Source organism: Cyprinus carpio, unplaced genomic scaffold, assembly GCF_018340385.1.
Source record: "Cyprinus carpio isolate SPL01 unplaced genomic scaffold, ASM1834038v1 S000006481, whole genome shotgun sequence".
In the NCBI taxonomy this organism is placed as follows: Eukaryota; Metazoa; Chordata; class Actinopteri; order Cypriniformes; family Cyprinidae; genus Cyprinus; species Cyprinus carpio.
The window spans coordinates 975008-1047096 of NW_024879156.1; the positions used below are offsets into that span (position 1 = coordinate 975008).

At 38.3% G+C, this 72089-nt stretch overlaps 2 protein-coding genes across 3 annotated transcripts; one reads left to right on the forward strand and one right to left on the reverse strand.

Moving 5' to 3' along the window:
- The first annotated feature begins 20094 nt into the window (after window positions 1-20094).
- LOC109067610 (histone-lysine N-methyltransferase set-1-like) lies at window positions 20095-26631 on the forward strand. Its single transcript, XM_042754256.1, has 7 exons — window positions 20095-20317; window positions 22984-23089; window positions 23318-23480; window positions 24763-24955; window positions 25256-25332; window positions 25846-25953; window positions 26434-26631. Exons 2-7 carry the CDS (start codon window positions 22990-22992, stop codon window positions 26474-26476), a joined length of 684 nt encoding a protein of 227 aa, XP_042610190.1. The 5' UTR covers window positions 20095-20317; window positions 22984-22989; the 3' UTR covers window positions 26477-26631.
- Window positions 26632-37527: 10896 nt separating this feature from the next.
- Window positions 37528-47911, reverse strand: bpnt2 (3'(2'), 5'-bisphosphate nucleotidase 2). Of its 2 annotated transcripts, none has more exons than XM_042754233.1 (5): window positions 47228-47911; window positions 42824-42983; window positions 42478-42573; window positions 40631-40790; window positions 37528-39451 (listed from the first exon to the last, which is right to left on the reverse strand). In XM_042754233.1, the coding sequence occupies exons 1-5, from the start codon at window positions 47564-47566 to the stop codon at window positions 39181-39183; spliced, it is 1026 nt and encodes a 341-aa protein (XP_042610167.1). In that variant the 5' UTR covers window positions 47567-47911; the 3' UTR covers window positions 37528-39180. The 2 variants fall into 2 exon arrangements, with proteins under 2 accessions (XP_042610167.1, XP_042610166.1); XM_042754232.1 differs by having other exon boundaries at window positions 37528-39449; window positions 40723-40790; window positions 47228-47910.
- Between the last annotated feature and the right edge of the window lie 24178 nt (window positions 47912-72089).

Sequence of the window (72089 nt, forward strand, 5' to 3'; positions counted from 1 at the left end):
ATGTTTCTACAAAGAAACTTAACCATTTATGGTCATGTTTTTATATCTAAAGTGGAAGGTATTTCTAGGTTTGTTTTCCCAGCTTTGTCTTTATATGTTGACCGAAAAACATGCTCATCTATCGACCATCCAACCTCATCTATTTTTGTGGAAAAAATAAAATTGAATATGTTAAAAGGAAGATGCTGATTAGAAATACTTTGGAGGGAGGTGTGAATGCTTTGGACTTTAGTACTCTTAATCAAGTTTTAAAAATTGGTTGGATTAAACGATGCCTGAATGCTGACCCTAATTTGTTATGATTTTATATTCTTAAACTGATCTTTGATAAATGTGAAGGTTTAATTTTTTTTGTTAGCTTGTGATTTTAGTTGCAATAAACTCCCAGTTAAGATCGCTAATCTTCATAATCAAGCTCTGGATGCTTGTAAGCTTGCCTTCTGTCACAATTTTTCCCCCCATAGATGTATTCTATGGAATAATCAGAATGTGCTGCATGGAAGAAAAAAAAAATCTGTCTTTATTAAAAACTGGTTTGACAAAGGTGTAATTTTTGTTTTAGATTTGTTAAAAAAAGATGGTAACTTCTATTCCGAATTTTCTGAAATCTTTGAAGTGAATACCTCACCTAGAGTGTATGAATGGGTTATTAATTATATTTCACCTAAACTGTTACATTTGGTTAGGGCAAATTATTACAGTTCTTCAAAATGTGAAATGTCAAAAATTTGTATTGGAGGTCTAGAGCTTTCTAATGTTAAATATAACAATTTCTGGAATAGAAAAACCCTTATTAAGAAGTGGTCAACCTATAGCATTTTATAAGTGGAAAATAAATAGCCCTTTTCTTTCTACTGTTAAAATATGGGCCGGTATTAACAAGTTTTTGTTACCTAAACAGATTAAAGAACTTTACTATAAAATTCTTCATATGTACTATCCCTGTAATTCTTTACTCTCAAAATTTAAGCTGGACATCTCTTCACAATGCACATTCTGTAATTCTAATTTGGAAACAATGTCACACATATTTTTTGAATGTGATTATGCAAAGAATTTTTGGAAAGAAATGTCTTGGCTTGTTTTCTCAGCTTAAAACAAACTTTTTAGGTTTGAGATAATTAATGTACCATTTTTAATTTGGGAATCAGGTTCAAAGGAGCTGGATGATATCTTAAAACTGTTAACTCTTTGTGGGCCTATTTCATTTTCACAAATGTAAAGTTACTGATTGTATACCCAATTTTAGGATTTTTTTTTTGCATTAGTTTGAAATTATTTTATGAATCTCTCTGCTCATCACTTAATAAGAAAGCTGCTAAAACTACTGTAATGATGGAAACAAATAATGACTTTGATGTAAGGGTTACCCCCTGTGTATTCTTTGAAGTTGACATTTTATGTGTAATTTTTCATTTAAATATTTTTTTTATTTTAATTTATTTACGATTTATTTATTTAAAAAAAACTTTATTTTATTTATTTTATTTTCTGTTAACATTTCATTTGTATTATTCTTTATGTATTTTATTGTTTTGTATTTTTTATTTTGCATTTAAGCACTTCTGGTTCCATCGTCCAAGAGTCAATGGGTTTTTTTAATGGGATTTTGGTTAAATCCCTAAAATAAGGTCCGTGGTTCACAGGCTCAAAATACTTTCACGTTTTATTCTATGACATAAAACACACCAGTTGCACCCCACTCGTGATTTTTTTTAAACTGTTACATTTCTTTAAAAAGACGGTTGCTAACAAGTAGCTAAATGGGACTACAGGTGCTGGCAGAGACATTAAACGTCATCACGCCAAACAGTTTATCAATCTACAGTATTTTCCAGTTATTATTATAATTTGTAATACAATTAATTGTAGAATAACCAATTAGTAGTTTCCCGCATTTTATATTGTTGGTCAACAATGTTTTTTGTTTTGACCTGAATTCAACACAAATCTTCAGGTGGAAGATGCTCATTTTACCGCTTTCCTACTGATGCGGAGACTGGGTTCGTAAGGTAAACTCATATTACGATTATTCCATGTAAACACCACATTCAATGGCTTAGTCATGGTGAAAGTGAAACTTTTACGATGCATAGTGCTTAAACCCACGTTAAATTTAAATGTTTATGGCCAATATTCATAAAAATATTCATATTAATCAAGGATTTATTGACTTTTAATGCACCTTCTTTCGAAAGGGAAAGAAACACATGCTTTCACATGTCCTTTAGTTATGATTATTTCATTTATTCACTATACTATTTATAATTAATGTCTCATCCCAGCAGGGATGGATTATGACTTGCAAAGGCCCCGGGGCCAACTATCTCACCCTACTGTGAAACTGCATTCTGTAAAAATCCGGAATAAGATGTGATTTATCTCTTTTTTTTTCCAATAACATTAAGCATACTTTTATTTCAACCTTGAGTCTAATAAATGTTAAACAGGAAGAATAAAATGGTAGCTTATAAACTTCAAACAAATAAAAAAATAAACACTTCCAAACAAAATAAAAATACTACCAGACTAAAGAAAAAAAAAATTAAAAATTTGTAAACAAAAAAATCCTACTATATATACACTTTAATTATATCTAATATATTTGAGGTTATATGATGAGGAAATATCTCTACAACTCAAATGAAGTCATAGAGTTTCCGGTGTTGGTCGTTGGGAGCATTATTTACTGTAAATTGATCTAATTAAAATGAAACGAGAACGCTGGCGCACGTTGGCTGCCCCTTCTCTGTCCGGCTTTTTTATTTTTTTACGTTTTTATCTTAATTACTTTTAAACAGTAATAATTTTATTATTACAAGTTTACTCATCCTCTCAGCACCTCAGAACTGGATAACACAACGGAATTGCAACGGAAAATGCATGAATGAATAATAATAAGAAGCGGATAGCCTGTACAGGAAATCTCACGTAAGGCAAACATCAGAGCAAGCAACAAGAGCCTGATTAAACTGTGACCATTGACCAGATGAACAACACTCTGATCGCGATGAAAAGGATATACATACTTGCTGGAATAGGACTGGAACTGCGACGCCCGGCATCTGAGTGCAAGCTAGCGCTAGCTCTGCGCTAGCGCACCTTGCCTGAATCATGCCACCGCTCTGCTGACCGCTCCGCTCCGCTGCTGACTTCCGCCAATTCAACAACCACCCCTGTCTGGACTGCATTAACTTCTTCCGAGAAACTGGACTACTTCACCGTCCTACACACAGAGGCTCTGGTCATATGTTCAATTACAACTTTTCAACCCCAAGCTCTATTCCATCCATCTGGTCCAATTCGCGCACTGCAACTACCTCATTACATCATCACAACAAACGGCACGTGCACCTATCTAATCTCCGCCCCCTTCCCCCTTCCCCAGTCCTCCCAACCCATCATGAAGCAATGTCACCTGAAATTGGCTTTGCTCAATACCCGCTCACTCAACAATAAAAGTCTCATTTTATATAAATTCATAATTGACAATAATCTGGATTTTCTCTGTATCACTGAAACTTGGCACAAACCTCTGGACAATTTCTCACTCAATGAAACCACACCCACAGGATATACTTACATGGACAAACCTCGACCTGAGGGGCGGGGAGGTGGTGTCGCCGCAGTGTACAGAAAGGATATTAAAACATCCACCATCTCCATCCCTGCTGCTCAGTCCTTTGAACACATCACTTTCAAACTCTCTAGTCCCACTCCTCTGGTCACTGCCATAATCTATCGCCCTCCCAAACCAAATCCTTCCTTTCTCTCTGAATTTTCTGACTTTTTAACTCAGTTATCTGCCATCTCACCTTCTGTTCTGCTTCTGGGAGATTTCAACATTCACATCGACACTAACTGCAAATCTGCCACTGAATTCCTGGAACTGCTACACTGCTTCAACCTTACCCAACATGTCAACTTTCCTACCCACAGCCGCGGTCACATCCTGGATCTGGTCTGTTCTATTGGTCTCACCATACCTCACCTCTCCTTCTTTAACCTCAACATCTCTGACCATCTGGCAATCACTATGAACATTGATCTCCCTATTTCGACCAAGAACAAACACAATCTCTTTCAGAAATCTTAAATCCATCTCCACTACTGCCCTTTCAGCCTCTCTTGTCAGCAAATTATCCTCTTCTCCCCCACCGCTGACTGACAACCCCTCCGACCTCATCAACTACTACAATGAAACACTCTTCTCCTGTCTCGATCATCTGGATCCCATCAAAACTAAAACATTCTCATTCACTCACTCTGCTCCCTGGTACACTCCTGATCTGCACAAAATGAAATCCCGTAAGCGTCAGCTTGAAAGACTCCTTAGGAAAACTGGTTTAACTGTTCATCTACAAGCCTACACAGATCACCTTCAGCAGTATAAGGAAGCTGTTAAACACTACCCGGTCCACTTACTACTCGCACCCCATACACTCTGGTTCCACCAACCCCAAGGCTCTCTTCTCCACAGTAAATAAACTTCTCAAACCCAGTGACAATACCACCAACTCATTCACAACTGATAAATGTAACTCTTTTCTTTCATGTTTTCAAAATTGACACCATTTACAACAACCTGTCCTCTTCTTCTGTCATCACTATCTGCCCTCTCACTCCATCATTTGTTTCTCCCCCCTTTTTACCTCTCAGTCCCTGTCTCAGTTCTCCCCTGTATCGGCAGTGGAACTGTCAAAAATTGTAACAGGAATGAAAACATCTACATGTTGTCCTGGACCCCATTCCATCCAACCTCATCAAGGACTGTCTACCTGCTATCTCCACACTCATCACAGAAATCATTAACTCCTCTCTCAGCTCTGGTTCAATCCCCCCTTCACTCAAACTGGCTGCTGTCACCCCCATCCTTAAAAAACCTGGATTCAACCCCGATATCATGTCAAACTTTCGGCCCATCTCCAATCTCCCCTTTCTGTCTAAGATACTGGAACGCATTGTCGCCAAACAACTTAAAACTCACCTCCGCTCAAATGACCTTTTTGAACCATTTCAATCTGGTTTTTCGATCACAACACAGCACTGAAACCAGCCCTCCTCAAAGTCCTAACGACATCCTCCTCTCTGCAGACGCTGGTCACCTCACCATCCTCATACTTCTTGATCTAACTGCAGCTTTTGACACTATCAGCCACACCCATTCTTCTCTCCCGCCTTGAATCTTCTCTCAGTATCACCAGCACTGCCCTCTCCTGGCTCCAATCATATCTCACTGACAGACAACAATTCATCCATATCAACAACTGCACCTCCTCCACTGCTCCGCTGCCCCAAGGTGTCCCACAGGGTTCGGTGCTTGGTCCTCTCCTCTTCATACTATACCTGCTTCCCCTTGGCAATATCATTCGCCATCATGGTCTCAACTTTCACTGCTATGCCGATGATGTTCAGCTCTACATCTCCCACTAAATCCATCACCTCTGCCACCCACTCCACTATCACCAACTGCCTCACTGACATTAACTCCTGGATGCACACCAATTTCCTTCAACAAAAAACAAACATGATCATCGTCGGTCCCTAAACCCCATCACTAAAAACCATTCACAGTTTCTCCCTCACTGTCGACACCTTCACCCTGTCTCCATCCCTTCACAGTCGCAACCTCGGAGTCATCTTTGACAATAACCTCTCCTTTGAACAACACCACATAAAACAAATCACCAGAACTGCCTTCTTTCACCTCAAAAACATTGCCCGACTCCATCCATCACTCTCTTTCTCTGCTGCAGAAACTCTCATCCACGCCTTCATCACCTCCAGAATCGACTACTGCAATAGCATCCTGTACGTTATATCATCCAAAACCTTAAATAAACTCCAATACATCCAGAACTCTGCTGCTCGTCTGCTCATCCACACCCGCACCACCAACCACACCACCCCCCACAACAAAATCCTCCACTGGCTCCCGGTCCCACAACCATTTCAATTCAAAATCCTTCTTCTCACTCACAAATCCCTCCATAACCAGGGCCCTTCCTATCTCAGTGACCTGCTCCACCACCACAACCCATCTCGTAGCCTCCACTCATCTGATGCCAACTTACTGACTCTGCCTCCCAGGACTAAGCACCGGACCTGGGGTGACAGAGCCTTCTCTGTTGTTGCCCCCCTCCCTCTGGAACTCTCTCCCCAAACAAATCCGTGACTGCACTGACCTTTCAACATTCAAATCACTGACAAAAACTCACCTTTTAAAATTGCTTTTAATGTTTAATTTATTTCCAGTGTTTTTTTTTTTTTTTTTTTTTTTTTTTTTTTTTTTTTTTTTTTTAGTGCATTTATTTTATTTTTATTTTATTTTCTATTTGATGTTGTTACTGTTGTTTTTGATTTTTTTTCTATGTAAAGTGTCTATTACTAATAAAAAAAGCGCTTTCAAATAAAATGTATTATTATTATTATTATTAAAATAAACAAATACAATTTTAAATTACTTTTGTTTCGAAATAAATCAAGTAGTATTTAATATTTTGTTCTAACAGGTAATAAAGAAAATTAGCATTTTTGCCTAGAAAGAACTATAGTTTGATAGCAACAACAACAAAAAAAAAAGCACTAGAAATGTGCTATATTTAGTTACATTAACTAAATTAATCAGAAAATGCTTAATGACACATTCACACAGGGATGCATTTCCCAAAAGCTTCATAAGCCTAAGAAGTTTGTAAAAATGATCGTACGACTGATCTTAATATTATGGTCTGTTTCCCAAAAGCATCGTAACATAAGTAGCACTTTGTAACGGTGGTGGCCGCCCTAGCTCAAATAAACGCTTTTAAAGAAAATTTTCAAACGCCACAAAAAATAAATCAAGTCAAAAAATTATAGAAAAAAAAACACAACAGCAAAAAAAATAACAACAATCTAGAAAATAATAATAATAATAATAATAATAATAATAATAATAATAATAATGAAAAACAGTCCAAGGAATAATTCACAAGGGAAATTTGTTCCATAATGTCCATGAGAAAAAAAAAAACATGACAAAAAAGGTCATAAAAAACAAAGCTCACAACTTTTCACTTGACACGTGAAGTTGAGATGTACGTGCAGAAAACCGCGTCATTCTATTATTTTCCATAGTGGCAGTTTCACGTCCAAGTTCATTCATAAATTGACCATAGAAAAAGATGAGAGAGAGAGAGAAAGAAAAAGAAAGAAACATTAAATAAAACTTGTTATTGTTTCTTAAATCTGAACAATATCAACCAACAGTCTTAAAGAGCAAAAATAACATTTGCATAATCATGAAAATAAAAAGCATACAGAATAGGAATTTAATGTGAGGGGGTATGTGGTGAAGTAATGTGTGAAATGGGGTGGCGTACAAGTAGGCTACGGACCCAGTTTGCAAACGTGAAGGAAGCTGAAACACAGCAGGTTGTCGTCAGACACCAGGACAGGAGGATGAACGGCCAGCTTTTGTTGGAATTTTCCACCAATACAGACGGTCTGGAAGCATCACGCTTAAGTTTTAGTCAAAACTCCACGCCGCTCAACCATCACTCACAGGGAAAGATACTCCAAGCGGCCGTATTTTTACTCCTCACTGGAACCCATGAACTCCTAACAATGCACCTGTAAACCTTGCACACAAACTTTCTGATGACGCGCTCAGGTTCTCAGTACGTCACATCTCCTTTATATCCCCATCCTTCCGCCGTAATTGAAAACTCCGCCCAGTCATTCCAAGTGAAAACGAAAGTAAACCAAAGATACGGTGGCCCGAAGTTTTTCACTGCCACAACTTGTGCATCGTAAAAAGACATATTTATGTGGTCACCTGCAGGACAATCGGTAGATTACACCTTTAAGTTTATTCAAGTGCAATGTGATTATAATATAAGGATTTGATTGTACTTTATTGTACACTTTATTACTCGTTTTTTGTTGTTGTTGTTTTTAAATGAATATAGGCTAATTAAAAAGGGCCGGAAAAGACAGAAATACTATAAATTAAATGACTGAAAAAAAAAAAGAATAAAAGAATAATTATAGGAAATATGTTTAAAGATTTGGGGAAGGGGGAAGCTGATCTGTCAATGACTTGTTGACAATGCACGAAACCAGGGAATGTATTGACCCGGAAATAAATGTCTCTATATTACATACTGTAGTACTATAACCCGTATGTATATATTTATATAAAGAAGTATATTATTATGTAAAGTATAATATAAGATAATAATATTGTATTATAATAATATTGTGTTATAGTTATTATTTCCGAGTTGTCTAGAATGTAGCATTAGGTTTACATTTCAAATGAGCGTGTAGAAGGCTACTACAATTACGAGCCATTCTATAAGGTGACATTTCAGCACTTGACAAACAGATAGCGACTCTGTTTTAAGTGGGATATTTTTGGGAAATGCACGTGAAACAATAAGGAACGATCGTAAAATGACTCGTAGAAAATGCTCTTAATCGCTTTGATCAGTCGTTGTCAGCCCAGGGCCCGGTTTCCTGATAACAATAGATCTTAAGAGTGTTTTCTACGAGTCATTTTGCGATCGTTTGTTATTGTTTCACGTGCATTTACCAAAAATGCACTTAACACAATGGCACGTAGCCGTGCTTTAAGTGCTACTTAGGAGTCGCTATGCATTTGTCAAGTGCCGAAATGTCACGTTAGAATGGTTCATAACTGTAGTACAAGCTCGGTTATTAAAATGTTTACGTAATGCTGTCTTCCAGACAACTCAGATATAATATATTTTTATTATACATATAATATTATACTTTACATAAATATATACACAAACCCGATTCCAAAAAAAAGTTGGGACAATGTACAAATTGTGAATAAAAACAGAATGCAATGATGTGGAAGTTTCAAATTTCAATATTTTATTCAGAATACAACAAAGATGACATCAAATGTTTAAACTGAGAAAATGTATCATTTTAAGGGAAAAATAAGTTGATTTTAAATTTTCATGGCATCAACACATCTCAAAAAAGTTGGGACAAGGCCATGTTTACCACTGTGTGGCATCCCCTCTTCTTTTTATAACAGTCTGCAAACGTCTGGGGACTGAGGAGACAAGTTGCTCAAGTTTAGGAATAGGAATGTTGTCCCATTCTTGTCTAATACAAGCTTCTAGTCACATCTTCCTCTTAGGTCTATCTTTGTCGCATCTTCCTCTTTTATGATGAAACAAATGTTTTCTATGGGTGAAAGATCTGGACTGCAGGCTAGCCATTTCAGTACCCAGATCCTTCTTCTACGCAGTCACGATGTTGTAATTGATGCAGTATGTGTTCTGGCATTGTCATGTTGGAAAATGCAAGGTCTTCCCTGAAAGAGACAAAGTCTGGATGGGAGCATATGTTGTTCTAGAACTTGGATATACCTTTCAGCATTGATGGTGCCTTTTCAGATGTGTAAGCTGCCCATGCCACACGCACTCATGCAACCCCACACCATCAGAGATGCAGGCTTCTGAACCGAGTGCTGATAACAACTTGGGTTGTCCTTGTCCCCTTTAGTTGGGATGACATGGTGTCCCAGTTTTCCAAAAAGAACTTCAAATTTTGATTCATCTGACCACAGAACAGTTTTCCACTTTGCCACAATCCATTTTAAATGAGCCTTGGCCCAGAGAAAACGCCTGAGCTTCTGGATCATGTTTAGATATGGCTTCTTTTTTGACCTATAGAGTTTTAACTGGCCCCGGGCGAATGGCACGGTGGATTGTGTTCATCGACAATGTTTTTCTGGAAGTATTCCTGAGCCCATGTTGTGATTTCCATTACAGTAACATTCCTGTATGTGATGCAGTGCCGTCTAAGGGCCCGAAGATCACAGGCATCCAGTATGGTTTTCCAGCCTTGACCCTTACGCACAGAGATTGTTCCAGATTCTCTGAATCTTTTGATGATATTATGCACTGTGGATGATGATAACTTCAAACTCCTTTCTGATATTGCTCCACTATATTTTCACCACCAGAGCATTGGGGGAATGGTGATTCTCTGCCAATCTTTTGACTACTGAGAGACACTGCCCACTCTGAGAGGCTCTTTTTTATACCCAATCATGTTGTCAATTGACCTAATAAGTTGCAAATTGGTCCTCCAGCTGTTCCCTATATGTACATTTAACTTTTGTGGCCTCTTATTGCTACCTGTCCCAACTTTTTTGGAATGTGTAGCTGTCATGAAATCCAAATGAGCCAATATTTGGCATGACATTTCAAAATGTCTCACTTTCAACATTTAATATGTTATCTATATTCTATTGTGAATAAAATATAAGTTTATGAGAATTGTAAATTATTCCATTCCTTTTTTACTCACAATTTGTACAGTGTCCCAACTTTTTTGGAATCGGGTTTGTATATATATATATATATATATATATATATATAGAGAGAGAGAGAGAGAGAGAGAGAGAGAGAGAGAGAGAGAGGGAGAGAGACGTTATTTCGGGGTCCAATAGGTTGCTGGTTTCCGTGCAAGTCAGCAAGTCATTGACAGATTATCAATGTATATTTTTTCAAGTATATTTCCTACATTTTTTTATTCATTTTAATTTTGTTCAGTTGTTTAATTTAGATGTGTATTTCTATTTTTCTGCCCTTTTTAATTGTTTTTCATTTATACATTAAAACAACAACAAAAACAAGTAACAAAATGTATAATAAAGTACAATCAAATCCTTATATTATAATCATATTGCACTTGAATAAAGTTATAGGTGTAATCTGTCGATTGTCCTGCAGGTGACTGCATAAATCGGTCTTCTTACGATGCACTTAGGGCTTTACGATTACTCCAGAGCACTCATAGATCTACGATGATTTTCAAGTGCTACTTAAGTTAAGTCAAGTGTTTTTGGGAAACAGACTGTAATATTAAGATAATTCGTTCGATCGTTTTTACTTACTTCTTAGGCTTACAAAGCTTTTTGGAAACTTTTTTGCTTTGAAAACATGAGATGCCAGGGGGTGGAATTGGGGTAAAACGTGTTTTAGGTCTAGAGACGTGTTTTTTAAGTTTTTAGAACGCTGTGTCATGCGCGAGACACTGCAAAAGACTGCAAGACCCGAGGGCAAAGGGTAAACTCCTCTGTCTAGTACTCGTTTACATAGAAAAACTATGTAAAAAAAAAAACGTGTTCTGTGGCTCCCAAGTGAGTTTTGCCAAAATTTTAAATCTTTACTAAAACAGACTTAGTTGCTCTCTCTAAGCCCCTTATTCACATATCTTTAATTTTACTATCTGTGTATTGTTGTTGTCTCAAAGTCTGCACTATAAGCTTTTTCTGTCACCAAAACAAATTCCTTGTGTGTGCAATGGCAATAAATCTCTTTCTGATTCTGACAAATAGTAAGGTATAATGGGGCTAAAGGCCCACCTTAAGAAAAAAAATTGCTATTCACTGCGCCTAAAACGTATAATTGCAGAAAAATCTATATATATATGTTGTATTGAACATTAATAGAGCAAAATATTTTGTGTGGAAATAAAACACTGAAGTTGGTTTTGTTTAAAAATCTTAAATGTATGAGGTGGCAAGAGGGGCATTTTACCCCACACACGGGGTAAAAGCCACACGGTATTGATACAAATATAATGTCACACCCCTGGATTCTTTATGTGTGTTTTTGCGGTATGTGCCCCTGTTGATCCAGTTTCTGTCTCGGGTGTGTATGGTTTGATTAGTTCCCAGGTCTATGTTTGGGCGCATGCGTGTGTTCCGTGTCCCTGTTTATTTAGTTATTCCATGCACTATGCTCTATGTTTGGGCGCATGCGTACGCAGCGACCGGCAGCAGTGGGTAGCATGTTCGTTTCGCATGTTCGTTTTGTTTGTAGTTTTTTCTTTTTCTGGTTAAGTAGTTTGTTTTAGTTTCAGTTTTTTCAGCGAATTCAGCGACATGGATCCGACTTTGTTCCTGTTTTTGGCGTCCGTATGGCACCTGGGATCACTCTGGCCGATTCAATACTCCAAAGACTATTTGCTAATATTTGAAAAATCTGTGATCAGCGGACCACCAGTGGACTTGATCATACCTGATCTGGAGGAATTAGCCGGTCTCGGGAAAGGTGATCACTTCAGAACTCCAGAACGGAGGCCAAGGAGGCGAGGAAGAAGAGGCGGGGTGCGGGAGCGTATGAGACGGCAACATCCGTCTCGCATTCCCCTGCCTTCAATTATCCTGTCCAACGCCCGTTCTCTCCGTAATAAAACTGACGAACTCCAAGTTTTCGCGATCTCTGTTCGTCATCAGCACGCATTTAAAGATGCCTGTATTCTGGCCTTTTCAGAGACCTGGCTCGGGGAAAGGGACGCTGACGGTGATTTAGTTATAGACGGGATCCCTTTTCGCACTGACAGAACGTCCACGACTACCGGGAAATCATGTGGAGGTGGAGTATGCGCGTATATAAATGAACGCTGGTGTAAAAATGTTATAGTGAGAGAGAGACTTTGCACCAAGGACGTGGAGCTGCTCTCTTTGTCCATGCGCCCTATGTATTTGCCACGAGAATTCCCACAGATTTTCGTTACTGTCGTTTACGTTCATCCAAAGGCGAATGAAGAAAACGCCTCAGAGCTCATCTCTCAGTCTGTGCATAAACTTCAGTCTTTATCTCCTGATGCTCCTAACCTGGTTTTAGGAGATTTTAATCATTGCTCATTGGACAAATCTCTCAGGAGCTTTTATCAGTACGTTTCCTGCCCCACTAGGAAAAACAGGATTTTGGAAGTGTTATGGGTCCATCAAAAATGCATATAAATCAATTTCATTCCCCCCTCTTGGCTCAGCTGACCATAACTGTGTGTACTTGGTTCCATCCTATCGGACATGTCTTCAGAGGGGGAAGGTGACAACTAGAAACATCAAAGTGTGGTCGGAAGAGGCCACTCTCACCCTCCAGGGCTGTCTGGAGAGCACAGACTGGGAGGTGTTCACTGAATCCTCTAGAGACATTCACGAACTCACTGATGTGGTCAGTTCATGGGTAACTTATTGTGAGGACATTGTTGTTCCTGTAAAGACTGTCAGAATCTACCCAAATAGTAAACCTTGGGCAAGTAGACAACTTAAAGTCCTACTAAATAAAAAGAGAAACAGGCTTTTAAACAGGGAGATTCTACTGAGCTAATGTCTGTCCATAAGGAAATTAAAAGGGAAATCAGGAGAGCTAAATTATCTTATAAAAGAAAATTAGAAGACATGCTTAGCAACAATAATATGGGTTCAGCATGGGACAGTATTAGGTCTATGGTCGGTTTGGACTGACAATGTAAAGAAAAGGGTCTCATTAGATGGGTTCACCTCTGATCTGGTCCTGGCACAAGAGCTAAACAAATTTTACTCCAGATTCGATGTGTATTTTTTCAATAATGAAATAATGACGCTGAGAAATACATCACTGGAATCAAAACAATGTTTTTCCCCTTTTTTTGATGAATATTCTGTTGTTAAAACTTTTAAACATTGTAAAATAAGAACAAGTGCTGGTCCAGATAATATCAGTAGTCGATTACTCTCCAACTGTGCTGTACAATTAGGCCCGATTTTTAATTATATTTTTAATTTATCTTTGTCTCAACAGAAGGTGCCTAATCTGTGGAAACAGTCTACTATAGTCCCTGTTGGTAAATTTAAACATCCCAAATCATTAAATGACTTTAGGCCTATAGCCCTGACTTCATTAGTGATGAAGTCACTGGAAAAACTGATCAAAGCTGAACTGCTGAAAACTACTGAACATCGATTGGATCCCCTGCAGTTCGCGTACAGGACCAAGAGAGGTGTTCAGGATGCCACCATAACTCTGTTGAATTACATCTGTAAGCACCTTGACAGTCCAAACAACCATGTCAGATTGATGTTTGTTGATTTTTCATCTGCCTTCAACACTATTCAGCCTCATCTACTAATTCAGAGACTAAGGGATAACTTTGGTCTAGAAGGTAGTATTGTTGGCTGGATCTTGGACTTTCTTACAGGCAGAACGCAAAGAGTCAGAGTAAATGGCAAATTTTCTGATCTATCTGTAACATCTACTGGTTCACCACAAGGGTGCGTTCTTTCTCCTTTGCTGTACATATTGTACACAAATGACTGTTGTAGTAGTTTTGAAAACCGTCATATATTGAAGTTTGCGGATGACACAGTCATAGTGAGCCTGTTGAATAGCACTGAAACTTCGCATGGTCCTGTGATTGATTACTTTTTAAAATGGTGTCAGGAATCTTTTTTATCCTTAAACGTTTTAAAGACAAAAGATATGTGCATTGATTTTAGACGTGTTCAGCCTTCCCCTGACACTATAGTGATTGATGGTCAGACAGTCGAATCGGTAGAGTCTTATAAGTACTTAGGCACTTTCCTCGATAACAAGCTGACATTTAAGAAAAATACTGACTCGATCCATAAGAAAAGCCAGCAGCGTCTTTTTTGTCTTAGAAAACTATCTAAATTCCAGGTTGACTCTACTTTGATGATTTTGTTTTATCGTTCTTTTATTGAGTCTATTATTACGTTCTCCTTTGTTTGTTGGTTTCAATCCTTGAGGGTAAAAGAGAGGAACTTACTGAACAAGGTTGTTAGCGTCAGTAGTAAAATTATAGGGCTTCCACAAGAAACTTTACAGGATCTTTACGAAAAAACAGCTGTTTAAGAAAGCAAATTCTATCTTGACTGACTTCTCTCATCCTTTATATCTACAGTTTCAGTTTTTACCATCAGGTTCATTGCTCAGACTTCCATTTGCCAAAACAAACAGATTTAAACACTCCTTTGTTCCGTCTGCTGTCTCTCTTCTAAATGCTAGGAGGGTAAGGTAGCTTACACATTATTTTTTTTTTTTTTTTTTGTTTTTTTTTTTTTGATTAGAATGTGTATTATATTTATTTTATTTTTTATTATACTATGTGTATTTGTGTTTGTAAGTTTGTGTGCTCCTATGCTGTAAAACTAATTGCCCCACTGGGGGACAAATAAAGGTATTGAACTTGAACACCTGTGTTTCCCCAATTATCCTTTCTTTATAAGCCTTGTTCTTTCAGTCTGTGTTTGTCGTGTCTACAAGTCAGTATGTGTGTCTTCCTCCTGTTTCCATGTTGGATTTACCCCTGTGTTGGATTAATAAATTCTCTCTCTCTCTCTCTCTCTCTCTCTCTCTCTTGATTATTCTCGACTCCGTGTGCCTTCTGACAGCGTAGCGTGACATACTTAGGCTTTTTTTTTTTTTTTTTTTAAATAATGTTAATACTAATGTTAATAAGTTAATACTTGTTCAAAACTATCACTTTAGCAAAGTTTATACTATGTTCTGCTTATTTTGAAAAATAAAATAATTTTTGTTCAGTAAATATGCTGTCATTAAAATGTTAATATAAAAAAAAATATTTTAAAATACAGAAACAAAAATATAATTTTCATAAGTAAACATTCTGTAAGTATTGAAGGATATCCAGTGTGTGTGTGTGTGTATATATATATATATGTCAAGGATCTATATATATATATATATATATATATATATATATATAGGATCAAATAAGCACATAATCAACGCGTGATCATGACAAGGATCAGACAAAAATACAAAAGCATCTTGAAAAGCAAAAACTTTTTAAAGCTCAACAGTACGCCACATTTTTGTGCCATCTAGTGGTTTAGATGAAAATAATATCAAAGGTGTCTTTTACCCCAGGGGTGCCTTTAGCCCCGTTGTACCCTACTTTTTCCAAAACCCTTTACACAAAGAAAGAAGCTCAAAGATAGATAATGGTTCTACACATGGTCGTTTCTAGTGGGGCAAAAGGTGGTGACATTTCTAGGGGCTTGAAGGGTCCCTCCTTCCGGAATGCGTTTTCAAGGGGGCCCACAGCAACAACCTGCATTGGGCCCCGGATACCCTAGCTACAGCCCTGATTCTATGAAAGATTTGGAGGCTTTCATATTTACAGGGCCCAATAGTAACAGGAATGCCAGAGAGCCCTCATAGACCAGAAGCCTTCTTCAAGAGGCATTGTATAGCTAAGGGACACATATATTCAAGCATAAATAAACATATGTTTTCACTGGGTACCAAACTGGATCGTGCAACATTAAAGCCCAGGGCCCCTCCTGGTAGTGGTCCTTGGTAGTCAAGGGCCCCTGGGCACTGGCCCCAATGGCCCGGTCAATAATCCATCCCTGCATCCCAGCAAACAGGGGACGTCCCCTGGACGTTCCGAATGTCCGTTTAGGTCCGCAGTACATCCGCTTTATAATGTTCACGGACGGACATTCGATGTCAAGGGGACCCTACACGCTGATGTCCGGGGGACGTTCGCAGAGGCCATTTAGGGGACCTTTTTTTGTTAGCTAGGATTTCAGTTTAAGTTTGGCTCTAGTTTTGTATTTACTCCAGTTTATATGAAAAGGTTCATGTAGCGTGGATTAAAATCCATTTACAGAGTAAATCCTTTTCACTGAACACGTTAAAAATAAGTTTGAAAAAATTGTGGGAAGCGTGGTGGTGGTGACGCTGAAGGGGAGCGACTTTGGTGCTGTAGTTTGTTTATAGCCTAAGTTTAGCTTTTAAGTTCTGCCGCTTTTATTTAGGCTTCAAAATTTATCAGTAATATTATCTTGTGAAGATTATCTTGATGGACAAAACGTGTAAGTTTCATGAACTATGGTTATTTTTTGTGACAATCCAAAAGCCTATGGGAAAATCCTGTAGGTTTTTTGTCAAGGGAACCAGTGTCATGCTAACAGCCAATCCGCCTACAAAGTGACGTCATAAAAACCCCACTCTATAGCAACAAGCTGTTGTTGTGTTGATTAGCCCAATCACATGTAGGTGGGCGGAGTTAGTTTAAAAACCTTCTGCCAACAAGGCGGGCTATTGTACTTAGTGTAAATAGACACTCCGAAAATCAACACTGATATGCTTGAGCATTCCAAATTTCAAGGCACACTCCAAAGGCACACTTACAAAGGCACACTCCCGCTTTTACTGGAGGCAAAGTCATCAGTGAGCTCATCAAATGATAATTAAAACATGAATTAACGTTAATAAACGTTATTAACATCAACAGCCAAAAGTTTCACAGGATTATGAACATCACTACCTGAAAGGGGTGCACTGGCTTCATCTTGGGTTTTTTTTACATTTTCTTTTCTCTGTGCCAGACTGCTGATGTCTTTTTTTTCTCTTTTCATTATGATTTTAGATTATGGTGTGTGTGTGTGTGTGTGTGTGTGTGTGTGTGTGTGTGTGTTCTGGTAATCATCACGTTGTGGGGACATGAGTCTGTTTACACAGTCACGTCATGGGGACCTCTTGCGTTGTGGGGACCAAAAGTCAGGTCCCCATAAGGGAAAGCCAACGTGAGCCAAAATGAGTAGAGGAGCTGTTGTGAAGGTTCTTGGCGGAGTTTCAGCGATGGCCCATAACACACGTTAGCTGTGTTCCAAAGTTGAGTGTGCACACTTCGAAGGCCACGGACTTCGAAGACCAGACCTCCGAAGTGTGTGAGATGCTCCGCCTTCACAGGATTTCCTAATTCCGTCACCAGGTGTTTCCGATTAGTGCTCTGTCGCATAGCAACGGTGCCAGAAGAGCGCTGACGAGAGGACAGTCCTGCCAGGATAGGTGGAGCCAGAATTGATCGTTTTTGTTTTTATGATTTACTCATAATGGAGGAGACAGTGATGAACCTCAGGCTTAGCCAAGACCGAGGCCAGGTAAGTTACACTGGTTTGCTGCGATCTTTGTCGAATTACAACATTAAATGCAGGTACTGGCTTGGAGCTTACTTGAATAATGTAATGATACATACGAAAAACTAGAAAATACACACATAGCAGTTCAAATGCTGACTGATATCTTACAAAGGTGCAATTTTATGTAGTTTATTGTCTTGACCATATGTAGACAGGTTGGCAACCCGTATTTTTTTAGGCAGTTAACCATAAAAATAAAACGGTATTTAAAAAATAGAGCATAGTACAGCTTAATGTCCAGCAACTTTAAATTTAATAATCTTGAACATATTTAGAAGTAAACTGCAACATACATAGAAGTGCAGCAGTATTATTAATGTAAAACCATCCTGACAAATTCTTTTTTTTTCAAGAAAATACTGAACATACCTTTACTTTTACTCTCAATACCTAATAAGTATATTAGTATATTAAGTATATTAGATAATAGAATAAGTATATTAGAGTATGCAAGATAATACTTTACTTAAAGGATAGTTCAGCCAAAAATGAAAATTGTGTAATCATTTACTCACCCTTCAGTTGCTCCAGGTTTGTAATTTATATTTTTGGGTGAACTATCCCTTGAGCTAAAGTTGTAAATATGACTAGTAGTTTTTCCCCAATATGGTATTGGTAGTTACTAAAAGTAGTTTACTAAAGTATGTCAATATTTCTTGTACTTGTTACGTTGTCATAGCTCTAAACAATTTATCTTTTCCTTCTTTCCCTAAATCAGACCAGACCCCTGTACTGCAGGATAGAGCTGAATGTGGCAGCGCTGGACAGGTGTTTAATGGTTTGTTCTGAGCAGGGAGACCCTGACTGTGCTGCTGGATCTACTGGGAAGTGAACGGCAACAGTGATGGTGTGCCACGATCCAGACCCTGGTGTTTCTCTTCTGTCTGCCAGCGGTACATCATACAGATGGTCTCCAGAGTGTTTGACATGTCCCTCGTCCATCGTTCCATTGTCACCGCATCGTCCTCCGAGTCGGAGGTGCTGGCCATTCACCAAGAGATTCACCTCCTGAAGACCCCAGAACACATGGAGGCAGGGCCGGGCTCAAACTGATGCTGTTTTTCTGATGTTAAACCTAAGCTATGTTGTAAATGTTTGTAAAAAGTACTTTCTATTATGTATAGAACAATTTATTTTAATGTGTAAAAAAGTATTTACAGGACAAACAAATAAACATATAAAAGAATGTTTTGTGAAAAAAATTATAAGCTACATTAAAAAAAAATAACAATGTACATAAGCACTTTTCTTTTATTTACAAATGTGAATATGAAAAACAAAAATACAAAGTGTACAAAAAGTACTCAGGCTTATTTACAAATAAATTACAAAAAATGAATAATGTATACAATTTATGCATTTCATTTTTAACTTGCGTCACAAAAATAAACTACAGAAATTAGGTTGTTTCATTGACAATATGACATTTAAAAAATGTACTGGAAAAACTGTAATGTACAAATTTTTTTCGCACTGTTTTCTCTTGGCTAATGAAGAATGTATTTGTTTGAGTTTGATATCCTCCCTGTGCATCTCCACCAGCTTCCACTCGCTCCCTCACCTGTGTAGCGTATGAGCAGTTCATTCATTCATTGGTTCTGAATTAATGAATCATGTCTCGTTGAATCTAAAACAATGCACATTCCTTGGCTAAAACCCAAAGCTTTTAGCCCCTGAACTCATGCAGGTAAATCAAACTCTCTGCAAGCTGAATGACCGGCCTGGTGCCAGCATGGCTGGGTTTAAATTCCTGATCCAGGTCATAAAACTTTATGACCCAACTGGGAGAAACAGAAAAAGCCCAGCTCGCTAGGAATTCTTGTAAGGAAAAAGGAGAGTAAATGTATTCTAAATGTATTGACTGTATTTCCTTTTTGTGCTTAGATGTCTTCCCATATCAAATTAGAGTATCTGTAGTTTTATCGTGTGTAAATCAAACTTTAAATGTGTGTAATTCTGCAGATGAATGTAACTTTATGTTTCTCTTACCTTTACCTGTCATTCTTGGTACCTGTTTAACCATCTTGCTTTGACCGAACCACTCATACATAGGAAATTACAGTAAAATGTATTATTCTGGAATTATCATCTTGCTGGAATATAACTGCTGAATTCTGACAACACCATAACTCACTCGAGTGGGTGTCTCCCCAGGGACAAAGGAACTGTTTCCCACTTCAGATCGTGGACGTTCATTGGTTGTTCGCACGAACAGAGGCGTGAACCCAGTCGCTCCATAAGAGACTGACACAGAGAGTTCTCAGAGAACGTCTGTCGCGATGGCTCCTTAGGGAGATTTCGTATTTCGTCCTCTCTCATCTCCGTTTTTCTTTTCTTTTCTTTACTAAGTTTTATTCTCATATTCGCCACCCCCAACATGAGGGAGACGAACTCTGAATCATTTCTTTGGTAACTCCACGTTCGTTGAACCTTTGAAAGTTCACGCGAGTCTGCTCACCCCGGAAGACACGAGAGAACACGCCCAGCTCCAAAAGATGACACACGCACGCTCGTTTTTAGCAGGCACAAAGATACCCACATGCAAGTATTATTTTCTATAGAGATTTAAACGCTGTTTAAGGTTGTCTATTCCCTTTTCAAGGTGATCTGATTCCTTGTTGTCTTTCAAAAGGTCATTGTATGTGATTTTGCCATACTGGGCGATCATTCTGTGATCTCGCCTATTTCTCTCTCACCTTCTCTTCCTTACCCTTTCACTCTCTCTCTCTCTCTCGCTCTCTCATCTGTTATCCATTTTTTTTTTTTTTTTTTGTCTTGTATTTGTTTTTACTGTTTGTATTGTTATAGGCATATTTACTCTGTGTGAATCGTAGTTTGATGTATTATTAGTTCAATTATTAAAATCCAATATATATTCATGATTGCCTCTGTCTAAAATGCTCACATCATGAAGTCAATGAAATGTTTGATCTTAGCTACAAAGCTTATTTGTTACTTTTCAGTAACCTAAATTTTATAAGGACAGGAGAATGGTTTCATGGCCAGAAACTATTTTTCCTGGAATTATAAGAAGTGATAACTTTATTTAAAGGTGATTTTTTTTATTTTATTTTATTTTTTTTTGCTGGACAAACCACTGTTCGATTTGTATTAATTCCCAGTAAAAGATATCACGTTAATTGATATGAAGAATGGAATACTGACATATTAATGAGTAAATTACAGTGAATTGTAATGAGTTATTGATATATACAATTGACCTATTTTTCATCTTCAGTAATTTTAATGTAACTGTCATATGAGATATATATATTAATCATATTCAAAACTAATTATTAAAACACCCTATATAACAAACGAGCTAACGTACTACCCAGTGCGGTTACACCTGTCTCAGGGCACTTCACAAATAAACCTTGCCTGTTAACAACAAAAACACATGCTCACTTTCTCCAGAATAGTATTAAAACAAAAGAAAATGGAAACACTTATGAAAAAAGACAGGTTTGCAATCTTAACATTAGAAAATATGACACAGCAGGACATGCATACAAATACTGAAGTGCTTAAGTTTGGTTTAAAACATTTGTAGACATCTCTTGCATGACTGCATTACAAAAACAACAAAGGGAAAGACCATTGCCTTATATAGTGGCTGTCTTATTGTTTGTGGGCTTTATGTAAAAAAAAAAAAAACTGGCTTTAAACACTTTCGCTAGGTATTTAAGTAAATGAAAACACAATACTTACATTTCAATGTGAAGTCCTCCACAGAACTCTCACCTGCCTCTTAATATAAACACCTTCGTCATATGCACGCAAGTGATTCTGGGATATTGTAGGGTGCGAAGTATCCATAAGATGTACACTTCATTTTTATGAGAAATGAAGGGCACATTTGAAGTCACTTTCGAAACTCGTCAGCCTTCGTCGCGCCACGGTGGCGCATTCGCACTTCAAATGCGCACTTCGGAGTCCATGCACTTAAGTTTGGGACACAGCTGTTTATTCCTGAATGCTCAGCTGCGCCCCCAAACTTTTCTGAGCGGTACTGCGCACGCTTCTCCACACACACGTTCTCAATATATGGTCGGCCCCGCCCACTTCCTCGTCCTCATTAGGAACGATATCAGCAGCAATATGAAAATATGTGTATTAAATGGACACTTCAAACAGACAGACGATAAGAAGATTGTTTAGAGGAGATGCCGACTCGAGGAGATTGTTTGCAGGAGATTCTAAATTAGGTTAGATTAGGTTAATTAGATCTAAAGTCGTTGGCTAGCTAGTTAACATTAGTGCTAATTAACTGTTGAGGCTAAGGCCTACGTATGGCCTGTAATATTTCTCTTTTTTTCAATTAGCGATCGCATAATAATTCAATTTAATATTTAAGAATCATTTTTGACTGAAAAACTTTATCAAATCTTTAGCCTGACTGATTGCTAATGTAGCGATTCGGTTCATATTAAGTTTGTTTCTGTGTATTTTACGTTAGTTCTGGAGGGGGTAGGGGAAATATTTTATTTTTTATATTAAAGAAAGGTTATATTTCTTGTTTGGTCACAGGTTTAAATCGCATTCTGCGGGGGAGGGGTGGGGATTATTGCACCTATTACGAAAATTAACCATGATTCTGTTACAAATAACAGTTCAGATTGTATTTGTGTGGTTTTATAAATGTTAGTCAATACACCAAAAAATATGGTTTTACTATAATAAAACCTCTCTTTTTGTCATTAACTAACTGGGCTCGTGTCAAAGTGCTTCACAGAGAAATGAAGCAACATAAAAAAGGAAAGTAACGTTAGCTTTAAATGAACAAATTGTTAAGGTTAAAATTATATTTAGTAATGACAGTATTTAAAATAAACAAGGGTTTGTATGGTGAGATTGTCCATAAGAGTAGTCAGGTTAAGGTCCAAATCAGTAGTTCTAACAGCCTGGGATTATATAGGAACAGATTTTCATTTTGTGAGAGATTAGAGCCTAAATTAAAGTAGTGAGTTGATGCCCTAAACGCTAGTGTTGTGCTAGATTTAGGTAACCTTCAGTTTTGATTTGTCACATTGATAAATTGATAACATTGTAATGCAGTATTGCATTACAAAAGTACAATACAGTGTCGCATGACAATAACGTTCAAATCTGCCTATTAAACACCTTAGTTTAAATCTTGCATATATCTCCATAATCACAGTGTAATTTTTATGCTTTTTGGATTGTTTTTTTTTTTTTTTTTTCAGATTAAAATGCCACCACGAATCAGCCCTCTTAAGGATGCCATGCATCATGTTGTCACAAAGTCTGACAAAACGAAATTAGAGGTGAAGTACATTAATGCGGTGAAAGGTAAGGTGGTATCTGGTATGATTGATTTATCAGTTAATAATTACTGTAATATGTAACCATAACCTTATGAGTATGTAGTAGAAAAACTTCTGGGTATGTTAACTAGGAACAAGGTTGCAGAATATTTTAAATAAGCTACTATTGATGTGTTCTGTGTGCACAATTATCATCCTTTATCTGCAAGATTTATTTATTTTTTTGGTGAAAATGTTTTTGCTGTATTTGCAGGACATGGACTATTTGCAAAAGGTTCCTTTTGCAAAGGAGATTTTATTGTGGAGTACAGGGGTGAATTGATAAATTATGCAGAGCTGGAGAGAAGAAGAAAACTCTACCACCCATCCTGTGCTGTTTTTATGTTCGAGTTTAAGTGGAGAGGGAAAACATGGTGGTAAGAAGTCACATTGCATCAAAGCTATATTCCTTGTGTTATACTATAGTAAATAAGGTCGCATTTACACTGCAGGTCTACACTAATTAATCTGATTTTGTGACTATATCCATTTTTTGACAATGTGCTTACATTTATTTATTTTTTTTTTAAGAATGACACTTATCCAGTGTGTGCATTTTACACTGCACTTGGTGACGCAATCTAAAAGTACTGTAGCATCTACAGTATGACATCCTGAATCAATTTCAATAGTACATTAAGTTTAATTTATTTACATTGATTTAATATAGCAACCTTTTAATGCAATAGTTACTTCCATACATCAAAATAAAGATATAGTACAGATTCTTCAGGACAGGGATTATGTACGCAGCTCCGCTGAAAGCTTGTGATTGGAATAATACTCAGGGGCCAGTTGTATAAACTTAGCCTCTATGTTAAGACAGTGTCTTATGAAACTAGTTTGACCAATTAACAGTTAGCTAAGGGGTAATTAGTCTTATATTTTGGATCCCACTTAAGACTAATCTAAGTTTTTATGTAACCGAATTGTAAAAATTTGACCCATCTTAAAGAAAAAATTTGATGACTAACTTAAGTCTAAACCTTTAATGCAACCGGCCCCTAGATATTTAAGGCATGTCACAGATTCTGAGTTCATTTGGATCATATAGTCATTAAAAAAAAAAAAAAAAAACCTCATTAAAACCAAATGCGTTCATCAGTGATCATATATCAAGGCCACGTGTGTGTGCATTTTATTTTGTGGTTTCAGTGGAATGAATGGGGTGCATGAGCCACTGTCACTGACAAACAGCAGCAACAAGCTCTCAGCTTAAAAAGCAACACATTTCAGTGTCAGATCGCCTTTTATTTAACACAAACAAACTAAATTAATATTCTGCTACTCAAATAGGGATGTTTCATTTGTGACTGGTATGTTTAAAAAAAACTGACTTTTCAATGACGTAGCATTTGCATTTACTGGGGAAGATTCGTTCTGTCCGCATGTATCCAATGATATCTGATTTATTTTCACATATGAATGAGGCCTGAAACCAATCTGAGAATATCTGAATCCATGCTCTTCACTTTCCTGCTTAAACAGTCGTGGCTCTTATCTGATCTGTGCCACATGGGATGAAAAAAAATTGGAATTGGGTCACTTGAACCATGGAGTGTAAATACAGCCTAAGACACAAATTTGTGGTGATATATTGTAACACTTGTATTTATTCTTTTCATATTGATTTAATTTTTATTTTTTCTCAAATTTAAGCATTGATGCATCTAGGGAAGATGGATCGTTTAGGCGGTTAGTTAACGATGACCACCAACATCCAAATTGTAAGATCAAGAAAATTGATGTGAATGGAAAGGCACACCTGTGTTTATTTGCGCTGAAAGACATTAAAGAAGAAGAAGAAATCACATACGATTATGGGGGAGACGACTGCCCATGGAGAACCCAAGTAAGTTGCACAGCACACTGTATACAGAATAACTCCTTTTTGGTGGGTGCAGAAATTAGAATTTGAATCTATTAGAAATATGAAAATAATTTGTAACAATTATTTCTATGACTTTTAGGTCAGTTTTTGTGTGTGTGTGTGTATACATTAAATAATACGTTCTTAGACCAATTTAGGGGTTAGAAAGTGGGGGTTGTATTGTGGCCTTATGGGTAAAATGTTATTACCCCCCCCCAAAAAAAAATCTGGTATCTGCATCAGATTTGTCTCTTGTGTTTCCATGTTGTGAAAACTTCTCAGCAGGTGACGCTGATCCTTCTCTCCAGTCACAGACTCAGATGGATGATGCTTCTGGTCAAACCAAGTCTCCTCAACAGGTACGTTCACTTTTTATCACTGGAAAGCTAAGTCTACTGTCTGTTTTTTCCATGTTTTTGGAGCATATTTTGATGCGTATCTGCTGTAAATTAGTTCCCTCAACAGTTTATCAACACGTGTCCAGTAGGTTAGTGGTAGTGGAATAGTTAGGGCCAGTTTTGTCTATCACAAGTAATATTTTCTTGGTTAATTGTTGCTTTAAAATTTACACTCACGACGTCCCCACAACACACTTTTGGTAGCTCAGTGTTGGAGTTGAGATGGTATGTGAAATTAGATGAATCTGGTCCCCATAAGGAACAATAACGTTGTGTGTGAAAGGTCCCCACGAGGCCCATTTTATTCAAGGTGTGTGTGTGTGAGCTCAGTCAGAGGATGCTGGAAAGTGATAAATGGTTTAAGATGAGGTTGATTGTCTCTCTCTGTCTCATTGGTCATTCAGTATCTACATAAGATCTGTCTCTTGTTTCCATGTTGTGAAATCTACTCATTATTGATGTTGTCTCTTTCAGGAGAACAGTATTGCTGCTAATAGCAGAGCAGCAGGTGACTCTGATCCTTCTCTCCAGTCACAGACTCAGATGGATGATGCTTCTGGTCAAACCAAGTTTCCTCAACAGGTACGTTTACTTATCACTGGAAATCTAAGTCTACTGTCTGTTTTTTCCATGTTTTTGGAGCATATTTTGATGCATATCTGCTGTAAATTAGTTCCCTCAACAGTTTATCAACATGTGTCCAGTAGGTTAGTGGTAGTGGAACAGTTAGGGCCAGTTTTGTCCATCACAAGTAATTATTTCTTGGTTAATTGTTGCTTTAAAATTTACACTCACGACGTCCCCACAACACACTTTTGGTCGCTCAGTGTTGGAGTTGAGATGGTCTGTGAAATTAGATGAATCTGGTCCCCATAAGGAACAATAACTTTGTGTGTGAAAGGTCCCCACGAGGCCCGTTTTATTCAAGATGTGTGTGTGAGCTCAGACAGAGGATGCAGGACAGGGATATAATTTTTCTCTCTGAGCTCTGGTCAACTTTTTCATTTTCAAATTTCAAATACAATAGTAATGTCAAATATTGTTTATCCTTTCTGTTTACAGATTGCGACCCAGCGCCAAAATTAGATTTTTGTGCCAAGACTGAGATGGACTAAAAATATCATAGCAAGTTTGTTACAACAAAGAGACTTGATGTCTTTTTTTTTTTCTTTTTCTTTTTTTGTATTCCTCAGAACATTCTCATCATCAATAATAATTTATGTAATATTAGTATTCTTATGTGATATTGACTGCAAAATATCAGAGAATAATACAATTTTATTTTACTTTAAGACCAAAATTATGTGATCAGATATATTTTTTTTTGTCAGATCAACTGTCCATAACTTTTGCATTGAGAACTTTATTATAACATAGTAAGAAGCAGCAAATCATCACATGTAACTTGCAAACTTGAGGGGGAAAAAAAAAGTTCAATAGATTAACAGAGACACAGTACATTGGCTATTATTTTCAAAATCAAATGATCAGTTAATTGCAGCAGTTCTACCGATTTCTTTTTTTTTTAGATGAAAGACACAAATCTTGAAGATTCTGGTGAGCTCTTTGATTCTACACCAGAGAGTTCAGGGCCCGGTTCCCCAAAACGTTCTTATCGCGAAGTAGTTCTTAACCTATTCCTTAACCTCTCTCTTAACGTTATGGCATGATTCCCGACACAATCGTACGCAAAGTATATCTTCTGTAAGTCACACTTTTGTAAGGTTGGTCTGGACCATTCGTAAGCTCTCTCTTAGAGTTGTTTGAGCTCAAGACGCTAGTTGCCGCCACTGTGCAGCAATCTTTAGAAATCAGCGCAGCGCAGTACAAGTCAAACTATAGTATGTTGACAATGTTGTGGCTCAACAATGATTTTATGTTATGGACATTTTAAGACTAATAATAAAATATGTTCGCAATGGATACAGGCCTATTTATGAAGTTGACTTTATTTGGTATCAGAACTAATATTTTGGTAATTAGCCTAGGCTATTTCTTAATGTCATTAAAGGGTTTAAATTGGCAATCACTTTTGATAATTAAAATCTGGCAAACAATTTGGCTCTAAATGCCTAAGATCTATAAATGGGTAAGCATGGTGGTGTCCAGTAAGCCACCAACTATGGCAGCGATAAGCAAGACCTCGGTGTGGAGGTGCGTCCACACTGTCACCAACGCCCTTCTGCGCCATTCCGGGGATTACATCCGGGGAATTCTGATTGTAAAGTACCTTACCATTAATATAAAAGTGTATTACATAATTTTTAGAAGTCGTTAAACCCATGTCAAGAAGCGGCACAAGTGGCACAACGGGATAAGGAGGGTGGATGATTAGCGAGGGATACCCTGTTCGTCTACCCATCACAACATATCGTGTGAATATATATTACTGACAATTTGATAATTTAATTAATAGTCTATATTTTACGGATAACTTAAACTATGTTAAAATAAATGTTACTGTAATAATTTGAGGAATGTTTCATTTGCATAGGACGTGTTGTCTTTCTTAACGCCGTAATGCACCTTCGTGTGAAGTGGAAAATCGATTCCTGAGCAATCGACGCCAACTAATTCAGCACCTTCACTTGGGACAGCGCCTTTGTAACGTTGAACGTAAGAGGCAGCGTGTAAAGAAGCTTCCTAAGGGACACTTCGGGGAACACACTTAGGAACATAAACAACTTTGGTAAGATATATCTTTCGAGTCTTCTTAGTGCGCTAAGAGTGAACGTTATCGGGGAACCGGGCCCAGACGATTACGTTCCAGATACCACTTCCGAAAGTGACAGTGATGTTAGCCTTTCCCTAAACCAGACAAAACGTCAGCTTCTTGATAAACTTGATGTTGATCAGTCTGGCTCAGTGAGTTGCCCTGACTGTGACACCACAATGTCATACAAAATGCACAGACTTATATCTGAAGCATCTGGAACAGGAGAAGAACCCAGTTCAAGTCAGAACACAACCGATGGCGTAGTTGTTAGTGTATACCAAAAAAGAGATGGTGCTAGAGTGTACAACAAGAGACATTACTGCTTGTACTGCAGTAAAGCATATGCTAAGATGGCAAGGCATCTAGAAAGTTCACATGTAAATAAGTCTGATGTGGCTAGAGCTCTAAGCTTTCCAAAGAGTTCAAAGGAGAGAAAAAAACAGCTTGATTATATTCGCAACAGAGGAAACTATGCTCACAATGCAGCTGTTATGGAGTCAGGAAAGGGGGAACTAGTGCCATTTAAACGACCACGGAAAAAAGTGCAGGGAGAAGATTTCAGGCATTGTGCATACTGTCAAGGACTTTTTACAAGAAAGGTCCTGTGGAGACACATGCATACTTGTAGACTTCAACCACAATCTGACCCTCCCAAACCATGAAAAAACCGTGTTCAGTCCATGTGTACCTACACTGGGCCTGTGCCTTCAAACATGACTAGACAACTGTGGGGAGTAATCACTGCCATGAATCCTGACCCAATCACAGATATAATAAAAAATTTAATTACTAAAATTGGGCAGCACTTGTTAAACAAAGGTGGGCTATCAGATAATAATAAACAATGTGTTCGGGAGAAGATGCAAGAATTGGGAAGATTGATTCACAATGCCAGGAAAAGTCACCTCCTTAAAAAAAAACTGGAAGATTGTGTAAATCCAAAGAAGTACAAGGAGACTGTCAAAGCTGTCAAGTATACATGTGGGTATGACAGTGAAACCCACAAATTCTTGATTTCATCACTTGCAAACAAGCTTGGAAATTCCCTGGTTAAAGCAAGCAAACTCTTGAAAGCTCAGGGCTTAATCTCCAACGACAAACAGCTTGTGAAGAATGCCACTGAGTTTCAAGAAGTCCATGCAAATAAGTCAAGTCAAGTCAAGTCATCTTTATTTATATAGCGCTTTAAACAAAAAGATTGCGTCAAAGCAACTGAACAACATTAATTCGGAAAACAGTGTGTCAATAATACAAAATGACAGTTAAAGGCAGTTCATCATTGAATTCAGTGATGTCATCATGCAGCTCAGTTCAGTTTAAATGGTATCTGTGCAATAAATCGCTGTAAATGAAGTGTCCCAAACTAAGCAAGCCAGAGGCGACAGCGGCAAGGAACCAAAACTCCATCAGTGAGAGAATGGAGAAAAAAACCTTGGGAGTGGAACGAGATGATCTCTGCTACAGCGCTGAGGAATATCAGGGAAGCATGGAATGTGCCCACTCTCATGCCCTTTACTGAAGACGTACAAAAACTGCATACTTTTCTCAGTCAAGTGCAAGACGAGTGGTTCAACCTGCTCTCTGAAAGTCCGTCTACTAAAGCCTGGATGGAGCTGGCCAAGGTGTGTCTAGCGCAGATGATTCTCTTTAACTGGTGGAGAGAAGGAGAGGTGGTGAACATGCCTTTGTCTGTGTTTTTATCAAGAGACACTTCTGATCCACATGAAGATGTGGACCTGGCTCTCTCTGAAGTGGAGAAGAAACTCTGCAGACACTTCATAAGGGTTATCACCAGGGGAAAGCGTGGTCGGCCAGTTCCAGTTCTTCTGACTCCAAAAATGCTGTGTTCCTTAGAACTCCTTGTTAAGCAGAGAGAGAATTGTGGGGTTTTAAAAGACAATGCCTATATGTTTGCTAGACCAGAAGCCATGACACATTTCCGAGGGTCAGACTGCCTCCGTGGCTTTGCAGAGGCATGTGGTGCAAAAAGGTCCCAAGGCACTGACATCTACCAGGTTGCGAAAGCATTTCAACAGTGCTGAACATGACAGACACCGAGATGGACCAGCTGGCAAACTTTCTTGGGCACGACATAAGAATCCATCATGAGTTCTATCGACTCCCTGAGAAGACCCTGCAACTTGCCAAGATCAGCAAAGTTTTAATGGCTCTTGAGGAAGGAAGATTAGCTGTTAATTTATTAGATAACTTTTAAAAAATTGGGATAGATCCTGATGGTTTGTTAATTTATTAGATTTTTTTTTAAACCATCTATTCAAATACCATGTGTTTACAAACCATTATATACCACTGTAAAGCTGTCCTTTGAACTTCCACAGAAAAAAAATATTGACTGTGATGAGAAAGAACAAGTTATTGACTGTGATGAGGAAGAACAAGTTATTGACTGTGATGAGGAAGAACAAGTTATTGACTGTGATGAGGAAGATGGGAGCATACAAGAGGGACACTGTTCATCTACTGTTGACGGTATGTATTACTGTCAAAATACAACATTATATTTTGTAGTTATTAATAGTTATCAGTCAAGTGACTTGTGAAGACCTGACGGGCGAACACATTGTTCCAGCATAGAAGATGATTCAGAGCACTAAACAAGCATTTATTTTTATTTTCTGTCAAAACTACTATTAAATACCTCCAAGCTATTATTCAACATTATTATTTTATTACGTACTATGAATTATTAAGTATTAATAGGGCCTTTCGCACCGCTTTAGTTCCAGAACAAAATGTACAGTATTAAAGTACTGGAACGATTTTGCATGAACTATTTCCCTGTACCATTTAAAGGATTGCGCTCGCACCGACAGTGTGTACTAGGACGTGACGTAAGTCAGTCGACAGCGACGTCATTTGTGCTCGTTCAACAACGGAAACAAAGAAGAACAGCGTTAACAACAGGAGGATGGAGGACGCTGTGATCGGAGCTGTGTTTTGATGTGTCTCGTGGGTTTCACAATAATGGACAAGGAATGTCGACGTATATGTAAAGCGATTGAAAGAACGGAAAGGAGGACTAAGAATCTCCAACAACAACTGCCAGTCCTACATTTGCTACAAGTGCCTGCCCTTCAGTGTCCGTATATTTATCGCTGTTCGTCATTCTTGCAAAATAAGTTGACACAATGTTTACAGTATGTTACACAGCATTTAAAATCATGGCGGGTGAGGGTGTTTTCGAACGCGTCTGGCCAATCAATGCCTACTTACATCACGGGTAGTACCAGTTGTGCTGGTTAGACCCTGCTCCGGAGTAGGAGCTAATTTGGTTTTTGAAAAAGGCAGTCCGGTACTAAAATAATAATAAAAACGCCCAAAAGTGGGTAGTTCCACAATTAGTTCTGGTACTATGAAAAGGTTCCTGCAGTGCGAAAGGCCCTTATGCATTATTTGTATTATTACTCATTTTATCATCAACATGTTTTACTGTAAACATTATTTTTTTTGAGGAACTTAATACTATAAAATTAGGGGTTCATAAGAGAAAGTTAAATTTGTTGTGTAATGCTAGCTGATCCACTCTCTTCTCATGTTGGATGGGTTGAGGCACAAAATGAATTGTCAGATGATTCCATTTTGACTAAAATAAAACGAAGTACTCTGTTTAAAGAGTTTATGAGCTTATTTTTTTCTAAAATGTTTATTGAAAAGACATGATGTAGATGTAGTTCAATTATACTTGCAATGATTAAAACAACTGCATACTTTAGGGTTAATTGCACTTACTGTATCTACTGTATCACCATGATTAAAATCATTAGTGTGACAAAAACACCCATCACTTGTGCATTGTCAGCACATTTTTTTTTTTTTTTTTTTAATTATTGATCTTTCTGAAAATGTTGAACTTTGATTATTTCCCATCGAACCTTCAGCCGAGGTGGCACTTCCTTCTACCGAGAGGAATATGTCACCACCTCACAAAAGAGGCAAACATCATCAGATGTGCAGATGCCTTCAGGAGCCAGTGCTATGAGACCGCCTCGCAAAGGTGAACTCTTTACACATTTCTCTTTTTGTATGTCTGTTGTTTTCTATAGAATTAATTTCAACTAGAATTGCCTAAATGTTGCAGTAGCAGCCACATGGTAAAAAAAAGAAAGAAAAGAATGCTCATTTTAATCACTGATAAGCTTATATCTGTTTGTCATTTATCCCTGAAAAATTCTAAATTCATGCCTCTTTCATTTCAAAGCCACCAGTTAACCTCCTCTGTCAGTTGTGAATAAATAAACATAAGATGACACACATGTAATGTTTTGCACACATTTAATGTGCTCTCCTGCTTGCATTGCATATTGTCTCTAGAGAGGGTCGTAGATCCTTCTGAAATACATAAATGCACCATCTCTGGCAAGAAAACCAACACCACTTTTTTAGACTGGGTAGGAAAGGTGTTTTGTTGTTGTGGTTGTTTTTTTCCTGTAATTAACTGAAAAATATTGAAGTTGCTGATATTGCTTTCTTCTTTCTCTTCTCTCTCCCCACAATTAAAAAAAAAATTACTACAGACCCCTAGTTATAATCATATGTATTTAGTCACTAATTCCTAAGCGAAATCATTCATCTAGTTACAAAAGTATCCCTTTTATGCTTTCTCAGGTATGACCTTTCATGTAGTGTGTTATATAAAAGATCAAATGTAAAAAGAAGTGCAGGACAAATTAAATAATGGTCTCCCAAAAGAAAGAAACGAGTCATCAGTAATTCCAGACTTACTTCCTGCATGAACCTGTTTGGGTTTGTAACAAAAGCCCAGCCTCTGGTTTTCATTGGCTGTTTGCGAACGTGTAGTTAGACCTACTCTCAAACAACGGTAGAACCGACAACAGACTGGGACATCTGACCAATCAGAGCAGAGTAGAGTCTCGGTAAAGGAGGGTTTAGAGAGATCGAATCCTTAAACGAATTCAGGATTCAGAACTTTGGATTGGAATTCCCGCATAGACTCGTAATCATTTCTTCTTTTTATTCTGATCACTTTAAGGTAAAACTACCCAGAAGAAAACTCCCTGGCAGCAGGCAGAGGTGCAGGCGGTGGAAAGGCACCTGGAGCCATTCATCGTATCTGGCACTGTACCAACAAAGAGTGACTGTGAGAAATGCTTGAAAGCTGAACCAGAAGCTCTGAGGAACCGCGATTAGAAGACTGTACAATTTTACGTTTATAATCGCATTACAGCTTACAAAAAGAAATTGCAGTGCAGATAATACTGTGAAGATGCAACCATCTGGCATGGCAGGTTTTGTTTAAATAAGTTGAGCCACAGCAACACTTAAAGAAATAGAATATCTTTATTGTTAAACCAGTGCATAAAGGCCACAAGCTGAAAAGCATTGGTCTAACAAAAGTTGTTCTAAAGTTTTTGTTGAAATCCATGTCTGTGAAAGGAGGCATGTGAGTTATTTATATATATATATATATATATATATATATATATATATATATATATATATATATATTATATTTAATATTTTATTTAATTTTTATTTAATTTTAATTTTAGTTACATTTATTTATATAACAGGACCTTTGAGGTTTTGTTTTGAGGTTTGACTTTGAGTAATTATGTGAAGTTTAACTCATTAAAAGTTGAATTCAGTCATTTTAATCTGAATTACTGTCTTTAAGTTCAATTAGTAGTAGGTTTATTGTATTTAAGTATCCAGTGAATGAGTAGCAGCTGATGCGGGGTGGTTGGCTGGGGCTGAACGCTACTTTAAAATACTTAAAGAAAGAATAGTTTGAAGTGGAAAGGTTTAAATGTTTGACTTGTGGGTCTGATATTGGTTGGAACATATACAGGCAATTATTCACTACTTAAAAGCAATCCTTTGTATTCACATGCACAAAATGCATGTTTGAGTTGTCCTAACTGAAAATAACTTGCATCTTTAAAATATCTCAGTGCCATTGTTTTGTCTCGAGATGCATACCAGTAATGTTTTTTTTTTTCTAAGGCATTTTGATAGAAGCTGTTTATATACCCTAATTTAAGTAAGGCCTAGTCCTGGCTTAAGCTAATCTGTCTGTGAAACTGGGCTTTTGTGCGAGAGTGAAGCTTTGCATCACTAGCACCGTTTGCAGGCTTCACTACATCTCCACATTTCAAAATTTTAACTTTCGTACTACTAATATACGTTTTAATTTTACTTGGTTGTAGATTAAACCCATTTTAAGAGCAAATGGTCAAATGCAGTCTGAAGATTTACTTCATATAAATCCCTTTTATTTATTACTCAAATCATGGGAATGTGTGTAAATGTAAATGTAAAAGCATGGTCAAGTCATTACTTCATTACTTCAGGTGTCTGAAGTCGTGTATAGGCTAAGAGAGCTATGGTTAGTGTCCCTAATTGTTTTCAGACCTCTAAACCCTTTAGAAAGGGTGGTACCCACATGTGATGATTAAAAAGTTGGTCCCCATCAAACATGGAAACCAGTATGTGTGTGTGTGTGTGTGTGTGTGTGCACTTGGATGGGTTAAATGCAGAGCACGAATTCTGAGTATGGGTAACCATACTTGGCTGTATGTCACTTGGACATGAGGTGAGGGCGGATGCGGGAATGGCTTATCCAGTGTTGGCCACTTCTTTCAATGGAAAGTAGCTAAACCCTAACCGGTTTTTTTTTTTTTTTTTTTTTTTTTTGCATAACAAGAACAATAACAACATACATATACAGAGGATCACAGTGTATTCAACTATTGTCTATTACATTCATAAAAACATCCACAGAAAAATAAAGAAAGAAAGAAAGAGAAAAAAGAAAGAAAGAAAGAGAAAAACTACAGGGGAAAAAAAATACAAAAAGTTCCAAAAAGATAAGGATTCAAAAATTCTATACATCCGTTTTGCTTTTTTATTTCTTGCATCTTTTAGGGCCTCAATATAATGCTTAAGTTCAATTTTAAATAATATAATGTTAGGTTTAAGCTAAACCCCACCTGAAAAGTCGCTAAATGTCACTAGATGACGCCATACGATAATTAGCATATTCATGACGTAAGAGCGTCATATTGTCTTGCCTCCCTGTGCTCACGTACTGCATTTTAATACAGCCAAATTCTCAGTAAAAACTGTTTTTTTTTTTAAAATATATTTTAATGTTTCTGTTGTCAGACAAAGGAATGAATATTATAATGACTGAAACACTGTCCATTAAGACTACATAACCAGCTCTCAAAAATATTAATCTACACTAAAACCTTATTCACGACATTGTCTAATGAAATCAAAAACACATATGATTAAGACAATGGTTGTGCTGTGATTTCGGATATACTTGCATGTAAAATAGAGTCAGACGCAACAGAATATGTTTTCAGAGCAGCAAGACCTCACTCGTGCGGCAGTACTGGAGAGTCTCAGAGACTATAAGGTTTGTCCAAGAAAGTCGCTAGATATGTCGCTAGTCGCTTGTTTGGATAAAAACAAAAGTCGGTAACGGGGTCTGAAATGTCTGAAAATTGGCGACACTGGACGCCTCACGTGTGCTTATAGCCATGGCCGGTGTTGTGCCCAATTTTGACCCCCTGCCAAATTATTACCCCCCTCGTTCAAATCGCTACCTGATTGCCTAATCCTAACCCCACCCCTAATCCTAACCCCTCCCCCAAACCTACTCCTAAACCTACCAAAACTAGGGGGGTAATAATCTAGCAGGGGGTCAGATTGACTTACCGATAGGCTTGAGTGGGCTGGAGCCCATGGGCCCCACCTTGTAGGGGGCCCCGCCTTTGCCCGTTTAAGTTTATTTGATTTGTTTCGTTATATGCCAGTCAGAATTCATAAATTATAAGCTGAATTCCACTACGCATGCAAGATCTAAACGGGCCAGCCGGGGCTACAGCTTAAACCGGGCATACACTGTGCAATTTTCGTCCTGTCAGAAATTTTGGTCGCCCCTCGTGAGGGTATTGCACAGTTGAAGCACCGACTGCCCTAAACTCAGTGCTTTTCCCCCTCACTGCGCCTGCATGAAAAAAGAACTTCAACTATTTAATCTTTAATAGGCTACAGCAAGAAAGACAATGAAAAGAGAGAGATCTTTTGATAAAATAATATCACGGGAAATGTGAACCATTGTCCATCATTTTGCAATTAGTGATAAAGACAAACACGTCACAAAATTCTAAATATTTAAGTTTTAAACCATGAAGGCGAGCCAGTGCATGCCACACAAACAATGCACAAACTGCATGAGCGTTATGCACGTGAAGAAGTTTTAAACTCCAGTCAATTCATTAAGCTTCAGAAAGTGAAAGTAAAAACTGACCGAGCTGTCGGCATCTGACGCTTAACGGCACATATTCTTAGAGGAGACGAGAGACATTGGGTATTGCCTTAAAACAAGTTTTATATTTTCATCGATGACTGATTATTACAGTGTTCGGACATAGGCTACTTTAGACAGAATGTTAATTATAGGCCTATTCATTGTGAAATATATCTAAATGTTTAAAATCATTTTCAATGAGGAGTAAGCTAATTGAATCATTTGTTATCCGTAAAGTTTTTTTTTTTTTCTCGAATATCTACACGATCGCAAATGTACAATTAACAGAGTAACTTTATCAGACACAAAATTCCGTTTTGCGTTCAGAACCTCTGCGTCTCCGAACAACTGTGTTTTGTTCCTCAGCGTTACACAGACCAGCAAATGATTCAATCAGGCTAGTAGTAGTCGTTTGCATTAAAATGAATCAGCTTTTTAAACTAATCGGTTGATTCAACTCACTTAGACATTAATAAGAGAACACATATATGACAATAACTTTTATAATACTAATAATAAGCAAACAGCTCCCTTTTTTTTTCGCTCAAAGTTATTTCAGGGTTTTGATCTCTCAACAACCTGTTTATTATAATGGAAATTTAATGTTACATTTTAACTTTTGCTATAACCTAGACATGTTGCATATTAATTGTACTATTTACCTAAAGAATATGTTTGTGTATTTTGTGTTACTCCACAATGATGTTCTATTTGAGGGCATTTGTACTGTATAGGTATAAGACCCAGACATAACCTCAAGCCCAGGGGTCCCCGCCCCCCTAAGTCCTGCCCTGCTTATAGCCTACTGCGTTCACCGTAAAATGCATTTTTTATAACCTAATTATGTATACACACACACACACACACACATATATATATGCATACATGAATGTATATATGTATATATTCATGTTTAGATTTATTTATATGCATATGTTAATATTAATATAGAACGAAAAAGCATAGGAAGCGGCGGTACTGGGCAAAGGTATGAATATAATCATACATTTTTTTTTTCCTAAATTGGCAATCACAGTGAAAAGTCCTAAAACAGATCTGAATGAATCACCCAGTGATGTCTGCAGATCTACTCCATTAAATCCAATTTAACCTTTAGAAACACAATAAGACTTTAATCTTAACATACTGTATTATATATTTTTATTAACGCATGGTGCTTAAACCTATGTAGTCTAATCATACAGCAATTCAGGTATTAGTGTATAAACAGTACAAACTGAGATCTGATGCACAGAACTGAAAACATGCCACCTAGGGGAACAGTGAGTTATTAACAGTGATAAACAGTGCTATGCACAATGATTTCATATTCAAGTTATCTCTGGATTCACAGTTAAATCTTCACCCAAAACCATTTAAACCTGTTTTTACCAGCAATTTTGGAAACAACACTCTCAAAAAACAAACATGAAATGAAATGAAATAAAGCTATTGGTTTTCACCTCAAGATATTAAAGAGCAGGTCATATGGGTTTTCAAGAAATTTATTTTTTGCAGTTTACAAACGTAGCTATCCTTCAATGTAAATGGTCTGCACAGTTGTTCATCAAAAAAGTGCATGATAAATAAAGATATTGTCCCTTAAATGAGTCAACTCTGAACTGCACTGAGTCATCATATTTTTTAATCTTCTGCCTGTTATATATGTACGTCACAAAGTAACACATTTGCATAAGCCCTGCCTGCCCGCAAAATTTAAACACTTTGACCTGTCTACAAACAATTCCGCTAGTTAGTGTGTTCACATCACCTACATCATGTCTACTTGCACCTCGAATAAATAAAATGAATGCAATAAAACTGCTGTCACATCATATGTAAAGTGGCACATACAAAGTTTAAACTTACCACTGAGAAACGTCCTGATCAAGTCATGCTTGCGAATGGAGTTTCTGGTTGAGTGACTGCATTATCATCATCTTCGGTCTCGGGCTCCAATTGATAGGGTAATATCGATGCCATGTTTGTAAACTTATAGCATCTTTGTTTACAAGTAACCCTCCTGAGCAAAAAATATTAAATGGTAATGGGCGTTTCGTTCCCTACATGCATTGTATATGGAAAGACCAATCACAAGAGCTGGCCAGCTGACCAATCAGACCTTAAGCGCAGGACTGCTTCGAACTAATCATTTCTAAATCATTGAAAAATGATTCTAATATTAAATGTATATTCTGAGAAAAATACAATGTTTTCTGACCTTAGATGCATTTAAACCTGTTTAATTGACCTTAATAACATGATATTTACCCCCCGGAACGTGATTTTTACCACGATTGGGCAGGGTTGCTATGTAATAGCAGTAAGGCTTTCCACTGTGCATACTTATCCTTACAAGTAAAATTATAGCTGCATTATTTGAGTTCCCTTTAAAAATTGCTCTTGAGAAATGTTTTTTATTGACCCCCCCCCCCCCCCCCCCCCCCCCCCCCCCCCCCCCAAAAAATCTGACTCTGATATGACCTGCTCTTTAATGATTACAATAAAGGTGACCTCATGATTTGATGCTGCACTTTTACTTAATTTCCACTTAAATATTCTTTAAATGTGTCACAAAATACATAGCTAATGAACCATACAAGCCAAAGGCACACTCCCTTTGTTTATAACCTGTAACAGTTTTCAGACTCATTCAGGTATAATTACACTTTTCACTGACGTTGGATCAGTTGCCACATGTCATAAGTTTTTCTTTATTCTCTCATATGTCTACACAACTGTGTTACCGAAGAAAATAAGAGTGTTAGGGACAGGACCGGGCAGCGATTTATTATTGTTTGTTCTCTTCCCATGGTGGAAGTCTTTTCACCAATGCCTCGTGGTCAGTTTTAATGCTTGCCAGCAGGCCACCCTTGTTTCCCTCTGTCCCAGAGTAATCAATCTGCTCTCCTTTGAGAGTTGTCATTTGACCACCAAGAGACCTCAAGATGGCATCACCCGCACAGATATCCCATTTTTTGATGTACGTCACATGGATGTAAATATCGGCTGTATCTTGTTCCTCATCAGTGGGGTCTAGAAGAGCTAGTACCTTATATCCTTTGGGTAAAGAAAAAAAGTCAGAAAAAAGACACAGAGGTTGCAGTTCTATTTCTCCTGCTGCAGTCTACATGAGTATCACAAAATATGTACTTCTGTATCTCTGTGAATAAGTTTATTCTATAGTAGGGTGAAATTTGAAATTTTATCCATTTGGAATTGAGTGGATTGTGATAATTTGGGTGACAAGATAGGGTTGAATATATACATAAAAGAAATACTATTTGTGCTGGGGCAAGTTATATCAAACTATATTAATATTTAAAAGGTTATTAAATATAAAATTCTAATCAAATATAAACATTTATATTAAATTATAACTGATGAACTATTACAATTTTGTTTTTTACTTTGTAAAAACTTGCACCAATAATTAATTTACAATAGCACCAGAAACATGCATTTAAAAAGTAAATTGGGTCAATTCTTCTGTTTTAATGTTGATGTTGATTGGATTGACTGCTTGCATCAACCATGTACAAATAACTTAAATGTCTTGAAAAAGCTGTTTAAAAAACTTAACATATTACAAAATAAATACATAAAAAGTATGTTGCTGCATAAATATTAATATTAGCAAATAAGTATGGAGATTCATTGTTGATATTAATATTTGTGCAACAACAAAAAAAGTGTTTAATACACTACCAAGAGTCAGAAGTCTGGGGTTGATTTTCGAATATTTTTGAAAGAAGTCTATCATACTCACCAAGGCTGTGTTGATTTGATCATAATGCAGTAAAACAGTAATAATGTGAAATATATTTTTTAATGTGAAATAATACATTTTAAAATTGAATGTGTTCATGTGATGGCAAAGCTGAATTTTCAGTAGACATTACTCATCTTCAGTGTCACATGGTCCTTCAAAAAATAATTATAATATGTTGATTTGATGCTAAAATAAAACATTATTTTCAATGTTAAAAACAGTTGTGTTGCTTAAGATTTTTGTGGAAAGAATGATTAATTTTTTTCAGGTCTTTTTGATAAAGTTTAAAAGAACAGCATTTATATGATTTAATCTTTTTTTTTTTTTTTTTTGTAACATTAAAATTCCTTTACTGTTATTTTAGTTAAATTAAAATCTTACTGACCCCAAACATTTGAATGGTAATGTACATTTTTGTTTGAAACATTTTTTTTTCAAAAGGGGATGATTTACAGAATGCAGTACCTGCACCCCCCCTGCTGGTATAATTTCTGTATTGTTGCCAAAGGCCACCTGAACGAAGCTCTTCACCTTGCCTGAGTGTGAGCGTGAAACAATCACCTTAGGAAAGTTTGTGTTGTAGGAAGCACGAGGTACCACATTGGATCCCTCTCCAACAAAACCCCATGCTGAGGATGAGAATGTATGTTTGAGCAACACAGTGTGAATACATTTAAAAAACAAGGTCAGAACAGAACAGTGTAGGTATAATGACCATTACTGCCCTTATAGATAATAGTGAACCATTATAATTGTCATTAAAGACACTAAAAATCAATAGTAATAGGCTATTTTAAAGTCTCACGTTTAATATATTGTTAAAGGTGCCATAGAATGCAAAAATCACTTTTATAAGGTGTTTGAACACAGCTGTGTGGCCGCAGTGTGTGAAAATAACCAGCCTATAATGGGAAAAATCAACCCACTCATTGTTTTATAATCCCAATAATTCATAAACAGTCTCTCCACATGAGCAGTTCCAGACTATGACGTCATACTCTGTGAAAGTCCCACCCATTTGTGACGCTCTCTCTGTCCTATACACAGCCCTGAGTGAGAAGCAGCAGTCCGCCATTGATGTTTACTTGCTGTTGCTGCTTGAGGTACAATGTCAGCGCCAAAGAGCCATTTGTGTGTTGTTGGGATGCACCAGCGAACATAGGAGTCTCCACAGACTGCTGAGGACACGGTGGTTACATGGGGACAAAAAACAAAAAAGTTCTATACGTTTGTGCTAACATTTTACATCAGACTGCCTCACAAACGAGGGTCAATTCAGCACTGGAGTTGTGCAAAGATTGTAGGGCTGGTCCGAATACCATTTTTTAAGCACCGGACGTGAGTGGCGCGGCGTGACAAAATACAATATAACCTATTATGCTGTCTACAGTGGATGCGGCGCGTGCAACTGCTGCTGCGTTCTATTTATGAGGTACTGACACAAATTTCAAATGATTTTCAACGGTTGTTTTGTTGCGTCCGGTGTAGACACGGTGTAATAAAGGCAGGAATCTTGTGTTTGTCTGTTTGCATTTTTATTATGTCAAGAACTGTTCATCCAATCGACTTCCAAAGCCAACGCTTCCCAGACAAAGTAAGCCTCATGCATCATATTTTGGTTTTCCAAAAGAGCCTCTTGGCTCTCTGTAAGGCTAATGTTGCTAAAGCTACCATTGTCTCTGCCTGTTTTCACTAATGCTGCCTTCATGTGCTACCAGAATGATCGTGAATAGAAATGTGGCAGTTAAAAACTGTGTTTGGAAGCAATGTGAGGATCAGTGAACATGGAACATGAACATGGTCATCACCAGTTAAACCGTAACACCGGTATTCCCACAAGCGTGAGCTCTTGAAGCTCCGCACTCTTCTGAGAAGGGAGGTGGGAGAATCAGCTCATTTTCATTTAAAGGGGACATACACATTAACAACATGTTTTGGCTCATACCCTAAAAAAGTGGCAATTTCAACAAGCTATAAAAAATTATCTGTGGGGTATTTTGAGATAAAACTTCACATACACAATCAGAGAACAATATAAATTATTGCATCAAGGCATTCTATGGCACCTTTAATACACTTAATCATTACCCATTGTTAATGTTAATCATTAAACACTGTGTAGTTCTTGTCAAAGAATCACATTTGTTGTTACCAATTATTTACAAAAACATGGAAAAAAAAAATTAACCGTGTAAACCACAAATCATTTATTACTCTGAACGTCACAGCACTCCCATAATGCCTCCTGGATCCAGGATCCAAAATCATCTGCTTAATCTGGTTTTGAATATGTCTGTAAACCTCAAATTAACACACCTGTGTACCCAGTGAAGGGTTTGTGAATCACACCTATAACAGGATCCCCGTCCACAGCCACACACACCATAGTGGTGACATACTTCTGGAGATTTTCTGTTGAAAGAACAAACAGGATTTACATCCTGGTACAACACCTGTGCACTGAAGAAACATAAAACCATTCCTCCTGCTATAAGAGCAGAACTTACACAATAAAAACAACAAATCCAAAAAAATACAACTCAAACATAGATAACCTACATAAATAATGTGATTCAAGATATATTTCTTCCTGCTTCTTTCCTGAAATGGCTGCAGTTTAAAGGCAACTGATTTACATTAGGAATAAAGAGTTGCACCAGACCTGTGTATTCCTGAGTGGCGTCCAGTGGATCAATCCACACTGTGATCCTTTCTGCAGGAACCTCCTTCCCTCCTGAGATCTTTGCCAGAATTTCTTCAGGGATGATGCGTGTCCACACAGTGGCCTCACCCTCGGCATTAGCATGTTCTTCTGAGTTCACCTGCAAACAGAGCAAAGGAAACCACACTTTGAGAACATTTACGCAGTGGTTCCTGTTACTCCCCTTGTATTCAGTGGTTAAAAACCAAAAAAGTAATAGACTGAAAACCAAAACCGGATTACCACTGACATTACAGAATAAAGACTTCTTGAAATTCTTTGAACACACCTATGAAGAATGAAACTGAACAGCATCATCACAAATGATCACTCTTTGTAACTACAATATTCTGTGGGAGTCTCTAATCCAAAGAAATATTCTTTATAAAAGTTAAGTAAACCACACCCTCCTAAAAGGGCTCATTCTTACATGCCCCCATTTGTCTACGTCACGATGTTGGACGATTTTTATAATGCCGCCCAAATGTTGTGGAGATGCTGTGCGTTTCATTGTGAAAGCAAAACTACTTTCTTTAGAGGACACAACTAGAAATCAGTGGTTAAGTTGTATTTACAACACTGTTCCAGTACAGTTCAACCTAAATATTCAGATGTGTGCAGCGCATTTTACGGAGGATGAGGACTGTTTCCTGAACCAGTAACCTACAAAGCGTATGTGCACAAAGGCTGTTTCTATAAAGTGGGGCAATTCCAACTTTGCAAGGACAGTCTGGCGCTTCTGACTCACAGCCTGCAAGTAGGTTTACATATTTAAAGAGTTTGCCACTGATGATTCAAACACAAGTTTTGAGCAGTGTAGAGTAGTGCTTGTTGTTTGTCATTTCACAGATCACAAATGACGACATGTTTTTGTTTACACAGCGTGATACACAACGTAATGCATAAAAAGACAGTTTAAGTCATTATAATCAGTAATTATGTCCCCACTGGATGCAACAAATGGCTTGTTTGTAATGGGTTTTATTGGTTTTGTCTCGTCATGCTGGGAGACGACATCACAGTATGTTAAGGGGCGTAATATTTCCATCACACGCTCGAAGCATTCAGCCAATCACAACGCACTGGATAGCTGGCCAATCAGTGTACACCTCGCCTTTTAGACCGATGAGCTTTGTAAAAATTTACGCGTTTCAGAAAGGCAGGGCATAGAGGAGCAACAACAATGTACATTATGTGGATAATAATGTGTTTTTTTGAAAATTAAACCACATAAACATTTGCATTACAACAAATACACAAAATAATGTTATTTTTAGCAATGTCATATGACCCCTTTAACAAAACATACAACAGGGTCATTTGGTGTCAAATAAACCAAATTTCAGAAACTTCCCCGGCCCAAATTGTTGATTCTGTCAATATTTTTTCTGACGAAGATTAAAGCCAAAATATCAAATGTCATGGGTTTAAATTTACTGAGCAATCCACAGTTTTGTAGAGGGGTGTCAAAATGACAAATTTCACCTGAGAATCACAGCCAAATTACAGGAAGGTAAAAACAACTTAAGAAATATGACAGCATATGATTTTTCCCATTTTATGAATGGTCACCATTGTCATATAATGCAACAAGGATGGCTAAAGACAACAGATTTTACAATCAGACCAACCAAACTCTGTGTAGAAATAATATGATTATGCTGCCATATTAATAAAGTAATCTTTACCCTCCTGTAATTTGGCTCCAAATCTCAGGTGAAAATTGTTTGACCCCCACTCACTAAATATTCATCCATGGCATTTAGTCTTTTTTTCTTTTCTTTATTTGTGTGTTTCTTTTACCAAATAAATAAATAAATAAAAAAGAATAAAATCAAAATCATAAAATTTGAGCTAGTTACCTCTAGTTGAGTTGACACAGAATGCCCAACAGTTGTTACTGCAATAAAACGGGTAAATTCAACTTCTGTCATCAGGAAATGTAATTATAAAACTAATAGTTCTGGTTTTGGATGCTGATTGATCAACAGCATTCCAGCAGTGTTATATACACACTTTACTGCACAGCTTCCATAGAGAGAAACCATTTTGTTTGTTATTATATATTTCAGGCTTGAATACAACCCAACCAGCTATGAGGTAAATCACATTATTTTTTTAAGTAAAACTTTGAAAATCAGATAAAAAACAAAAGGTACTACAGAAAAGAACTACAATCACAGAAGCATTGCAAATGACAAATCAACAATGACAGATAAATGTATAAGTATTGATTTAATGAGACTGATTGTGTATACAATAATGCAATATATCACGTAATGCAATATATCACGGTAATGAATATGCACGTTATTGTTATCGTGGGCACTTCTAAATACCGTGAATAATTATATATTATAAATTATTAAAAATCTGAAATGCATTTTAAGAATACTATTTCCATCAATTGGGCAAAATGCACAACACCGCTGTATGCTGCTTGAAAGACATGTGACACGCTCTGATGTAAACAAGCACGCATGAGAAGCACATGGGGGAAACACGTGATAGACGCGCTGAATGAAAGCACATTCACTCTCTGACAGCAGATGGCGCTAAACTGCAGAAAATGCAGTCCTTACCCTGGAAACCCCATAAATAAAGCAGCTGTGCTACTTTCAAAAACATGTTTAAATTATTTTAAATAGCCATTCAGATTTGTGTATTCGCTATGTTGTTCATCACAGTGCCAAATATGTAAATATTTAGACTTAATAGGACTTAATAGACTTTTATTTTTTTTCATTTTAATCTGGACTACAACATGCCCTAGATATTGTTTGAAAGTGTTTTGATTCTTTATTGTTCATCCACACTTTACATCAAGGCTTCATTGGTTAACATTAGTTAATTCATTAGTTAACATAAACTGCCAATTAAAAATTATTCTGAACATTCATTAATCTTAAGTATTCCAATATTTAATAACACATTGTTAAAATCCTAAGTTGCAACTGTGTTATTTAATGAGCTAACATGAACTAAGACTTGTATTTTTTTGACAAAGATTAATAACTTCTGTAGCAAATGTAGCTATTGCTCATTGTGAATGCATTAACTAAGGTTAACTAATAAGGTTTTATTGTAATGTGAGACCTATTGGTCTTTATAGTTCTTTTGCACTTGAATCTTTGTAAAACTTTTAACTTTATAGATTTATCTGTATTGCTTTATTGTATTTAAATGTTCAGTTATTTTTGTTATAAGAAAAAAGTTATTTAACCTGTTATACTGTATTATGACCACTTTTTGTAAAACTAAATATCAACACCGTGATAATACCGTATACCGTGATAAAAGCATTAGCAATTAATCGCAACAAGACAGTTTGATACCGGCATATCCCTACACCCACGCAATCTTATTCCTGAATGACAACGATTCAACTATGTCTATTACAACTGTTTCACATCGCGATTGTCAGTGGAGCGTGAGAAGCACATTTTGTTGCTGTCCATGTTAATTAATAATTCATGCTGCTGCTGATCCAGAAAGAGCAACACAAACGTTTCAACTGAGTCTTTTCAACCACACACAGCATTTTTTCTGTGTTTCATACATTTAAATAACATAAGTACTGAGATAAAAGTTTATAGTTTGGGCATAAAAACTTATTCTCTACAGTAGCGATCAAAATGAAAGCATCTTAATGCAGGTTTCACATGGCAAGTGTGAGCGGCGCGTGAGCAGAAGGTCTTTTTTTTTTTCTCTTCGTGCATGTTAATCAATGAGTGCACAACGGCAGCAGGAGCAGCTCGTAAGCAGCAGTGAAGCGTGAGTTTCGGCGCCGAGTCTATTTCTGCTGCGCTGATTTCACATAATTTCACACAAAACATGCTACAAATGCACAGAATAAGCATGTCAAGTGTGTTGTAACATGAATTGGAGTATGTCAGAAAGAAAATGATGAATCAAAAATATGTATAGAAGATTTACCCATTTTAACTTGTTTTTAATTGCCATAAGCAAATTATAACTTAAAACATTTTATCAAACTCACAACGAGCAATTCATCTTTCTCAGGATCTTAAATTACAATGGAGGGTATACATAAGAACTCCATTATTCATACATTATTGACAGCTTCTGTAAATATTATAAGCTGTAAACAAGGCACACATTTTCACTTACAATTGATGTGACAAACGTATGCCTTTTATTTATTTTCAGTTCCACAGTTACAGAAACTGAGCTATAAATGCACATGAAAGGTTTAAAACAAATTGGTAAGTCAGAGTTGTGACAATATATGTAACGTTTTGTTTAGAAAAAATAAATAAATAAATAAAGTATGCTAAGTGCCCTTTTTCCACTTGTGCCCCTGCCCCTCAAAATGTCTGTGCACGTCCCAGCCTCTGCCTGTACCTGTATATTAGGGTAGGTGTTCTTGATCAGGTAGAACATCTTGCGGTGCGAGTTCAGATCACCCAGCGTGAGCTTTTCACTGGCCCCTTCTTTTGTTTTGCCCTTTGACTTTTCCTCTAGTGTGTTGTCCTCCCTGATCCTCTTCACCTCCCGTCCGCCCTGCACCGCAGCCTCCATGGAGAGCGCGAGCAGCTCTCTCAGATCCACAGTCCTCTTCTGTCTGAACGAGGCGATTCTACTAGATAAAACTCCCGCGTAAAGGTGATAGATCACACCGACTCCTAGTAAGCAGAACACGGCTATGCCGAGCGGGGACAACCGGATGCCCATCGGAGCCATAACAAAGGCGGAAGTGCGAACAAAGCCGATGAATACGAGAACGGCAACAGCTAAATTAGACGTGTTCAACTTTGGTGATCATTTGCACGTTATTTGAACGCAAATATAACGCAAACGATTAGAAAAGCGTGTGAGTTAATCAAGTGTTACTTATTTCCTTCACTGGCGAAGTCCAGATTAGGTCAAGCGAAAGCTTCCTTCATTGATGTAGAATATATTCCCCAGTTTTAGTACAAATATCTGCTTTCTCACAGTGACAGATCCATGGCTGTAACAGCGAGTAATACTGTATGCATTCCACGTCCACCGTTGTGTCAACCAAGGCACTCCGTTTTACTTCCTGGTCAAGAAGAAACAGAAAACAGTTTTGAGCACGAGAGAGCGCCCTCTACTGCTTCAAGATCACAAACCTCTGCTGAGATTTGCCGTGTCCCAATGTTCATAATATCCATCATTAATAGTATGTGAGATTAGAATAAGTATGTCCCAAAGCATTGAATGTCCCAAAGCAGACAGTTATGTTCTCATTTTCCTTTTTTTCTTGTAATAGATTTTAAAGTGAAGTGACATACAGCTAAGTATGGTGACCCATACTCAGAATTAATGCTCTGCATTTAACATTTAGATTACATTTAGTCATTTAGCAGAAGCTTTTATTTAAAGCGACTTACAAATGAGGACATTGGAAGCAATCAAAATCAACAAAAGAGCAACGATATACAAGTGCTATAATAAGTCTCAGTTATCTTAAACGCAGTACACGTAGCAAGGGCTTTTAAATAATATAATAAATAAAAAGAAAACCCATCCAAAGTGCACACACACTGTGAACACACTCCCGGAGCAGTGGGCAGCCATTTATGCTGCGGCGCCCAGGGAGCAGTTGGGAGTCCGTTGCCTTGCTCAAGGACACCTCAGTCGTGGTATTGCCGGCCCGAGACTCGAACCCACAACCTTAGGGTTAGGAGTCAAACTTTTCCATATGATATTGCTAATTTTCTTATTTCAAATTAAGTTTGTTCCAAGTATTTTCCATAAATCTGGGTCATAGATGCATGTTGCCAATATTTTAATTATTAAGGTCTTGATTTGAGCACAAAAATAGTTATGTTTCAATAAACTAGTAATTAATTTCCAATATCCTCTCTTAACCCTATTTGACTACCTAAATGTTAACTTTAATGGCTATGCCTTATATCGCCTTTTCTTTTTATTAGTTGCACAAGTGATGGTCACTCATAAAAGCAAGTTTTCATGGAATCTCTGTGTTTGACAAAGATATTAAACTCAGTAAGTTAGTGGATGACACCACATTTTTTGTCAAGAACAGTGAAGAAGTGGAGAGTGTTCTTAATTGTATAGATGACTTTTCTGAAGTCTCTTGATTAAAGATGAATAGTGAATACAATAGTATGTGAATTTTCTGTTTGCATGGAATGCCCGGATTACCTGCTACATTTGCTGAAATTTGATGTATGCATCTGAAGACACTGCATGGAATACTGTTTCCCAGAGCTCCATGTGACGTTTCATGTTCAAACAAGTGAACTGGAGGGGGGGAATAGTAATTATAAATGTAACACTTGTATGTGTACTTATACATATACATGTAAATTACAAACTATCACTGTGTATCTAAAAATAATATCATTAGTAGGACATAAATTCTACTTTAATCTCTACTACGGCATGTTCCCGATCAAGTCAAATGACGCCACCTTTATCTCTAGCGCTTTAAACAATACTGATTGTTTTTAAAGATATTAAATAATAATAATATTGCATTAATATAATATAAAAATAAAGTAAAATAATATTTCAATTATGCAAACAGAATTCAATTCCGCTGTAAAGCAGCTCTAAAAAGAAATGAAGTGTATAAGGACAAATAGACCAATTTTTTTGTCAGAGGCTATTTACATTGACTCCGCCCACCAATGCCTGGTTGCCATAAACAACAATGCTGCAAGATGCCTATTTATCTGTAGTATCAGTGGCGCAGTGAGTAAAAGATGTGAGATGTGTGTGATGCGATTGACCAGAATTTGATTCTGGCTTTTGTCAAACTTGTGCTTCTCCTTTTCTAATCACATAACAGATCAGAAAGTCATTTATTTTCAATAAAAATAAAAAGAAAATTTATGAAAAGTGGAAATAAAATGGCTTATTAATAATACAGTGTTATTAAGTATGCTTAGCTGTAGGTGTAGGTAGGTTTTTGTCCCAATAAAGTGGCATGTCATTCATCTAATAAAATGTATATATATGATAATTTACACACAATATGTTACTGCATAATGTACTACAGTACTGAAGTATAAATATCTGCCACCTAACTTTATTTACACACCTGTTGCTAAAGAAAATGCTGACATTTTTGTGTAAACAGACTTTATCTTTATTTGCACATACTGTAACTAGAATATATCGCTTTTTCCACTGCCAAAAAATATAATTGTTCAGTTAAAGACAGCTCAGTGTTGATTCTGTCCAATATGTCCACCAGTTATGAAATTAGTTCTATTGGGCAATATAGCATTGTTTACTGAGGCCTAATTAACAAGACTTAAAAAAGAATAGCATATTTATTTGCAAGATAACAGCCTCCACAGCTGTGCTGAATTAATGTTCAGTGTCTTTCATGTGACATCTGAAACATTTGTTGCTTATTGTATACTGTTTCACACACTATTCTTTTATAGTAATAGTAAGCAGTAAGCAAGTATGCCATTTCGAACACAGCCTACATATGGTACATTAAGGGGATACAGCAAAAGCTTCTTCTTCTTTTTAAATGGTGGTTGGCAAACCAGCTTTGGTGCATTACCGCCACCTACTGGGGTAGTGTGTGAAGCATTGATGTGGAAGGGGGAACAAAACAACAACAACAAAAATTAAAATAAAAAATCTGTTTAAGAACATGTTTGACTGTTTCTGGAAATCCACATTTGCAGCACAATCCTGATTGATTCACTTGATAAAGAATCAGAGCAAATAACAACTTGAGGCAAAATTAACCTCTTATATTCATTGAAGGGCCAGATGAATTGCAGTCAGTTCCAGATAACAAATAATACTGACATTTAAATAAGGGTAATAGAAGCAATCAAAACAACAAAAGAGCAACAATATCATCAGCAGAGTGATGATATCTCAGGATCATTACTATACTCCAAGCAAGTATCCCTTGTAAACACAGTTGCTTATGGCTTAGGTAAAGTTAAACAATTGAGAAAGAATGTGTAAAGATGTGTAACAGTAAATTAGTTCACAGCAGTTTAATGTTGCAGTTTAATGTTACTTACTGTTGTTTTCTGTGTCATGAATATTAATCAAACAACAAAACACATAGAGAAAAATCACTAAATATGCTTTAACACAGATTTATTAGATTTAATTTATACAGTGAAGACTATGTAGTGTTATTTTACATTAGATTATTCAATTTCTGTACCTGAATACTCTTAGACTTACCTGAAAAATATAAAGCACTGTTTATTTCATTTGTATCTTTGTTCTATTATATTTATCTATGCTTGTAACTTGTTTGTTATTTTCTGTGCTGATTTACTCACCTACAAAATCACCCCAATCATTGATTTTTTTTTTCTTTTCTTTTCCAAATAGAGCTATTCAAGTCATTTGGTGAATCTAATCTTTTAGATTTTGGTCTGATGTTAGTGCCTTTTTATTTGAGCAAAGTTTTGTAAGAGCAAAATTTTAATTACATGCTTTTTTTTAAAAGATGTTATTTGTTCTTATTCACACAAAAGCAAAATTATTTAGTATGCCGTTAACTTTTACATTAGACAAGGTAAATATTACATTCATAAACAGCAATTTGCAAAATTCTTATCAAAATGTAATTTACTTTTATTAGAATATCTTTGAAAAAGTCTCTAATGCAAATTAATAACAAAAAGAATGACATACTGTTAAGTTTCATGGAGGAAATTTCTGTAGTTCCCCTAGTGTAGTTTTGCTTTCATCTTTCTCTGCTGAAGTCCATACTGCCAAATCTTCATATTTACACAACAAGATCAACAGCGCTCCAGACACACATAATCTCTTCAAAACATTCAATTCTCTCCTCTGTCCCCCTCCACCACCTCCCACCACTTATATAACAGCTGATGATTTTGTCACATTCTTCACAGACAAAACCAGAACAATCAGTAGTCAATTCTCAGCCCCACACACACAGGACCTCAAACCAACCACATCCACTGCTAAAACTCCCATCTTCTCCTTCTGTCCCACTTACTTCCACTTACGACTTACTAGGTACTACGAACCTACATCCCCTCCAGAAGTCTCAGATCCGCTAGTGAGTGACGCCTCGTGGTACCATCACAGAAAGGCTCAAAATAACTTTCCAGAACATTCTCCTTCACCATTCCTGGCTGGTGGAATGATATATATATAACATTGCAGTATACATATAACATTTCTGTAATCTATATACCAGTCAATAGTTTTTGAACAGTGAGATTTTTATGTTTTTTAAAGAAGTCTCTTCTGCTCACCAAGTCTACATTTATTTGATCCAAAGTACAGCAAAAGTAGTAATGTTGTGAAACATTTGTACTATTTAAAATAACTGCTTAAATAAATAAATGCTTTCTATTTTAATATATTTTAAAATGTAATTTATTTCTGTGATCAAAGCTAAATTTTCAGCATCATTACTCCAGTCTTCAGTGTCACATGATCCTTCAGAAATCATTCTAATATGCTGATCTGCTGCTCAAGAGATCTTTTTTAATTATTATAATCAATATTTAAAACAGTTGAGTACATTTTTTTTTCAGGATTCTTTGATGAATAGAAAGATCCAAAGATCAGCATTTATGTGAAATAAAAAGCTTTTGTAACATTATACCATTCACAGGCTTAAATTCAGTATAATTTTTATTTTTCAGAAAAGAAATTATAGAAATTAATACTTTTATTTAGCAAGGATGCTTTAAATTGATCAAAAGTGATGATAAAGAAATGGATAATTAGATAACAAAAGACTTCTATTTCACATAAATGCTGTTCTTCTGAACTTTCTATTCATCAAATATACCTGAAAAAACTCTTTTTGCAACATCATCAAAATAAATAATAAATGTTTTTTGAGCAGCAAATCAGAATATCAACATGTTTTCTGAAGGATCGTGTGAAAGGAGTAATGATGCTAAAGATGTAGATTTTAAATCACAATAAATTGCATTTTAAAATATATTCTAATAGAAAATAGTTATTTTAAATAGTAAAAATATTTCAAGATTTTACTGTTTTGCTGTACTTTGGACCAAATAAATGCAGCCTTGGTGAACAGAAGAGACTTCTTTAAAAAATAATAATAATAATAATAATTTACCATTCAAAAACTTTTGACTGGTAGTGTATAGGCAACTTTATTTTTTTTTCTCTAGTTTCTAGCTTTTAATTGGCTTAAATCAGAAATCAGATAACTGCCGGACAATAATCAGTAATAATGATTTGTTAATGTTTATATAGGCTGCTACAAACACTTTTTTATCACATAATAAGGCAGAATAGTTTCTATACTGTAATAAATGCTATGTCAATTAGCACTGCATTGTTCATATAAACCTACTTTATTGATTACCTGGTGATGAGTTGAAAAACACAAATAAACCATATATTGTTGCAATCGTATGTTTGTCTTCATGTTTCCAAACGCTTCTGTTTTTCTGTGAAAACAACTGTTTTCATACAGCAATAGCAGGACACTTTTGTCCATATTAGTGATTTCCTGGTTCAACTTTCTGCGCGAGAGCACCCTCCGGCTACAAATATCTATCCTAACACACATAGCACGAGTGTTTAGCGCTCTGCGATGTTCATCTCGCCTTATTCTGGGTGTCTGGGTCCCGCATAAAATATCAGGTCATGCGCAGACTATCCTGTCTCTTTGAGTTTAAATCTATATTTATTCACACCAGCTCCTGAAAACCTCTATTTGAACACACTTGCCTGAAAAAGTGTGGGGGACGAATTTACGTGATATTAAAAGTGGGGGGAACGCGTCCCCCGCGTAATCTATGCCCCTGTGGTGTCCAGGACCTCCAGCAGAAATATAGGCCCACAACATCAAAAATAAAGCAGTATATTTCATTGTACACATGGGGTACTTTTTTCTCTCTGTGTTCACCAAACCCACCTTGGGTGTTTGATGCTAAAAAGCTCATTTTTTAGTTTCATCTATCATAGAAGCCATTTCCATTTAAAGTTCCAGTCATGGCTGATAACTGAATATGCTTTAGTTTGTTTTTGAATGAGCTAGGAGAATTTTTCTTGTAACCCTCCCAAACAACATGTGTTGATGTAGGTTCTGTTTGACAATATTTTTAAAGGTTTTCTGAACCAGAGACTCAACTATTTTCTGCAATTCTCCGGCTGTGACCCTAGGAGAGTCTTTAGCTACTCAAACTCTCCTTCTCACTGCACATTAGGACGATATAGACACACGTCCTCTTCCAGGCAGTTTTTTTGTAACATTTTCTGTTGGTTGGAAATTCTTAATTATTGCCCTGATGGTGGAAATGGGAATTTTCACTGCTCTAGCTCTTTTCTTCACCAATTTGAGTAGCAAAATTATCTGTTGCTGCACATCAGAAATATATTCTTTGGTTTTTCTCATTGTGATGGATGATTAAGGGAATTTGGGCTTTGTTTTCCCTCCTATTTATATTTCTGTGAAACAGGAAGCCAGAGCTGGATGATTTCATGTTTATAATCATGCTGGAGTGCTCAAAATTGAATTTGAATGTGAATATGAATGTGAATATACTTCAGAAATATTTTACTCATAAGAAAATTATAGGGGGGCCAATAATTGTGACCAACGAGTATGTGAGAAAAACATTCATTTTATAATGATATTTCCCCTCCGTTTCAAATTTTTATTATCCAATGAAAGGATACATTTTTGTGAATTTTTTAAATAAAAGACCAAAAAGCTTAACAATGCAGATGAATTTTCACAGCCTTTTGTGATCATATTTACCAAGGGGGCAAATATTTTTGGCCTCGACTGTACATATATATATATATATATATATATTATATATATATATATAATATATATATATATATATATATATATGTGTGTGTGTGGATGTTCCAGTTCCAACTTTAAAAAAGAAAAAAAAAAAAAAAAAAAAAAAACCTGAGAAGTTGAGAACTGGAACATCCACATATATATATATATATATATATATATATATATATATATATATATATATATATATATATATATATATATATATATATATATTAGTGTGTATATATATATATATATATATATATATATATATATGTGTTATATATATATATATATTATATATAATATATATGTGTGGATGTTCCCAGTTCCAACTTCTCAGGGTTTTTTTTTTTTTTTTTTTTTTTTTTTAATGAAAGTGAAAATGAAAGATTTTTATATTTTGTCCATTTAATAGTCTACAAAAGTGATCCCAATTCTTCACATAAACGTAGTGCAATATATAATAAAAATGTATTGTGATATTTTTGTCTATGGTTAGCTGTGCAATGGCTTTTTTGCAGACTGCAGCCAATGGAAATGTTTCTCTGTCCTGCTCCTCACAAAACAGATCATGAAAACAGACTGCAGTTTTTTTTGCTCAGTGCTGAGTTATTCATGCTCAGATCCTCTCATTAAAACAAAGAAAGTGTAGACATGATGTAAAATAATAGTTCCCTTTCGAACGTTCACTAACATTGTGTATGTGGAAACTCCTGTTTACACTGATACTGAAGCCTGATTTGTTCACGTTTGTGTAGCTGCACAAACCAGTCGCACCCTAGCCCGCCAGAATGGGCAGAGCCAACAACTATATAAGTCGGCTCAGAGCATCATTTCATTAGAATATTCTCCTTCAGTGCCGAGGATTATCTCTTCACTGACGCTGGACTATGAAGCCAACGAGAGAACCCCTGCTCGACGCTGACCGGCACAGTGAGTGCGTCGCCTGCCTGGGCATCACCTCCACGGCTGTGCTTACTGGGGGGGGCAGCTTTCATTGCGAGAGCATGAGCCTCCCCAGTCTTCATCTGTGGATCGCTTTCTTTAACGATGATGGGTCCTACCTGCTCTGCTCCCCCATTTCCTCTCACCCCTGAGAGAAAGAAAACAAACAGCGGAGCAGCAGGGCTCTGACAGCGAGTTTGAGTGGTGTCACGTTGAATATATTGCAATTGACGACTCGAGGAATGGGGGGGGGCATGTTCCGACGAAGAGCCTGAAACTCCTCCTTCCTCTCACTCAACACGACCGAGGAAAGAGAGCAAGCTGATCTGCATTCTCTCTAAGGCAGTGGAGGATCTTGGCATGGAGTGGTTGGCCCGGTTGAGCCCACCCATGGCCTTCTCGGTTCCTGAAGGGACGCCGTCAGCGATCCTCTCACCCAGTGGCCTCCTCCGTTCTTGTCGGCAATTCATGAAGAAAACTCACCAAGACATGCCGCGCCCCTTATTCGGCCCGTGTTAGTTTCTCCACTTCAGCTACTCTCACCACCGTTGACGCCACTGAAGACCCTCTCTGCCCTTGGTCTGAAAAGCCTGTGAGGTGCACCCATCTAAGCCCTGAAGGACTACCTCAGCCTTGACGTATGTGTTTTTTCAGGCCAAACTTCTCGATCTATGGACAAATCTGGCCAGGATCACGAGTCTTTCAAGGAATTGTGCACAGCAACTGATCTGGCTCTGCGCGCCACGAAAGAAACGGCTCAGGCGATCAGCAAAACCATGGCCAGTCTGGTGATGCTGGAGCACCTATGGCTGAATCTAACTGAGATCATGGACACTGAGAAAAATGGCCTTCCTTAACTCATTGGTCTCGCTGAAGGGACTGTTTGGCCCCACTGTGGACAGGTTTGCGAGGGTTTTCACTGAGACACAGAAGACGTTGCAATTGCTGCATCATTTCCTGCCTAAGCACTCCACTGCAGCAGCTTCAAGCCACCAGAAGACCCATCCACTCAGCAGCCTGCTAAATCAGTGCCACCTCGGCAGAAGTCTGAGCCTGGGCTTGAGCAATGCTTCCAGCCGGCTAAATAGATTCCATTTAGCCCCTGCGTAGTGCTGGACCCTGAGTCACGGAAGCCATCCTGATCCGTCTGCAGCAAGGAAGAGGAGAGGGTTAGTTCTCGTTTCGTCCAGAACTCCCTCGAAGAAAAAGCTCTCACTCATTCTCCATCCATCCGGGTGCATCTGAGCGATGGAGACTTTTTCCTGCTGCTGCAAGTTCAGCATGCACCCAAGCACTTTACCTCTGTGATAGTGGACCCCCATACTCAAAAGAACATTTCTCCTCCCCTCTCCACCAGACCTATTCTAGATCTCAGTCTACTGAATCACTCTCTTATGAAAACGGCTATTCAGGGTGTTAACTTTGAAACAGATCCTCGTGCAGGTTTGTCCTGAGGACTGGTGGTTTCTGATGGTGGATATGAAAGATGCATACTTTCACATCCACATAACCCCCCCGCCACAGACTGTTCTTGAGATTCAGGTATGAGAGGGTGGCCTATCAGTACACAGTCCTACCATTTTGGACTGTCTCTGGCCCCACACACTTTTACGAAGTGCATCAATGTGAATCTTCCCCTCTGAGGACTCTGAGGAGTCATTTGTCTTCCAGACAGCGAGCTGTTTTTCTAGGGACTGTGATAGACTCGGCTCACATGCAGGCATGGCTTACACCGGAACGGTCCCTGACTATTCACACTGATGGCATCTTTCAAACCAGAGACTTAGTGTCCCCTCAGGAGTTTCCAGAGGATGCTCGGCCTAATGGCTGCTACCTCCACTGTGATTCCTCTTGGCCTGCTTTACATGCGGAATCTTCCATTTTGGCACCAGGTCGATCCATGAGTGGCCACCTTCAGATCAACTGCCTCGAGATGATGGCAGTTTTTTTGGCCCTGTAAACCCTTCCTGCCAGCCTTAAGGGGGCACAACGTGCTGGTCAGATCAGACAACATGATGGTGGAAGCCTTTATCAACCACCAAGGTGGTCTCAGGTCACATTCCCTTTACAGAATGGCAGGACACCTACTTTGGGCACAGAGCAGACTCCTCTCAATCAGAGTGGTTTATGTGCCAAGCAGTCTGAACCTTTGCGCAGATATGCTGTTCAGAGGCAATGTAGCTCTGGAGAATGGACACTACATCCTCGGATGGTTCAGAAAATCTGGTCTGTCCTCAGGAGGGCAGAGGTCGACCTCTTCTCATCAAAAGTCAACTCTCACTGCCCGATCTATTCTCCATACAGCAAGATGCGCTGGCCCACGATTGGCCCAGCTCTCACCTGCTCTGCTTCTTTAGGTTATCAGACAGGTCAGGGTTGTTCAGTCCACCTGGTGGCCCCACTTTGGAAAAACCAAACTCGGTTCCCCGAGTTGATGCAGCTGTCAGCAGCTACCCCATGGCCGATTCCGTCACGGAGAGACCTTCTCTCACAGGCGAAGGGCATAATTTGTCACACCCGGCCAGAGCTGTGGAGGCTTCATGTATGGAGCCTCAACGGGAGTCTTTGCAACTCCCAACAAGAGTAAGCAACAGCACTTTAAGGGCTAGAGCCCAGTTCTACGAGACGCCTTTATGCCCTTAAATGGTCAGTCTTCTGTGACTGGTGTGCAGCACGAAGCTTGGACCTGGTTTCTTGTGATATGTCCCATGCGCTGACTTTTGACAACTAGTGTGACCCTTCCATGCTCAAAGTTTATGTGGCAGCTATCGCAACGAGGTCATTCCCTCAAAGCTGGCCAGTCAATCAGCAGAAACGAAGTCGGCTGGTCGTCGCTGTCCACATTTTCCAGATTCTATAATTTAGACGTCCCTGCCCTGCAGGCACGGATATTGTCTGTTTAAACAGAAGGGTGGAAATGGTTATATCTGTAGTCCCCAGCTGGGCTTGGGTCTTGGTTTGACTTGTGATTGTGCCGCCACCGGCTGGACGTCACCGTCCTTTTTTTACCAAGATTCTATATTTAGATGTCTCTGCCCTGCAGGCATGGATTGTCTGTTTGATTTATCTATTTCACCCTGAGGGAGGAAATAGTTCATATTCTGCAGTCCTCAGTGGTGCCTTAACCTAAATGCTCCCCAGAGACTGGTCTCACAGAGCATGTCGTTCTATATCTGCTCATAGCACGGCATGATTGGGATGCATTTCCCATACACAACGTGAGGGAACGTTGGAAAGAAAACACTCCGGTTACTGACGTATCTTTGGTTCCATTTCATGTCACTTCGGTGACCAAAGAATTTGGAGAGACCAATCTACTTTGAGTGTAAACTAAACAAGCCAATGCACATTGGCATGCAATTATTGCATCCAGCTGCAGCTGGTCACAGCATGAGCATAAAAAGGCAGCAGGTGCAATGCATACCAGCTTTTTTGCTTCGGAGACAAGCGACAACACCGTTCTGCTCCATCCAACACGTGAAGAAGGTTTTTATTGGTCAAAATATGAACTAATCAAGTATAATCAATGTGAATCTAGCCGTTTATGTATTAAGTTTTTCTACTGTTATAATCATGTGTCTGCCTGTGTGTGTAAATGCCTGCATGAGAATGGAATGTGCAGAAAATGCAGGGGTACAGTATATGGTGGAGCTGCACACTCTATTTGGACATTAGACAAAATATATGATTAAGCCTCCTCATTTCACTTAAAATAAATTCTACATCCTAAAAGCAGGCTGGACACACAGCCAAAATAGGTAAAAGAGTTGATAAACAGAAAACCCTATGTATGAAATGTACTGACCATGGGCACGCCCTCGGAAAGCACTGTATAAAATAGAGAACCGGCACAGACTCGACAGACTGTTCTGCAGAGCTTTTTCAGTTTTTTATTGTCTTCTTGAGAATAAAATCTAAATTCTGGCATCAAAAACCCCAAGACTTCGAGAGTGATTCTTCATAGACATGGCAGAGCAGAAGCCACCACATTTGGCCGCAAACATGGGGCTGGAAAGGAGCAGAGGGTGGAGGACCACTTTGTGCTGGCTTTACAAACAAGTCAAGTCAAGTCACCTTTATTTATATAGCGCTTTAAAACAAAAAGATTGCGTCAAAGCAACTGAACAACATTAATTAGGAAAACAGTGTGTCAAATAATGCAAAATGACAGTTAAAGGGCAGTTCATCATTGATTCAGTGATGTCATCATGGCAGCTCAGTTCTGAAGAGTTCAGATGCATTGATTGTTAATTTAACTCTTTGGGAATTAATAACATTTTAACACTGCACACTGCTGATTATACTGTGAAGGGCAGTTGAAGAGTTCAGATGCACAGTGATGACAGAATGGAGAAAAAACCATGGGAGAATCTGTAGTGTCTTCTGCCTCAGCTCTGAAGAATCACACTCAGTCTGGGGTTTTGCTTTCAGAAGAAAAGACTTTATTTCAAGGAGAATAAAGCCGATAGTTCCTTGCAAGGAGATCTCTCGAATGTTATGTGGTATCTCCTTATATACCATATACAGGGGCATTCCCAATATTCCATAATTTTCCTTAGGCTTACAATTCGATCCCCAGAGGAGAAGGGCCCCCCATTTGGTCTGGTAAGGAGAAAGACCCTTTTTTCCCCAGATGTTTCTCATCTGTGTCTGGACATCCTGGCCATGTAGGCATCTTTCTCCTATACTAAAACCATAGGATTATAATGGAATAATAACTATATACATATGTGGCTAAATTCACCTTGATTATACTTGATTCAATAAAAAATCTTATTAATAAAAATCTTCTACAAAACCAGGCTCAGTCGGGGGGCCAGTTCTCCTCTGACCAGACGAAACCAGCAGTTCAATTCCAGGCTGCAGCAAAGTCAGAAGAATCATCATCTTTCCTATGGTCTTGTCCCCCGGTGGTCGTCTGAGAGAAGGTCTTCACAGGGGATCTGTCTCTGGGGCTCTAGTTGTCCTGGTCTCCGCTGTCTTTCAGGGCTGTAGAGGTCCTTTCTAGGTGCTGATCCACCATTGTGGGATGGATACATACTGAATCCGGGGTGACTGCAGTGACCCTCTGACTTGGATACAGACTGGATCTGGTGGCTACGGTTACCTCGGAATAAGGGAGAACAGACTAATATGAGCGTAGATCCCATTCTTCTAACGATGTAGCAAGTACATTCGGGGTTATGGGAATGGTTCCCGGTTCCGGTTTTACCTAATTAATGCAGCCTAAAAATCCTTTAACGGATTTTTTAGATATTAGAAGTGTATTAGTATGTTATGTGTAAGCCAGGTTAAAGAGAGAGGGTATTTAATCTAGATTTTAAACTGCAGAGAGTGTGTCTGCCTCCCGAACAATGTTAGGTAGGTTATTCCAGAGTTTGGGCGCTAAATAGGAGAAGGATCTGCCGCCCGCAGTTGACTTTGATATTCTAGGTATTATCAAATTTTGCTAAGATGGGCCTAATATGATCATACTTCCTGGTTTCTAGTAAGAACTTTAGCTGCTGCATTTTGGACTAACCGGAGTTTGTTTTACTAAGTGTGCAGAACAACCCCCCAATAGAGCATTACAATAGTCCTAACCTTGAGGTCATAAACGCATGGATTAACATTTCTGCATTTGACATTGAGAGCATAGGCCGTAATTAAGATATATTTTTGAGATGGAAAAATGCAGTTTTACAAATGCTAGAAACGTGGCTTTATAAGGAAAAGTTGCTATCAAATAGCACACCTAGGTTCCTAACTGATGACGAAGAATTGACAGAGCAGCCATCAAATCTTAGACAGCGCTCTAGGTCATTACATGCAGAGCTTTTAGGTCCTATAATTAACACCTCTGTTTTTTTCCAAGAATTTAGCAGTAAAAAATTACTTGTCATCCAGTTTTTTATATCGACTATGCATTCCGTTAGTTTTTTTCAAATTGTATGTTTCGCCCTGGCCATGAAGAAATATAGAGCTGAGTATCATCAGGCATAACAGTGAAAGCTAACACCCGTGTTTCCTGATGATATTTCCCAAGGGTAACATGTAAAGTGTGAAGAGTTAACGGCCCTAGTACTGAGCCTTGAGGTACTCCATACTGCACTTGTGAACGATATGATACCTCTTCATTCACTGCTACAAACTGATGTAGATCATATAGGTACGATTAGAAACCATGCTAATGCACTTCCATTAATGCCACACAAAGTTTTTTAGCCTATGCAAAAGAATAGTGTGGTCAATAGTGTCGAACTAAGATCCAATAGCACTAATAGAGAGATACAACCATGATCAGATGATAAGAGCAGGTCATTTGTAACTCTAAGGAGAGCAGTCTTAGTACTATGATACGGTGTAAACTCCTGACTGGAAACCCTCACAGATGCCATTTTTGTCACGCTGTCTAGTCTCCGTTTTCCTGGGTGTCCACTAGTGGGCTCACTTCCCCTTAGAGACTTCCCCGTAAGCACTAGAATTTCCTCTAGTCTGGTCGTCTTCACAGTAATTGCACTCCTGTTTAATTGCACCAGGTGCAGGCAATCTATTGTCATTAGCCCTCCCTAAATTTTCCTGTCTTTTCCTGTTGTTTGTATGGGTCCTTACCCTTCGTGTCATCAGCCTTCTCGTCATCCGAGATTCCCCATCGTCTTCTGAGTTCCTTTCCTGTTCCTTCCTTATGTTTATTTGTTTTGTTTATTTTTTTGACTGTCCTGTTTGGCTTTGACCTCTCTTGTTTGACCCACGAATTGGATTACCCTGTCTTGATAATAAATATCAGCAATTGGATCTCTACTCTCTCCCGTGTCTCTCTGGTGCGCGAATCGTCACAATTTTTCTCTAAGAAAGGAATATAATTTTTAGGATACTACCTTTTCTAGTATCTTGGAAAGAAAAGGGAGATTCGAGATTGGTCGATATTAACTAGTTCTTTGGTGTCAAGTTGTGTTTTTTTGATGAAAGGCTTAATAACAGCCAGTTTGAAGGTTTTGGGGACATATCCTAAAACAATGAGGAATTAATATATAGTCAGAAGAGGATCTATGACTATTCTGGAAGCACCTCTTTTAGGAGCTTAGATGGAATAAGGTCTAACATACATGTTGTTGGTTTAGAATGATTTAACAAGTTTATACAATTCTTCCTCTCCTATAGTAGAGAATGAGCTGGAACTGTTCCTCAGGGGATCTATAGTGCACTGTCTGATGTATACTGTAGCTGATTGGCTGCATGGTTACAATTTTAGTCTCTAATAGTATCGACTTAGAAGTTAAAGTAGTTCATAAACTGTATTTAAAATGCTAGAAAAGAGGAGAGTCCATAGTTTCTGTTACATCATCAAGTTGTTCTGAGGTTTTGGATATGCTAAGGAATTGGGATACATCAGGAAGATTACTTACAAAGCAGTCTTTTGTGGTAGAAGTGATGCTTCTACCATACTTGTAACGAGAAGTAGAATTTACAGTTTTAGCTATATGAAGTTTGCACAAAACTAAATGATCTGAGATATCATCGCTTGGCTGCATAATTTTTCAACACATCAACATCAATTCCATGTGACAGTATTAAATCTAGAGTATGATTTTCGACAATGAGTAGGTCCTGAGACTGTTGTCTAAACCCCAATAGAGTTCATAATGTCTAGAAATGCTGATCCCCCCCAAATGCATCTTACTTTTCATTATCAACATGGATAGTAAAATCCCCACATTAAAAACTTGATCTGCAGCCAGCACTACTCGGATGTAAAATCAGCAAAACTCTTTAATAAAGTCTGTATGGGTGCCCTGGTGGCCTGTATACAGTAGCCAGCACAAACATCACGGGGGATTTATCATTAATTGCCTTAGTTGCACTAACAGAGTGTTACTTTTCAGAAAAAGCACTAAACACTGAGCGTTTTTTTGCTTAGAAGATCAACTTAAGTTCATGATCATAAAACTAGTAACTCACTGAAATCTGTTTTTCTGCATTGCAAAAACATTTCATTTAAGTTGTTAGAAATATCTTTAATGTAGGCAAGCCTTAGTCTTAACTTTGTACAAACCATCAATCTCTTGTAATGATTTTCAAGAAGGTGAGGAAGCAAGTGCGGGTTAGGTATATTATTAAATGACAACACAACAATGAACCCGAAGACAGTTGGAAGAACGGAGAATCTGGAGGAAGGTCAGGGAGATATCCGGGAGGACGACTAGGCTCACAGGTGACCAAGGTGCGATAGGAGAGTGTGGACACAGGAACTGCGGGGGCAGAGCCGCGAAGGTGAGTGGTGAGATCCGGGGATAAGGAGTAGTGGACGGTTTTCCAGTGACAGGACAATCCGGAACGATGAGCAGAACATATACAGGACACTAGAAAACATATCGAGTAACACTAGAGACTGACAAACACCGCTCTGACAAACCCGTAGACGAAAGGAAGGGCAATATTTATGTGAAAGTGAGTACGATTGCAGCTTGGTGATCATTTAACAATTAGCTGAGACGCTCCCACTCAACAATTAATTGCCATGACCGCCATACCCGCACTCACCTCCACCCCACATCGTGCAAAACCGAAGACCCTGGTTTTACCAACCGTGACAAGTACCCTGAAGGCCTACCTGTTTGATTGTACTCATCAATCAAACATGGAATGAATCCAGTATTCCCTATCAAGGTACCCACACTCCTCTCCTCCAGAACCATAACCCTCCCGTCCACCAAGTACTGGATTCCTCGTCCCCCGCCTCCGCCTCGAGTCCAGAATACGATTAACCAAAGAGGTGGGTTTCCCCATCCTCTCGAGTCACCAGCGGTTGGTGAACCGGGGTAGGCGAGTTAACACTGAATATACCACTGTTTACACATTTGGATGCCTGGGATGGCGGTAATGAATCCTCCTGTACTCCGGAGGTATTTTGAGGCTGACTGTCACCAGACTAATGATCTTGGTGACAGTAAACGGGCCCAACAAATTTGGGAGCTAACTGATTAGCAAATGGAACGGAGCGGAATTGTTGTTAGGCAAAGCCACCTTTTTGACCCACCGCCGTATACGGGATGCTTCGACCGGTTTCCGAGCGGCCTTGGCCTTGGTGCGCACCCTTACCTTGAGCAGATTCTCTCGGACGGGCTCTGGTCCAGGTGCGGTGGCACCTCTGGACAAACGGAGAGAGACCCTTGGCAGACACTGGTAACGAGTTTATGAGCATACTCACCTATAATAGAGTTGATTGTCTCCATGAGAGGATTCTTGGAGACTAACAACATCGCACTGGTCGTCTCTAAACCTTTAGTGCTTCGGGCTCATTACTGTCAAACGGACTGCTCTGAGGGTGATAACCCGAAGACCATACTACCGTCGCTCTAACAATTTACAAAAACCGTTCCAAATTTGATACAAATGGGGATCCCTGTCAAGAAACCACGTCTAAAGTATGTGGATCAATAACAGTGACCGCTGTCCCTCTCTTGGCTGAAGTAATTTGGGCACTGTGAATGCATGTGCCGACCTCGATAACCGGTCCACTACGGTCAAAACAACCGTCATGCCATTAGAGGGCGGGAGGGCGGTAACAAAAATCTAGTGCGATGTGTGACCAGGGGCTTGAAGGGCCAGAAGACAGCGGTTTAAGAAGCCAATCTGGGGGTCGGTTTTTGTTTTTAGAAGACTTAACCACTGGCGCAAAACTGAGCAAGCCAACACAAAATCGTGAATGTCGCGAGCCATCAGTGGCACACCAAATCGTTGCTTTACTAACGCATTTGTGCGGCTTCTCCCTGGATAACAAGCCTACATTAGAGCAGTGACCCCACTGGAATAACGTCGGACCGTAAACTCATCCGGCACAAACAAAAGATTCGGTGGGGGCACCCGGGGCGGAGGCATTACCCCTTCTAAGGCCGTCCTGACCTTCGATTTCGACCTCCCATAACGAGGTGATGAGACGAACTATACTATCAGGTAAAATGCACTCGGGAGTTACGGGTCGTTCGGAAGGGACTCAAAAGGACGTGAACAAAGAATACGGGTTTGAAACGTTTTCTTGGAACCCTGGGCGGTACGATAGAAGAAAAATCAAAATGAACCAGAAAAAAAGTGCCCCCCAAGGCCTGCCTGGAATTGAGTCTTTTGGCAGTTCTAATGAGTTCTAGATTCTTATGATCGTCCAAATGATGAAAGGTAACCCCCGACATTCCAACCAGTGACGCAACTCCTCTAATGCTTAATTTGACGGGGCCAACAATTCTCGTTGTTACCAATGTCATAATTATGTTCTGCAGGAGATAAACGATGAGAGGAAAAAAAAAAACTGCAAGGATGCATCTTGTCGTCTGAGGCAGCGTGTGTGAAAGAACTTGCCACCTACTCCACCTCTGATGGGTCAACTAACCTCCCACCACAAACTGATGTGTGGGATCAGGGCCTATTAAAAGGGAGCCGAAACAAAGCGGCTCTTGCGGTTGTGCATAGAATCGCATTTATCCGCCTTGACAAAAAGACCATTCTCTAGCAATCTGTGGAGCACTTGTCTGACGTGTGGCACATGTTCCTGGAGAGATTGAAGAAAAAAAAAAAAAAATCAGCATGTATCCAGGTAAACATATAAACAGAATCTCACCATGTCTCTCAACACGTCATTCAACAGGTGCTTTGGGAAAAACCCCTGGTGAGTGTGGAGAGCCCGAACGGCATCACCAAGTATTCCAATTGCCCTCTAAGGGGTGTTTAAAGGCGGGATTTTTACACTCATCCCCCTTCCTATGCGGGACCAAATGATAAGCAGTACTTAAATCCAATCTTGTGAAGACGGACGATGCTAACCTTGTAACCATAGTCGAACGCTGAAGACATCAACGGCAAAGGATAGGTATTATTTACCGTGATGTTGTTTCAGCTCTCGGTAATCAATAAAGGTCGATAGAGAAGCCATCCTTCTTCCCCACAAAAAGGAATCCCGCCCCTGATGGAGGAGAAGAGGAAGGGTGGATGAACCTCGATGCCAAAGAATCAGAAATATATTTCTCCATGGCCTCCCTCTTCCGGAATGGAAAGAGAGTAAAGTTTTCCCTTAGGCGGGAGGAGACTTACCTGAAACTACGATCGTAGGCACAGTCATAGGACGATGCGGAGGGACAGAAGCAGCACTGGGACTTTACTTGAACACTTCATTCAGGTCCAGGTAATCCGCCGGGCACGTTTGACAAAACATGCGTCCTTCCTCCTGTAAGACAGAAACAGACACAGCAGGACCAAGCAGAAACCAGCAAAGGGGATCATGACAACTTTCACTCCCACAAGGGTGATAGTGGTGGGTGGAACACCAAATCCACTCTTGGGTTGTGCTTGACCACCAGGGTGACCCTCATACCAGGGGTGCCACAGGGGAGTTCATGAGGAGGAAAGGATAGGGGGTTCGTTGTGGTTGCCAGGGAAGTGAGGAGGGGGGGAGGATTAGGGTTGACGGGTCTGGGTGACGGGCAGAGCAGTTCCTGGCCAGTGAGTGCGCTGACATGGAGTCTGACTGGAACAGGGGAAGGACAGGACGGTTAAGGTGATTGTGCAAGGTCAGTGTCAATGAAATTACATTTGGCACCAGAATCCCGAAAAGCGTGACAGGTGTGAGTGTTGTTACGACCTCCCCCACCGCAAGCTTTTCATCACGTGAGGAGAGTTGACGATGTAGTTGAGGGGACTTCCTCGGCGGACATCCCACCCGAATAGTAGCCCTCAAACTTACTACCCCTACCGGTCTGGCTCCGCGAGGTTTCCGAGAGGGAGTGGAACCGAGGGCGCAGGCCGTGGGATGGATGGATGATGGTTTCTCCCACAGACCGCCGTTCCCCACCAAGCAGCCCTACCGGAGAGTAATGGGAGGGGCGAATGCTACCTTTGCACTCCTCTGGTCTCGAAGGCTGCGAGGCTGTAGGGAAAAAGTGGCATTGGAACACTTTGCGGTTAGGAATGTTCTGCAGAAAATCTGGCTCACCAGAATAACTATCCGGCGCCGGAAGACGGAGGTTCAGGTCGGGTGGGTTAGTGGGCTTCGGGGATGTTCCCGGGGAACGAATGCGCGTGGCGGGGGGCGGCCGCGTGGAGAGTCATCTGATGGATTTGCTGGGTAAGCTCAGGAACCTGTGTCACAAGCGCTTGGATCCGCACGTCGGTGTTGGACTATACTCGCCTTTCTGCTGATGCCATACGGGTGACACTGTGGTGAATGAAAGTCCATGAAGAGAAGTGGTGCTCTAGCCTGCTTCCATGGTTGGGTCAGACCATTTCTTGTAATGATTTTCAAGAAGGTGAGGAAGCAGAGTGCGAAGTTAGGGTATTTATTTAAATACCCAACACAAACAATGAACATGAAGAAGGGGGATGGAACGAGGAGAGTCTGGAAGGTCAGGGAGATATCCGGGGGAGAGACTATGGACTCACAGGTGACTCCAAGGTGCGATGGGGCAGTTGGCTATCAGGAGAGTGTGACCCAGGAACTGCGGGGGCAGAGCGCGCGAAGGTGGTAAGTGTGTGAGATACGGGGATGAGGAGGAGGGGACTGGGTTCCCGAGACAGGACAATCAACGACGAGCAGAACATAACACATGAACAATAGAACACATTGAGTACACTAGAAGACTGCAACAACTACTCTGACAAACACGAGCGAAAGACAGGGCATATTTAGGGAAGGGTAACGAGTGGCAGGCTGGTGATCATTACTTAGCTAAGACGCCCACACGAACAATCAGTTCTGCCCGAGACACTCCTCACTTCCACCCACAATAGTGCACAAACCCAGACCATGGTTTACAACACGTAACATCTCTATCAGGAAAGAAGTTTTTTCAGTACTTGTTGGCCTTCTTTGGGTTTCATTGCTTAGTTGCAAACTAACAGAGTGTTCTCTTTCACAGAAGCACTTTAAATGACGTTTTTAGCTTAGGAAGCTAAAAACAAACATATGTCAGGATATTAAAAATCGTAAAACTCCCACCTTTTTTTTAGTAACTCCTGCATCTGTTTTGCTGTATTAATGCAAAATCAATTGACTTATCGATGTTAGAAACAACCTTTCAGGTGGGCAAGCTTTAGTCTTAATCTTTTGTACAAACCATCAATAAACTAATAGCGATAGGAGGGTTTTCAGCACTTGTCTGGGCGTTCTTATAGTTCCAGTGGCATCGACTTGCAATAACAGAAGTGGTTTCAATCTGTTCACATGACGCGCTAAAATTTAGCGTGTTATGCTTAGAACCTCAAACCATAACGTTCATGACCATAAAACTAGTAACTCACGAAATTGTTTTAGCATTGCAAAAAAAAAATTATAATAATTTACGGATGTTAGAAAGACTAATGTGGGCAAGCTTAGTCTTAACTTTGCACAAACGATCATTCTCTAACAGAGAAAGAAGGTTTTCAGCAGTTGTGGGCGTTCGGTCTTTTTAATGCATAGTTGCTTTACAGATGTTACGTTCACAGATGCGCTAAACGAGTGTTGTATGGTGCCTTAGAAGCTTAAACATTATGTTAATGACCATAAAAAACTAGAAATTTACTGAAATGTTTTTCTGCATTGCAAAAAAAAAGGTTCATTAAGAGTTAGAAAACCTTAAGTGGGCAAGCTTTTCTTAACTTGGCAAAAACACATACTCTAACGGAGAACAAACGTTTTCACAGTTGTGGCTTTCGTTTTTTTTTAATTTTGCATATTTTCTCTAACAGAGTGTTATGTTCACAAAACCCAAAAACTGATCTTTTAATGTTAAAAGCTCAACGTGGGAAAAGTTTTTATTTTAAACTTTGCACAAACATCATACCAAGGGAGACGTTTTTTTTTTAGCAGTTGTGGGCTTTTGTTTTTTTTAATTGCTTATTTGCAAAAAACAGAGTGTTATTTTTTTCCAAACATAAACTGACCATTTTTGCTTGAAACAAACTTATTTTCAGATTTTAAAAAAGTAACCACTAAAAATTTTTTTTTTCTGCATGAAAAAAACTTCTTTAAGATGTTGGAAACATGTTTAATGTGGCAAGTTTTATTTTTAACTTTGAAAAACGTCATTTTTTCTAAAAGAAACGAAAATTTTCAGCATTGTGGGCTTTCTTTTTTTTAATTTGCTTGTTGCCTTACAGAGTGTTTTTTTCACAGAACAAAAAACTGACCGTTTTATGCTTAAAAGCTAAACATATGTCGGGATCATAAAACTAAAACTCCGAAATCGTTTTCAAATGAAAAATCAATTGATTTAAGAGTTAAAAACCCCCTTTCGTGGGCAGCTTTATTTTAACTTTGTCAAACCCCAAAAACAACGTAGGGGGTTTTTCACCTTAGGTTTCTTTTTTTCAGTTGCATACTTGCAAAACAGAGTTTACTTTTTCAAAAAAGCGCTAAAATTAGCTTTTTATGATTAGAACCTCAAAAATATTTCTGACCAAAAAAAAAAACTGGGAATCCCTGAATCTTTTTTTCTGCTTGCAAAAAAAAAAATTTAATTTTTAAATTTTAAAAAACCCTTTTAATGTGGGCAAGCTTAGTCTTAACTTGTAAAAACTCATACTCTCAGAGAAAAAAAGGGTTTTTTCAGCAGTTTTGGGTTTTTCTTTTTAATTGCTAGTTGCTCAAACGAGTTTACTTTTCACAGAGCGCTAAACTGAGTTTTTTATGTTAGAACTTAAAAATATGTTTGACCATAAAACCAGAAATTACAAAATCTTTTTTTCGCAGAAAAAAACCATTCATTTAAGTGTTAAAACATTTTAAGGGGAAAGCTTTAATCTTAACTTTTCAAAAACGTCATACTCACGGAGAACAATTTTTTCAGCATTTTGGGGGCTTTCTTTTTTTTAATTGCTTTTTGCTCAACAGGGTTACTGTTCACAAACCGCAAAAACTGATGTTTAATGCTTAGAAGTCAAACGGGGGAAAGTTTTATCTTAATTTTGCCAAAACATCAATCTAACGGAAAACGCTTTTTTTTAGCGGTGGGCTTTCGTTTTTTTAATTGTTTGTTGCAATCCCGGGTTACTTTTACGAAGCCAAACTGACCTTTATTTTTGAAGATAAAATTTAAATTTTCTGATCTTAAAATTAAATTCACGAAATCTTTTTTTCTGCATTGCAAAAAAAATTCTTTAAAGTTGGAAAACATTTTTAAGGGGGGCAAGCTTTAGTTAAACTTTGAACAACACATACACTAAAGAGAAAATTTTTCAGCACTTGGGGCTTTCTTTCTGTTCTTGCTTAGTTGCACTCCCAAGTGTTCTTTCACAGAAGCCAAACGTGGGTTTTTTTGCTTAGACTCAAAATAATTTTCATGCCAACAACTACTAAATCATTGAAATCTGTTTTTCTGCATGCATAACAATTCATTTAAGATGTTAGAAAACTTTAAATGGGGGAACTTTAGTTTAAATTTTGAAACCTCATACTCTAAAAGAGCAAAAGGGTTTTCAGCACTTGGGGCTTTCTTTTTTTTCAATTGCACATTGCAAACAGAGATTTACTGTTCAGAAGCGCAAACTGACGTTTGGGAAGAAGTCAAAAAAAATTTCATGACCATAAAATAGTAACTCACTAAATTTGTTTCTGATTCTAAAGCTTTCTTTTAAAGATGTTAGAAAAAATCTTAATGTGGGCAAGCCTTAGTCTTCCTTGTAAAACCATCATACTCTAACAGAGGAAGAAGGTTTTCAGCACTTGTGGCTTTCATTCTTTCAATTGTTAGTCACTGCAATGTTACTGTCACCGAACGCTAAACTGAGCGGTTTTATGCTTAGAAGATCAAACTTAAGTTATGATCTAAAACTAGAACTCACGAAATCTGTTTTTCTGCTGCAAAAACAATCATTTAAGATTTTGGAACTATCACTGTGGGCAAGCTTTAAGTCTTAACTTTGAACAAACAGTCTTACACTAAACGAGACAGAAGATTCATCACTTGTGGGCTTTCATTCTTTTCAATTGCCTTTAGTTGCAATAACTGAGAGTTACTGTTCATGAGAAACTGCTAAAAACGTGAGCATTTTATTGCTTAGAAGCTCAAGCCTAAGTTCATGTCTACACCGACTATAACTCACTGCGAAATCTGTTTTTCGATATTGCAATAAACAGTTCATTTCCAGATGGTATACAACACTTTCAATGTGGGTCAAACGCTTTAGTCTTAACTTTGCTACGAAACCATCAAATCGCAACTTAATAGAGTTTTCAGCCAGTGTGGCCTCCGTTCGTTCTTTTCAATTGCACAGTTGCAAATAAACAGAGAGGTACTCGTTCGACAGAACGCTAAACGGAGCGTTTTTTTATGCATGAAAGCTCAAAACATAAGTTCATGTAGCCATAAACTAGTAACTCAACTGAAAATCTGTTTTCCTGCATTGCTACAGCAGGTTCATTTACGATGTTTAGCGTACACCTTTAATAGTGTCGCAAGCAGTAGTCTTAACTATTGTACAAACCAAGTCATACTCTAAACAGAGAACGAACGTTTCAGCAGTTCTGGGCTTTCTTTCTTTTTACTTGCTGGGCGTCATCCTCCTTTATCAATG

Coding starts and splice junctions, on each gene's coding strand:
- bpnt2 (XM_042754233.1), bottom strand. CDS start 47,566: ATGGCTCCGATGGGCATCCGGTTGTCCCCGCTCGGCATAGCCGTGTTC. Junction 40,791..42,477: donor ACCCTTCACTGGGTACACAG/GTGTGTTAATTT, acceptor TCTCATCCTCAG/CATGGGGTTTTGTTGGAGAG. Junction 39,452..40,630: donor ATTATACCAGCAGGGGGGGT/GCAGGTACTGCA, acceptor TTCTTTACCCAA/AGGATATAAGGTACTAGCTC.
- LOC109067610 (XM_042754256.1), top strand. CDS start 22,990: ATGCCACCACGAATCAGCCCTCTTAAGGATGCCATGCATCATGTTGTC. Junction 24,956..25,255: donor ACTGCCCATGGAGAACCCAA/GTAAGTTGCACA, acceptor AAAACTTCTCAG/CAGGTGACGCTGATCCTTCT. Junction 25,954..26,433: donor AAACCAAGTTTCCTCAACAG/GTACGTTTACTT, acceptor TTCTGTTTACAG/ATTGCGACCCAGCGCCAAAA.